Here is a 72,089-nt window from a genome sequence, read left to right as displayed (position 1 = left end):
CAAAATTGAACGGAAAGCATTAGGCGACGGGGAGGTTTGGACTGCTCGTAAAATGGGAATGTGGCAAAGATGTAAAGAGGGAGAGGAGATCTCATGAAACCGTTTGTGACTCAGATACTTTCATAATGTACAGATTTGTGGCGGAAAGCGCTTTAAATGAACAAATGTTTTTTGGAATCGTGCAATAGATGTAATCATATGAGGTCAGCAGTTGGGAATGCTATATTTAAGTGGACGAACGCATTTTGTGACTGAGGTTATTTTTATCTGTTTACAGAAACCCCCGAAGAAGGGCGTCAAGCCCGAAATGCATTGGGTATTTGTTCAATAAACGCTGCCTGGAATGAATTCATGCTTCAGTCCTGCTCATTCTTAAAGTCTGGATAGACATGGGTTGAACAGTAAAAACTCGGAAATAGCATATACACTTATGCGTGTGGACTCGAATTAAAACAGTAGAATAAGAATGATAAAATTGAAAATCATGGAGTAAAATGGATGATTTTTGGAAAAATCGGTGAATAATTATGCAATTGTGCACATTCAGCTGTGCGATTGTTTTTGGGGGCTAGATGTAGCTCCCACTACAGTGAAATTGTTAAATTTAGTGCCAGTAGGGCATTGGCACGCAATTCAATCAGCACGCAAGTTTCAGAAAAAAAGAAAAGAAATGAAGTTTGGATTAAGAAGGTGTGCATCCTGCTCCCCCACTTACAGTGCGGAGATCGGATAACTCCCATGGGAGGGATGGGGGTGCATTACAGTGTCAACAACATGGAAGCTATCCTTGATGTTATTACACAGATAATTACACACCTGATAGATTGAATTGCTTCAACATACATACATACTCTAATACAGGGGTCTCCAACCTTTTCTGTAGTGAGAGCTAATTCTGCTCCAGGAAAGTCCTGCCGAGCTACTAGCATATTTTATCACTGCAAAATGCTGATGATACGTATTAACATTACACTATGACCACCCTAAGAACGATTTATCAGTAGTAACCACCCAAACATTCCAGATGAAGTTATCAGCAGAATGCTAGGAAAACGTTTATCAATATTAAATGCTTGTAATCAAGTACAATTCAAATCATCACATGCTGTGTGCCACAAAGGGTACTACCACAGCAGTAAGTCTCCCCAACTCAAATTGAATTATCATTCAGCTAACAACTTTAAATGTGTTTTAGAATTGTAATATTTTGTCTTCTTTAGCATATTAGTTTTAAAAAAATACACATATTTTTTTTTTCACAACCGTCTTTATTTAAATGTTAGGCAGAGCATAGGTACAGTTCTCCACAAACAGGAGGATACCGTCCACAGTAAACATATAGCAGGATGCACAGATAGCTTAAAAGTGAAATTACCCCCTCCCCGTCCCACGTCCCATCCACCCCCAAGAACACACCCCAACTCCCATCCCCATCTACCCGCCCCTTATCCCACCCTAACCCCGTGCACGTGTTCACAGGTCACCAAATATACAGGTAAGGCAAAGTAGGTATCGGGTATCGGCCTAGGGCCCAAGGTCCCCTTCCAGAGGCGGTACATCCTGCGTATCAGCTGGGGGTTCCAGAGTCAGTCCCCTGTATTCCGCCCACCGCTTCCAGATCTTATAATGTTTCCGGGGGCATCCCCTGGCCTCAAACACCGGCAGTTCCAATCCCATAAGAAAGTCTAAGCCCGCCTTCCAGGCGGTAAGTGGGGGGGCACGGTCACTCTTCCAAGCTCTCACCAGATCTCGCTTTGCCACCACCAAACCCAGGAACAGTAGATGGCGTTTATAAATGTTACCACCAACATTCTCCAGGACATGAAGGAGGGCCAGCCTGGGTGTACGGGGGAGATCCCACCCCAGTACTTCCGACAGACAATTCCACACCCCACTCCAAAATCGGGTCAGACCCACACAAGACCACACTGTGTGCAACAGCGTTCCCCGTTCAGTAACACAGCGCAAGCATTCCGGAGCGGCAATGAGGCCTGCCCTCCACAGTCTCTCCCTGGTATAGTATGCTCTATGTAGGTATTTAAACTGTATGAATCTGAGTCGCACCGCAATAGCAGCCCCGCGGGGGGATTCAAGGGCCTCCCTCCAGTCATCCTCATCCAACGGGCCAATATCAATCTCCCAGGAGGCCTTCAGTGACAGGAGAGAAGAAGAGCAGTGAATGACCAGTGTCTGGTAAATTTTAGAAACTTTCTTATCTCCCAGGTCCCCCATGAAGATCTTGGCCTCCACAGGGCTGAATTCGGGAAGCTGGTCCAGCCCCACCAGACTCGGCGCGAGTGCATGGCGGAATTGGAGATATTTGAAAAATTGGGTCTTGGGCATGTCGAATTCAGAGCTGAGATCCTGAAAGGATTTAAGGGTAGTCCCTGTGAGGACATGGCCAAGGGAGGAAATCCCTATGGCGTCCCAGCCACCAAACCCCGATAAGGAGGCCAGCGCCGGAAGCCGACCGTTATTCCACAGCGGAGTTTCGGCTGTCAGTCTGCCCCACCAACCCATACGGCGCAGCACCTGCCTCCAGATCACAAAGACCACCTGAGTGACCCGCGGCATCCTCCTCCGCCGCCCGGCCGAGTACAATAACGTGTGTAGAGTGGCACCGCCCATCAAAAAGTGTTCCAGTGCATAAGCCGGGTCGCTGTGGTCGCCATACCACCACTCATTCAAAACCAGCAGGTGAGCGGCCTGGTAGTAGGACAGGAGGTCAGGGGAAGCCAGGCCCCCACAGTATGTGGACAGAAAGCAGGTTCGCAGTGTCACTCTATAGGCACCCCCGGCCCACAGAAACCGGCCAAGCGTCGAGTTCACGCGACGGAACCACTGCGGGTCAATCCTATACGGGTGGTTCTGTAATTGATAAAGGAGCCGTGGCAGGGCGACCATCTTGAAGATGGCTGATCTGCCATATATATTAAGGGGCATGCGAGACCAGGTTTTGACGTCCGACTGGACTTTATCCCACACCGGCTGTATGTTACGCTCCCATGCGACCGTGGCAGACACCGGCAGGAAGACACCCAGGTACTTTAGACCACCGACCGCCACCTGTAGAGCCGAAGCCCTGGGGCACGTCTCTGGTTCGTCGCCCAGAAAAAAAAAATACACATATTTTGCTATCAAAACCACTTTCCACTTTGAGCACTTAAACTCAATTTTCCAAAAGAAAAACCTTTTCAGAAAAAGCATAATTTTTTCTTTGAAAATCAAATCAGTTTTAATTGTTAGAAAATACACAGTCCCTAAACATCAGCTTTTCATTTTCATTGAGTACTGCCATGTAAAAATGCCTCTGATGGACAAATTCTGCTTCAAATACCCAGGAATTGAAATCATAGGCCATGCTTGCTCACCACAAGACTATTAATGCATCTGTTATGCCAATAATGCCCACCATTAAACCGGGGCTACCACTGTGCCACAGCAGGATGCCCAGCGATACAAAAGGGGATGATGGACGGAGCGTTTGAACAAATCAAACACTCACCCCCAGTCAACTGATCTGGGTTTAATCCATCACCATTCTTTAGTTCACTCAGCCACCCCAGTTCAGACATGGCTATATGCAAATCAGTCTGACCCTGTGCCTTATGGGAACAGTCCAGCCCGAACTGCCAAGCCATGTCTTCCCTGGACCGGAAACAAGTATCCTGAGACCGGTTTCGGATTCATAATCCTCATCAGCCAGGCTATCTTGAATCCAGTGGCCAAGTGAACAAGGGACTCACATCTGAGTATACCCTGCCACACTTAGGGCGAACAAAGCGATACAAAAGGGGATGATGGACGGAGCGTTTGAACAAATCAAACACTCACCCCCAGTCAACTGATCTGGGTTTAATCCATCACCATTCTTTAGTTCACTCATCCACCCCAGTTCAGACATGGCTATATGCAAATCAGTCTGACCCTGTGCCTTATGGGAACAGTCCAGCCCGAACTGCCAAGCCATGTCTTCCCTGGACCGGAAACAAGCATCCTGGGACCGGTTTCGGATTCATAATCCTCATCAGCCAGGCTATCTTGAATCCAGTGGCCAAGTTAACAAGGGACTTACGTCTGAGTATACCCTGCCACACTTAGGGCGAACAAAGCGATACAAAAGGGGACAGCAGGATGCCCAACATATATCAGTTATGGACATTATTATGGGAGAAGCCGTTGCCACTGTGTCAGGAATGGCTAAAAGCAAGCCAGTCATTCTCTTAATATGTCAGTGATGGCAGCAAGTACTTAATTACTAGACTTGTATGCCCAAAATAGTCAAGGATGAAAATATTATGGCAATGGCACAATTATGAATGAAGGTGGTCAGCACTCCTTATTCTCCATTTATATTCCTTTGCTTTTTATTCCAAATTTAAACCAGTTGCGTGCTACCCGGATTGTGTAAGCCCAATACACCTTTTATGAACCTCAACATTGGGGAGTGCGCAAATACACCCTCCACTCCAAGGTGCACAGCGTTGTGCGGATTTCAAATCCATCTTAATTTTAAACCGTTTCATCTTTGTTTGTAAGTTTCTTCAATCTTTGTCAAGTCATTTGTCTTTGTTCTTCCTTATGCACAATTATGCCATGAACGGGCACAATTGCGTCAGAGATAATACTTTTATGATGGGGACCAACATACATATTGCAGCCCGTGACACTAGGAGTAGCTTTAAGGAACCATCACTGTATATTAGGAAAGGACACAATGTCACACACCCCCACAAAAATGAATGTGATGCTTCTAATTTTCTCTGCCCTGGATGTATACTCTCTTCCCTCAGCTCTTTGGTTGATCATGCCCCCAACTAACACATTTTCACTCTAGTTCTTGCAGTCACACACTTTGGTGGGTCAGCCCTGGTTACTGCGGCTACTATTCTTTGATGTCACACACGGTGCGACTGATAGAGAAGGGCATATAACATGGCCAATCTCCTTCTTAGGTAGATTTAAAGTGGATAAAGATGGTTCATGTGGCAGACCCATAGGCCAACTCCGTAGCCTCCACATGCCTACAACACTCTCTGCATACTTCGCAAGATCTTTAAATGGATCCCCCGAATCCAGGAACACCCTCACGCATGCACTCATCACCAGAAGGCTGGACTACCAGAATGCCCTCCATGCTGGAATCAACAAATTGCTGCTCCACAAACTCCAGACCGTCCAGAACACCGCAGCCAGACTCGTCCTCAGCATCCCACGACAAGACCACATCACCCAGCACCTACGAGACCTCCACTGGCTCCCCTTCGAAAAAAGAGTGACCTTCAAGCTGCTCACACACACCTACAAAGCCCTCCACAACACTGGACCCCAATACCTCAACAAAAGAATCTCCTTCTACGCCTCCAAGAGAAACATCCGCTCTGGTGACTAGGCCTTGGTCGGAATCACCCCATCCACAGAGCCAGAACAGGAGGCAGATCCTTCTCCTACATCACGGCCAAGACATAGAAAAAACTCCCCATCAACATCAGATTAAGCCCCACACTGAAAGCATTCAGGAAGAGCCTCAAGACCTAGCTTTTGAATGACGGCAGCTGCCCATTTTAAAAAGGGGCCCTAAATGAAATTATTAACACCACAAAAATTGGAGTGCATCCCTTCGCACAGGCTGTTCTGCTAAGAAGCATGCCAGCAGGAAAGTGGAAACCCAGGAGGGGTATTAGGAAAATGGTTTAATTGCTGTAACTTGTGTCTCAACAAATATATCGGTGGGGATGAAAAGAAGCTCAATTGAGGACTCACTAGTACTAATATCTGTGGCTCGCATCGGCAATGGGAAAGATTTCTAATGTTATTGTTGGCAGGAAGCAAGTATCTGGATGATACTTGATGGCTTTCACAAGATGCCAATTCCCTCACCCAAGAACTTTGAGAATATTTCCACAAGAGCACACCTACAACAATCACCCCCGAAATGTTTATGCCCTCGCGACCAGTACTACCGCTTAAACTATGCTCAATCAGGCTCTACAACCTCGGTCATCATGCCGTGTGCCTGTTCGGCAACAGATAAATGTTTACTCTTTGATGTTATGTCACTCTCAGAGATATTGTCTTAGTCATAAAAGAAATAGAAGCTTTACGGGGGGGAGGGGGGGACATGGACCCAATCACCCAAATCAAGCTTAAAAGGGAAGATTCTCTTGTCGCGGAATTGACCTACAAGCAATGGTCTATGGCATTGGAGCAGGAAAAGTGTTTTGCGTAATGCTCGTTTAAAATTCACTCAGTTCAATTATGTACATCAAACTTACCTCACACCACTTCGCCTCCTCAAAATGTTCCCTGCTGTGTCCCTGCATGCCCAAGATGTGGCCACCTGGATGCCATGTTAATACAAAAGGTTAGGGAGTGGCCCCAGCTGCTCAGTGTGGGAACTCTGGTACCAGAACAGGTGTCATCCATGGTTGATTCAAACAAAAAGATTCTATCAATGTGTGATGGTGACTAATTTTTTATTAACAGTCCCAGCCAGAGAAGTGAATAAAATATATTTTTCTATTAGCCAGGGAATTTTTAATTTTTATCTTGCACTCGCATATTTAGGTCCCTACACTTCACTCATATCACCTACACTGCACTAACACATAGCCTTCTGTCACAAAATCAGTGCTCCCGCGTAGTCCGTAGGATGTAGCACGCCCCGCCCCGTAGAGGGACGGGAAGACCCCAATGATGAAGCATGACACTAAGGGATTCTTAGTGTGTGAGGGGTATTTTAAAAGCACATAGTGCCCTCGTCTTGCCAATCCAAGAGAGCCTAGTACCACACCTCTATATATATAAAAAATAAAAAAATTAGTCACCATCACACATTGATAGAATCTTTTTGTTTGAATAGATCAGTTAGGAGGGTGATTCTATCATTACCTCTACGCTTCCTCTATTGTTTTGGAGTCATCCATGGTTGACCTGGCTTTGATCCTCTTTAAATGTCTTCTTGCCATGAACTGGAAGGTCCCTCACCCTCTCACGATCTGGTTACAGGTGACACATAAGTAGGCTCTGGATGAAGCTGATGTCAAGACACATGAGCGTAAGGTGAGAAGAGGGGGTAGAGTAGCCACGATGTGGGACACCTACGTTCTAAAGTTGTTTGATGACTTGAAACCACCGTCCCACCTGGGCGTGTAGCCCCAACTTGGAGAGCCAGATAACTGACTACGTTGATATATTAGGTGACCTATTCGTTCCCATGCACATGTTTTGCACAATAGAGAGTCAATTGCTCCCATGGGCAGAAATATATGAGGGATCCTTTGCACCCCTTGCTCCCCCCCCCAGAAGGCATATGTTACATCCCACCTCTTATGTTATGAACTGCGTATATCATTCACACACCCCTGGTCTCAGTCAGCTGCACTGAGCAGCGCCAGCCATTTTTAGAAGTTATTGATTTTCCTTCCTTTTCTTTTTTCTTTAATGTTTATTGGTGTATTGAACACTTGGCTATTTCTATATAATATAAAATGTATGGGCTCCTATAATGATCTTACTCCCTGTTCTTAGATAACCCTCTATGACCTTCAACACATGGTGCAATTTGCTAACACAAACTATTACATGCCAATTTATCAAGATGTGTTTGTTGTATCACTGTATGAATATGCACATAACTGAATCCTGCAACAAATTTAAAGCCTTTTTGATTGAAAATACCAATAGAGTTAAAATAAATAAATGAAATAGAAATTCATTGAGGCTTATAGTGATTATCCAGAAACTACTGTCCTCCTTCACAAATTAACCCACATCATGGGACCTGGCTAATGCTAAAGTTATCAACCTGGGTCTCCCTGCACTCTAACAATGATCAACCTTTTAAGTAACTACTTAGCCAGTGGGGAAATCCCCCACCTTCTTTATCAAACACGCAATCATTATAACCATCCTGGAGCGTAGGGCTTGACTGGCTTGAAAATGGCCGCCTGAACAGTGGCATGCAGAAATCAAACAATCCTTTTGACATGGCAGCTTTGGCATAACAGCAGCGACAAGTTGAAGAAGTGCTGACCACAGGGGGAGAAAAAAGATCACCGAAGACGCTCAGAACATTCAGAAATACCGAAAAGAGAGAAGTGCTGCTTTGCATTTGAAAGGGATGGGGGTTACAGTACACAGCACAATAGCAGACCCTGGGGCAGATATTTAGTAGCTAAGTGCTGCATAGCGGCAATGATATTTATATTAGTAGGCATCTATGGCCAAATTTTGACAATCTGCAATTTTATTATGACCTACAACAACTGGCGACTCCCTTCAAGATACAAAATAAATTGTGTACCACTTCCCAATAGGGCTAGAATTAGTGATACTAAACAGCAGACCCAGTAACTTTGCCTTGAAATTCACATCCGACTCACTATTAGACACTGTTTTTTTGGTGCAGAACTGGCAATGGCCGTAGCAGAGTACTTCGAAAACAATATGGGATCGGTCGAACGATTCAAGGTGGTCTGGGAGGCCTTAAAGGTCTGCATCCGTGGAGTATCCATATTCAAGCATGCAAGGATATTATGGTCAATAAGAGGTAGGCTGAGACAACTAGAAGGAGAAAAAAGCTGAGACGTTAAAAAAAAGCCATATAACCAATCAACACAAAGTCATATTGATTGAAATAAAGACAAAGATGGATGAATTCCAAATATGCAACAGTAAGGATATAAGGGGGATACCTTGGGACAACACTTGCAACCCCACCATGTCATAAACATGCCGAAGTTGCAATTATTATTACCCACTCAGAGACTGACGATATATTGCACACCAGAACAAATCGCAGACAGATTCAGACGCTATTACCTAGAACTATACACCACACGTATTACACATAATCCACAAGAAATTAAGGACTAACCAGGAAATCTAAAAATGGCATGGTTAGAAAACACAGAGAGATTCATGGCACCCCTAGCGGAAATCATAAATGTAGTTAAAGGAATGTTAAGCAGTAAGGTGCCGGGCTCTGATATACTAACCGTAGCTTTCTACAAAAAAAGCTTCTCACAGAATTAATTCCACATTAAAATACACTCTTTAAACACACGGCATACAAAAACCACCGTTCATCTACCCTTCGAGAAGAGCTAATAGTCACAATATTCAAGCCAGGCAAACTAGCACATAAGAGTCCATCATACACTGCCATTCTTTATGCAAAAATATTTACAAAAAACATTGGACTATAGTTGGGTGGGTTTTGTCTCAGACAAGTCCACGGTATTTCATTTTAGTACTCTGTTTGGTGCTATTTCCTGTACAGGCCCAGAAGTGCAAGTGGAAACAGTAATCTTAGATGCTGAGAAAGTGTCTGACTCAGTAGAACTGGAGTTTATGTAGCCCGTACCAGCCAAGATCGGCACTGGAGGAATATTTCTACAGTTGGTAAAGCTAATATATATAGATCCCAAGGCGCACATATGAAAAAATGGCGTAACCATGGAATCTATAGAGATAAGCAGGGGTACTCAGCAGGGATGTCCAATTTCTCTATTACTGTACAAACTGGTTGCATGCAGCACCACTGGACATGCGTATTAAGCCAGTATCCTGCACAGAGAGGTCTGCGATTCCTGAATTATAATGTAATACTCTTCACAAATGCAGACTACACAGTACTGTAGATAAGAGACCCCAGGACCAACTCAGGGCCTATTCTTCGGCAGATACTTTGACCCACATATCATTTGGGAAAAATCAGTTATATTCCCACTGATGAAGAGCACAGAGAGATGTGAGGAAGAGTTTCTGCTGCTGTGGACAGAGGATCCTGTGAGATACTTGGGAATAAGGGTGCATACAATCCCAATGTAGTCATGCTAAACAACTATGAAGTAGCAATAGACAGTATTATGGAAATCATAGATAAACAGATTAGACTCCCTCTATCCATGGCAGGCTGAAATAATGAAAATGGTGGTATTCCCTAGGTTCCAGTTTTTATTCTTAAAGGTTTCAGTTTTTATTCTTAAACATATCAAACGTATGCTTCTCAGAATATTCTATCACACATTGCAAAAATTAATAGTAAAACTGGCATGGGCGGGAAAGAGATGGAGCACTTTCACACTTACTTATATGAGAAAAGGGGAATGAAGAACCCAGATGTGGAGATATATTACAGAATACCTCAAGGTCACTGAGTACTACTGGTTGCACTACCTGATGTCTCTACCATAACTATGGCTGGAGGAAGATACAATGGAACCGTGCAAGCTTGAACCTGCACTGTTTAATGCCCCAACAAGACATTGCATTACCACTGACCTGGTGAAGACCACAGTGCATGCATGGATTGGACTACTTAAATATCAACAAGGTAAATTATTATTTATATCCACAATGCCGGTATTTAGGCACATTTGGCCTCTGGTCAGTCAGGAGAAGGGAGTTGCAAAGCAATTACGGAAATTACTAACCCTGAACTACGCTCTGATTGCGGAGTTTCCCGCACTCCGCGTTAAGCAGAGGTTGCGGAGCTCCGAAAAACTCCGCTCCACGGAGGTTTTTTCCTCGCTCATGATCGTCAACGTCAAGTTGGCAACCGCAAACGAGGAAAATCAACCTCCTGGCGAGCTTTTTCTTCATTCGCGATCGTCAACATTAAGTTGGCGAGCGTGGAAAATAAACATCCCAACGAGATATCTCAACGCGGGGTGGTCAGGTTTCTCATTGCGAGTGTTCATGTATGCTCGCGGTGAGAAACTGCTCGTTTGCGTTCAGAAAGCTGCGCCCGAGTAAAAATCTACTCAAGTGGCAGAAAAGGGAAAGAAGGGAACACTTGCGCTGTGCAAGGTGCCGTTCGTGATGATTGCACAGTGCGGACAAGCATTCACACGGTGCAATCACCGCAAACCGCATTTTTCTATGGACCTCGCCGCTTGCGGAGCTGCTTGTAAAGCGCAGCTGACACCCTACCGGTAACCAGGCGCTGTGATAGAATGTAGACTGAGCGTAAAAAACTGTCGCTCCTGTCAGGTGGAATTAGCAGGAAACCGGGGAGCATGCCCGGGGAAAAAGCCAGGTTTTTATCCTTTTTCTAAACGGCAGAAAGTTATCTATATGTCTGATTTCAGATGGAAGTTTATTCCAAAGGCAGGGAGCTACCGTGCAGAAGGCCCGGCCTCCGGTGGTCGCCCTAGTGCTATTTTCGCAGCCATGGTCTGTATTCTCTGCAATCTATCAATCAGATATTATGGGGACTCTAAGAGCAGTGCTTTGCAGTAGTCCAGTCTGCTGTGGGTAGTACTCTGGACTATCAACGTTCTGGTCTCCAGGGAGAACATCTGGACATTTTTCCGGAATGCTCTAATCAGACTTAAGCAACTTCCAACTGTCTTGTTGACCTGTTTCTCTAGTGTCAGTTTGTTATCAAACATGACTCCCAGGTTGCGTACCGCATTACTGGGAGCCAGAGAAATACTGGAGGAGGTTGACCAGAAGTTCGAAGGAAGTGGAGAAGGAATTCTCCCTACTGCACAATGTAGAATCTCTGTCTTCTCAGAGTTAAATTGAAGAGAGTTCTCCCTGAGCCAGGTTGCTATATCCTGCAGACACGCATGAAAGTCTGCTAGGGGCACTGAATGCTCACCCTCTAAAGACAGGATAAGCTGGGTGTCATCTGCATAGTTTACTGAAATTAACATTATAAGATCTGATGATGGCAGGTAGAGGGCTCATGTAAATATTAAATAGGATAGGATAGGGCTTATTGCCGATCCCTGTGGGACCCATGTAATATGTTAAAGAACCTGGACCGAAACGGGGGGAGGGCTACTGCCTGTTGTCTGTTTGATAGGTAGGAGTGAAACCACTTAAGGGCGGTGCCCCCCACTCCCACCTCTTCAAGCCTGGACAGGAGAATCCCATGGTTTACCGTATCGAATGCGGCAGACAGGTCGAGAAGAACTAATAGGGCTGACTGTCCCATCTGCTCGCATCCGTAGATCGTCCGTGACGGTCACCAGGGCAGTCTCCGTCCCATGACCTGGGCGGAAACCAAATTGTACAGTGTCCAGAATATTGTTTCTTTCTGAGAACTGGGATAGCACTCTACTGACCACATGTTCCACAATTTTCACTGGATATGGTAGGAGGGAAAATAGGTCTATAGTTCTTTAGCCAGGCTGGGTGTCGCTTTTTTCAGCAAGGGTGTCACCGACGCCTGTTTCCAGCAGGCCGGCACGGAGCCATTCATCAGAGATTGGTTACAGATTTGCCATAGTGCCGGGAAAAAGTTCAGGAGCCAGCCCCTTCCATATTTGTGTGGCAATGGATCCAGAGGCGATCCTGAGGATACTCCCATGGCCATTTTTTCAAAGTCATCTGCGGAGAGTATATCAAAATGATCTAGGGGGGGGTATAATTTCTCCCCCTCCACTCGACTAGCAGAGAGTGGCTCCTTGGGCATGTTGCCCAGGTGTAACCCATTGTGCCTTCAGGATGGAGTTTGCAAGGTACTCTTTTAGCTACCTGAATTTCTTTCCTATATTCCATTATGGCTATCCTCCAGGAGGTTTTGTCCCCCTACGTGTAGGCTCTACGCCATTTCCTTTCTGCTTGCTTGCAGCCAAGTTTCAGAGTTCTAAGTTTCTCATTAAACCACGGGGCTGATGGTCTGCCAAGTTTCTTATGGTTTTTAACCGGGGCAATTTGGTCCAGCCTGGTGGTTATATTATTGCAATAAATTGCGTAATTCTCCTCCACTGTCTTATTAGTGTCACAGTTCTCAGTGGGCACAAATATTGGGAGGGCCGGTGCCTTCTTCAGAAGGCCCTTCCAGTCCCTACTTTGGAAGTTCCGGTCATTCTTAGGAATTTAGTGATTCAGCCCAAGATTGTATAACTGGAAAATGATCAAATGTTGGTCTGACCAGCACACCGGTAGGACCTCAATTGGTCCCATTATGTGTTCATTAGAGAACACTAGATCCAGTATATGTCTCCTCCCCTCTGTGTGGACTCCATGACCCACTGTTGAAGATTAAGGGTTTCACAGGATTGGATAATGTTGTGGTATCCTGAATCTAATATTCCGTTCGGCCACAAGTTGAAATCCCCTACGAGTAATCTGGAGTGGGACAATGCCAGGTTAATCAGGGCTTCAATAAATCCTTGTTGAAATAGAGGGCCAGGGGGTCTATAGCTATCTAAGCCAGTCAGTAATTGTCCCTTAGGGTCTTTTATTGAGAAGCCCAGAAGTTCTATACCCTCTGGCTCATCAATGTTAAAAGGGGTAAAATCTCAGATATCTCTGAAAACAATCCCCACCCCGCCTCCTCTACCACCCAGGCGAGGTTTATGGAAGGCTTTATATCCAGAAGGGTAGGCCAGACCCAGCTCCAAATCTGAGCCAGGATGTGTTCATGTTTCAGTCATAAACAACACATCTAATCCATGCATTTCCACCAACAGTTGAGTCTCCAGATAGTGCTTTGGCAGAGACCTGACAATAAGCATCCCACACCTTAGGCTATCTCTTTTTACAAAATCAGACTCCACTCCTGCAGTCTTCTCCAGTCTAACCCTACCTCTCCTACCCCCCGCTACCCAAAGTTCGAGCAACTGTTCGCTCGAGTAGCAGTACCTTATGCCATTGGTTCCAGTTTTCCTGGTACGGGCAGCATGGCTGGCGCTGAGCGCAGCTTCATGTTTTTATGAGTGTAGGGCCTGAAAAGACTAGACCGGTGACCTCAACGTGGGCGGGACCGCTCTAACAGGTGGGCAACGCGAGGTCAGGAAGAATCCGGTAGGCACTAAAATTAATTTGCAACCTGCGAGCAGTTCGAGCCGATGTAAATTTTTAAAACAAAATACAGTACAATTTTCCTAACATATGAGAGTAAAGTGCAAGTATTCAATATTCAATTTCATAAAAACGAGAGTAAAGTGCAAAGTATGGCAGCAGCAGAAAGGCTCTCGCGCTCACTAAAACGCAACTCCGCCCAGGGTTAGAAATTACACATCAACAAAATGGGAGACCTATTCAGCGATGGCTAACGGCAGACACTGGATCAGTAACAAGAGCAGGGACAGGCTTTCACTGCACTAGAAATATTTCTGTATTATAGGATATGTCACTCTCTAAGGGAGAAATTAGTTGATGAACTGAAGAAACCAAATACACTTAAGCCTATTAACGGAAATATTGCACAACGAGAATCCCAGCCATATTATCACACAACTATACATAGTAACTAGAAATGCTGAACAAGTACAAAACCTGAAAAATAGGCACAGCTGTCAAAGTAATAAGCAGAAAACAATAACAGACGAACAATGGACATACTGTTGCTTAGTGATAAAAAACATATCATTGATTAGCCGCAACAAGCGAATACACTCAGTACATACAAAAATATTACTATACCCCTACCAGACTCCATAGCTATAGGTGGAGCTATTGCTATAGATGCACTGCAGAAGTGGCATTTTCCTCCATGTTACCAGGCCTTACCAGGAACAAGCCCATACTGAGTTGATTTATTTAATGACCTTAGTAAAATAACAGAAACACAGATCACACCATACCCTATGCTGGCTATGTTATGAAAGAGCCTAAACTGGCGAGAAGGCTCACTGCTATGGCAGTGCGCTGGTAAAACAGCGCATAGCAATGAGATGGTGCCATAGAGATTCAATATACTGCAATGACACGTCAGACACTTATAGCATGTTGATGCCAGTCAGGAACAGATTCTGCAGTATAAGGGATACATACCAAACTTATTTAGGCAAGACAATGAGCGAGACAATGGATGGAATGGAAAAGGTCAATACTACTAAGAACCGCAAAATGTTGAAAAGATCTTGTTTTTCAAAGTTTTTCTTATGAATTCTTCATCTCTTGTAGGCTACTGTAAAGTAATGTAAACAGTAGGCAATTGGAAGAGCTTTCCTCTTGCAAAACATATTGAATACGTACTGTTATAACTGTAACTTACTGCAATGTGGAAAATCCAAAAATTATATGAAAAAGAAAAGACACCATTTCAAAATAAACCAATTGCAGATCCCAATATCCTGGCAAATAATAAACCACTCTCAGACCTCCTCAGTGCTGCCCTGGTAACTGAATCCGCCGTCTCTCACAAACTTTCCTCAGAATTGGATATCAATGACCACATCAGTGGCTTTCAGTCTGGATTAAGGCAACAAAGGAGCACAAAAAAAACCCTAATAAACCAGGGCCATCCCAGTGCCCAGGTACTACTTGATTTCTCTGCCGTATTCAACACCATTGACCATCAAATGCTCATTCAAAGACTGCCCTCCTCATGGGCATTAAAGGCACTCTTCTGGCATTGCTCACACCGTTCCTAAACAACTATACCCATCAAGTCAAAGTGGGCCCTCTCCTGTTAAAAACAACCACCATCCGTTGTAATGTTTCCCTAAGCTCCGCCTGGTCTCTCACCCTTTCTAATGTGTACATGGTGTCCTGGACAACCATCTTGCTCTCATATAAGATCAGGAACCAAACGTATGCAGATGATGCCAAGTTCCACCTAAAAATGTAAGATTAGCCTATCTAAGCTTTCCCTCTTTCTTCCACACATCCATAGCTGCATTTAGCACAACTGACTGTGCTTTAATGGTGAAAAAATTGCCATTTTGGTCTTTGGTCACATAAGCCCATTTTCTTTCTCCCCTTCAATGCCAAAAGGTCTGACAAACAACCAGGGTTGTATATCTGCATTTTCTAACAAACCCCAATTGAACTGGATTCTAACACTATTAAACTTCTCAGAAAAATCGCCTTTATCCTTGCTTGCCTCCCAAACACATCCCTAGCCATGAAGCAACAAATACAAAACTATGCATACCATGGTACTGGGAATAAAATGCAATTATCACATTATCCCTGCACTCACATCCCTCCATGGGCTCAGTGTGAAAGAAAGAACATCCTTTAGAACTTTCTGCACTACGTGACCGAATTCCGAAACACATCACCTACCTATATGTTCCATATCAACAAACTAAAAGCCTCAGGTCAGCTAAAAAAGGACTATTGTCACCTCATTGATTCAGATACAAAAGATTCTGTGGTCTTCTTTACTAGAGCTCCTCCCTATGGAATTATTTGCCATCTGCTACATCAAATTCAGAAAATCTTTGAAGACGCACCTTTTCACTGTGGCACTCTGATAATCCCATTGTCCTAGGAGTAGCACTTTATAAAAGGGAGAGGGACTTTTGCGTACATATTTCAATGTTAACCCTCTAGTTGGACGATTATGCAACATTTTACTAATTCTATACATACTGCTGCTCTCATACCTGAATGCTCAGAGGCACGACGGAAAGTTAAGAGCACAGTAAACCGTAAAATAAAATAAAAAATCTAACAGGAATGTATAGTAGTCTTCTGGCAAATGAGTTAAGGAAGAGTACATAGATGAAAAATATCATTTGACATTTTCACACAATAACGGAAGGTGGCCTTAAACAATCCATTTTTAAAAACAAATTAATCCACAATGTTTCTGAAAGCAAGCACTGGACAGCAGGAAAAGATGAAGAGTAACCGGACCAGAATGGGGATGGACTTCAAAAGAGAAGATGGGAAACCTCAGAATATTTGAAAAAGTAAATATTTTATTTATTTGTCACCATCCACATAATGAGGAGTTTATTCTAATTACCTGCTACTGTTTTCTTACAGACAAAAAGATGATTACTGAATTAGTTTCTTATGGCGACAGCAGAAATTAGGTAGTTTTCAGAAATGAATACACAGTGCCTAATTTTCCAGTGTTTTAATAGATAACGAAAGCATAAAAACATCAATAACAAAATGGTTACTTGGCCTAACAAGGTGTGTGCATTCATGGTATTACCATTCTCAGTCTTTAAGAGATGGTGTAAATAGGAACCCACCAATGGTGTCTTAATGAGGAAAAGGCATTGACACACAACACTGTTAACAACAACACTTCACATGTTTTAGAAAGAAAATGCATTTGTAAGAATATCACCTCTCAGCTCTGCAATATTCACAAATATTTGAAATTAATACAGATGATCAGGCATTGGCATTATCAAAAGTAATTCAGTCCCAATATGGTTTTTCAACATGGAATTGCAGGATTATAAGTGGAGAATCCCAAAATACTGGATATCAGTCATTATTACTGGCAAACTTGCAAAAAAGTTCAGAAGCAGTGAGCCCAACCAATACATCCCTCCGGTCATTTTTACACTTACGTATATACTGGACTGGTTTGAAATCTGTGGAATACTGGTGTTCGCAGGTTGTATAAATGGGTTGGACCCCGGCTTTGGGGCAGGGGCACATGGTACTTCACTTGGAATAGTACTCTATAGGAATATCATTAGCAGAAGTGATTAAAAAGAAAACTGTCTGAAATCTATGACTTCCTCGGCTGAAATCAGTTACCTAATGAATTGCTAAAGCACCAAAATAGCCAACTGGACTATAACACTGGGATTACAGTATCCACTGGAAGAAATGTAAGCCTCAATTTGTGGAAACCCAATATCCTGAATATCTCCATATTCATATGGCCCTATGTATTAAAAAAATATATGGCATGGCCTCACACGCCACCATCTTGCTTCATTATTGGCCTGCCACACTTGCAAGATAACAATCTAGTGGTGAGTAGACCCCATGAAATCGCCACTACCCAACCCAACGTAAGTACTCCCTGCCAGCACAGGGGGGCCCACTCACTTCTATATTTTGCTCTGGTGAGTGTGGCAGGCCAATGATTAAGCATGACATCCCGGGTGGTGTGTGAGGCCTTGCCTTATAATTACTTTAGATATTCTGACTGGAGAGCTATTCAGGTCATTGGGTTTCCACAAATTGAGGTTTACCTTTCCTCCAGTGGACACTGGAATCCCAATACATAGTCCAGTTGACTGTTTTGCTGCTTTAGAGATTAGTTTGGGAGGACACAGAGAAGGACCGCCCTTATTACCTCTTGTTTCCTCAGTCAAAATAATTGGAATCCTATGTGATAGGGATGTAGTGAATTGCAACAATATGAAACGACATGTTTCACCACCTGCTCCAAACTTTTAATGTACTGTTGGTAAAAGAAACGTAATAATACTGCAAAAAACACATTACAAGAATGCAAAAACACACTGGCCCTTTCTAATGTACAGTCTTTCCTAATTTTTACAAATTCCCTAGCGTAAACATGGTCAGACAGTGACGTTATATTATACACTAAGAGGACCAGCTATCTAAAACGAATTTGGCAACCAAGTAAGAACTCTTGTGCAAATAAATTAAACCAAACACTATTCCTTCATAGGTATGAAAAATACCCAACTCATCAACAAAAATAAATTAGCATGTTAGGAAATATTTTGACAAAATAAACTCAATTGCCTTACACCTGTCTGTTAAACAGATGGAATGGGTATCTGCTTTGCAGAAGTGCTGTCATATTCTTGCATCAAGTCATTTGTGGTGTTATAGTGCATGGCGATGTAGGATTTGGCAAATCCAAACGTGGAAGTTACTGGCTGCAAGCTATTGGGAGTGCTAACTTCTTCAGACGGACTGCTGTTATAGATACTGTAGTAAGGTTCTATACGAGTATTGATGGGAGTTGAACTGCTCTGCCCGTAATGTTGGTGCCCAGCAGAAACCTTTGGACTCAGTATGCTTTCTTTAGAATGGCTTGGGCCGCATGCCTGGTCCACAAACTTTTTCTGAGGTTTTGGGGAAAGCATGTAGGCAGAGTTAGTTTCGTGGTGCGATGATTTATTTCGATTCACCTCCAGGCTTCCCTTGCCCATGGCTCGGAGCCTTGTCTTCTGCTTACAGCAAAGGAAGCCCAGAGCCACATATTGGATGCACCAAAGAACCCTCCTCCTGAGGCCAGCACTGTTGCGCGAGTAGATGAATGGGTTTAATCCAGATTTGAAAAATATGAGTGTAAATCCACATAACTCAAACTGGTACAGAATGAAGCTGCTGCTATTGGTAAGGACATCCTGGATGAGAGAAATGCCCAGCGGGAGACAGCACACCAAAACTGAAAGAACAATCACAACACAGGTCACAACAGCTTTGGAATCCTTTGCTGTCGACAGATTGACAGCCGATACCAGCTGCAGCTTGTTGGCTGGTAATGGCAGCTGGCTTAGTTTTTTCGTATAGGCATGGGTCTGGATATGCTGCAGCTTGTTGTAGTTTTGGTTCCTGTACAAGGCAGGGACAGTGCACTGTACCCCATCAACGACTGGGCCGATGAAAGGTTGCGGTCGGTTGGTGTCCACTGTTATGATGGGGCATTTTCTCACTTGGGTGTTTTTCCTCAATGCTTGGGCTATCATTACGTAGGAGATGGATACAACAGCAACACAAAAGGTGAAGTCAATTACATACAAGTAAAGAATAATTTTCCCTTCTCCCCTATTCAGGCTGTACATCGGCAGGCATATCTTGGATTTTCGGGTCCGTAGAGTAGCCAAGGTGGCCAAAGTAAAACTTGTAGTCCACAAAAGAACAGTGAGCAGCAGGGTACAAGGGAAGGAAGCAGTCCTGTTGGGCTGCTGACCAAGAACCATCCGCAGTCTGTGGAGTGCAATGACAGCCACGGTTTTGAGGGACATAATTATAAATCCAGAGCTTGTTAAGTGAAAAGTGAAACAGAAAGCTTCTGGAACGTTTGCAGTAGTGTCAAAGAACAAGACAAAGGCAAACATGGGCGCAGTCACACAGCAAATGAAAAGGTCACAAAAGGAAAGGTTAAGGATCATGAAATCAAAGTTGGTTCTGAATTTCCTGAAGGCAGGATCGAAGAAGGACAAGAAGACGATTAAGTTCCCATAAGATCCCAAACAGAATATGATAACCAGCAAAAAGGTGCAAGTAACTAGGGTTGCAGTGTGGATAATCTCCTGGAATTCCCTGAAGGTTCCATTGCCATTCTGCAGTGTAGATGAGCTGTTGAGATAATCATGATAGCTCTGGTCTGCCGAGTTGGTCATTGATTCTGTAAGGTTCATCTTAATGCTCGTTGCCCCAAGAGGACCTTATGGCTCATATAACTTTGAATGGCCGACATTGACACTGGTTTTGTCTGTCACGCTGGTACCACCGCTGACGAAATCCTTTGTCAAAATAAAAGCAGAAGAGAAGAGAAAACCATCAATGTTTGTGAAATTAGTACAATGAATAAAATTGAATAACTGCACATGGTGAATAAAATCGTGGAACAACTGAGAACAGAGACTGCTTCTTGGAGTTACTCTCTGCCAAGAACTCTTTCACAAAATGAGGCCAAACCGTACTTTTGAAACAGACACATTTTGTTCTTAATACACGACTGAAATATCAAGGTTTGTAGAAGAAGTACTGAAGGGGATATTAGGAAATATTAGAGAAGTGCTTACATTGCAGGTAAAATGTAGTTCGATATATAGTCCACCAAAATAAAATGCCCTCTGTGAATCACGTGCTAGGACATTTAACATCGGTGTTATCTTATAACTCATACTATTATCCATATACAACGATGAGCAACTCGAATGTACTAATGTGGCTAACAACCTCAGGGCAGTGCTCAATTATGCCGATAGCCTGATATGGTGCGCTAGTGTCACTACATAAATATGCCAGCTGTACCACACAGTTCTACCACTCCCAATTGGGCAGCTGTGTTGCTAAACTATACAGTTCATCTATATAAATGAAAGTAGCAAGTGGTGCATTTTAAAGAAATCTGCCAAGTAAATGTAGACAAATCTTTTTTTCACAACATATTTTATTGGTATTCGTAGCCACATTGGACACACAGGGCCCGTTATACATGAATATTTAGGTAGAATACACAAACATGGCTTAGTTTCTGTAGCAGTTGCATCAGTAACTAAACAGTATTAAACCTTAATATTAACGCATCCCATAATGCCTTCGTATCTACTTGCAAGTTCCCAGTGACATCTGATTATCATCTTGTATACACAATATAATTAATGGTGGATAGTTATAGCTCTGTTACCGCTGTAATCTGCCCAGCGCTACCATAGCTTTGCGCGTTTTTGTGGACACCCTCAGGCAATGAATACTGGGCGTTCCAGATCCATACAGAAATCTAGTCCTTACTTCCATCAAAGGAGAGGTAGGTGCTTTCCAAAGTCAGGGTATGTCTCTCTTAGCTATGGTGAGGCCTAGAAACAGAAAGTGGCGTTTATATTTATTGCCCCCGATTTCATAGGCTACATGAGTAGGGCTAATTTGGGGGATATGGGAAGCTCCCAACTCAGAACCTCGGATAGACATGCAAGTAACCTCTGCCAAAACCTGGCTAAAACATCACATGAGCAAACTGTATGTAGGAACATATCGTCCGCAGCATTGCAGCGCAGTCAGGTAGGGGAGGGCACCAGGCCGGACAGCTGTAATTCATATTGTGTGAAGTATGCCCTATGTAAGTAATTAAATTGGCTAAGTCGTAGGCGGGATGAGATGGCTGCGCTGCGCGGGGACTCTAGTGCCTCATTCCAGTCACTGTCTTCAAGTGGCCCAATTTCCATGTGCCGTGTCTCCCGGAGGTCTGTCAATGAGTTGTGGCCGTTTGTAATGAGGGTTTGATAAATTCTGGTAATTTTGTTGGTCTCCCAGCTCGACCCATGAGTAGCTTGCCTTCCAAGGGATTAAGTTCGGGGAGCATCGGCAGATCTTTGAGATATGAGGCCAAGGCATGTCTGAACTGCAAGTACTTGTAAAATTACGTATATGGCATATGAAATTCGGTTTGCAGTTCTTGAAAGGATTTAAGTGTCATCCCGCATATGACTGTCCCTAAAGTGGATATACCTGTGCCTTCCCAGTTCCGAAGTCCCTTTAAAGAGCCCGGATCCCAGACTCTCTGTATTGGTATGTATGAACAGGGATGTGTCCCATTAGTAGGCGTTCGGCTGCATACGCTGGATCTCCTCTATTGCTGTACCAACATTCATTTAGTATGTGCAGGTGCGCTGCCGCATGTACGACTGTAGGTCTGCTGCCACAATGCCGCCACATGTAGATTGTTAACATGTGTGTAGCGCCACTCAGCTAGTGCCTTCACCCCATAAGAAATGACACAATATACCATTAATTTGTCAAAGCCATGTGGCAGAGATCGGGTATGGATGATTTTGCAGCTGGTATAGTAGACGGGGCAAAGGCCCCATCTTAAAGATGGCAGATCGGCCGAAGGGGTTAAGGGGTACATGGGACTAGGATTTCATTTCTGCCTGCACTTGTTCTGTCAGTAGAGCCAAATTGTGCTGCCATGCCATGGGCAGTGAGGCTGCCAGAAAGATACCTATATTTCGCATGCCATCTGTGGCTATTGCAAGTCCCTTCACCCAAGCACCCACTACCTGCGCAACCGAAAGCGGCCAGAGGACTGACTTGGTTGTGTTCATAAAAAGCCCAGAAGTCTCTCCAAACACCTCCATTATACAGAGGAGCTGGGGGCCGGATCTGTGGGGATCGGTTATGAAGAATAAAACATTGTATGCGCATAATGCAATGTGGTCTGATACCTCTAGTGACCACTCTAACTCTCATAGCTGCGCGTCTATCCTCATCCATGCTGCAAGCGGCTCCACTGCCAATGCAACAAGATATGGCAATAGCGGGCAGCCCTGGCGGGTGCCTCTATAGATAGGGAATCATGAAGAGACTGAGCCCGCTACTCGCACCGCAGCTGTAAGAGCGGTATATAGCAGGGTTATATAGGTTAGGAACCGCGGCCCAAAATGTAGGCATTTCAGGAGTATGAAAAGATACGACCAACTGACGGAGTCGAAGGCTTTATCTATATCTGCCAAGAGTAAAGCAGCTGGGACTCCCAAGCGATCCACGGCAGCTATGGCAATGTGGGCACGTCTTATGTTGTGGTGTGTAGCGCGTCGAATCATAAAGCTAGCTTGGTCTGCATGGACCAGGTCCGTTATGCAGGGCATGAGCCTATCGGCTAGCATTTTGGCAAGCAACTAGCCTCTAGGTTGAGGAGAGAGATCGGGCGATACGAGGAGTGGCACTCCGGGGGGGGGGGGGGACCCGGCTCCAGGAACACCATAACCTCGGCATTCCTCCAGTCAAGTGGGAGTCTACCCTCCTGCACTGCGACCTGCAGCATCGCCAACTAGGGGGCACCCAATTGTGACGTATATTTTAATGAATTCACAAGGGAATCCATTGGAGCAGGGGACTTACCCAGTCGCAGCTCGGCTGAGGCCGCGGTGAGTTCTTCGATCATCAGTGGAGCGTCGAGTTGTGCCCCGCAAGTGTCTGTGAGGGCTCTCGGGGGGAGGTCATCAATACATTTTTTAATAGTAGCTGCTGGCAGGGAATCTCGTTCTTGGTAAATCTGATGGTAATAGTCAGGGAAGCTGCCTGCAATCAATGATGGATCTGTCAGGACAGCCCCGTCTGAGCTCCTTACGCATTGTATATGTGCTGGCAATGTGACTTGTTGACATAACCTGTGCAGTAGTTTGCTGGACATGTAACCCTATTTGTAAATGTGGCTTCTAGATGCTAACCATATTGTCTTTGCTTTTTCCATGAACTCTCCCCAGCATATTTGTTGTTATGTTAATTATTCTTTTTCCATGAACTCTCCCCAGCATATTTGTTGTTATGTTAATTATGTCTTTTATAGCGCACGGCTACTCAGAAGAGTGTCCCGGCGCTTTATTGACATCCTGAGAAAGACAAACACAACACATAGATAAGACAAGAGCGGAGTCAACTAGAACAAGCATTTGCAATGCAATAGGTCTCGCATTATTTAACTTTGAGCTATTATTATTGTAAATGGCAATGTTTTTTGCTTTATGCTATAGTTTTCTTATGTACATAAAAAGCTACATATAAAGTATTTGTTGTTAAAATTATTTATGCAGTATTTAAAGGCAAGCATTACCGCCTTCGGGTAAAGTCCGTGCTATATAAAAATGCATAAATACATGAATAAAGAAATACCGCCTTCGGGTAAAGTCCGCGCTATATAAAAATGCATAAATACATAAAAAAATAAATACCGCCTTCGGGTAAAGTCTGCGCTATTGTCAGGGGGTCCCGTGCTCAGCCCCGACAGGGCTAACTGAATGTCCGTCTCCTCAACAGGCGGATTACTACGGGCCCTTTAAGGATGGCCTTTGTGTACGTGACGGAGGCTTCGCATCGGAACCACCTGACTTTTCGGACCTATCAGGAGTGGCGTCTCACCATATGAGGAGAGACCCGGAAGACGCTGTGTGTCCGTCGTGGGAGGAAGAAGTGAGACGCCAGGAGAACCACGCGAGCGGGAGGACGAAAAGCACCGTGGGGACGGATTCCTTGGAAGTGGACGACACCAGGAGCAGAGAAGGTGCCGGACCGATAACGGAAGAGGAGCGGACGGAGGCAGCTGTAAAGCCTGGTGGCCAACGACCCTGCGTTTCGCCCAGCCACGCAAAGGAGGACGCGTGGCTCTTCCAGGTGCGTGCTCGTTTGGGTTCTTTGTTAAACTTCAAGAAGGGAGGGACCGGTTAAGGGACCGTGGAAACACCGGGGCACCTCGTTTAGCAAAGCCGTGTATAGCTCACTGACTGTGGTGGTGGTTTTTGCTTTATCCCTCACACCCTCCCTCTTTCCATGAGTTAATAGTAAACGAAACAACCCACTAAAAGCCACATTCGTTTCTTTTCTTCCATGTGCTGGAGTGTCCCGGACCCCGACCCAGGAAGTGCCCAGAGGATTACAAAACTACCTTCGACCCCGTGTCTGACAGAAAGACTTTGTTTTGTTGTACTACAGTCTGTAAACCAAAATAAACTAGATAAGCAGTCGCCCTCTAGTCTTGGCTCCTTCCCTTCTTGTGACCGAAAGGTGACAGCTATATAAAAATGCATAATTAAATAAATAAATACATACCGCAAAACATCCTCGTTACTCTGCCGGCCTGCGACCAGGAAGTCAGGCAGGCCGGCGCGACACCCGGAAACAGGAAGTAGGAGGGCGGGAGCCTACCCCGCCTCCCACGGAAGAGCCGCGATTGGAGCCGTGTTGGGAGCAGGGAGCACCGGAGCAGGCAGGAGCCTACCCTGCGCCCCGGTGCCGAAGGAGGGAAGAAGAGTCCTGCTGCCGGGCCTTGCAGCTGAGGAGAGGAAGCCGGTGAGTGCGTTGCTGAGCGGCGGGCGGGCGGAGGGAGAGGAGCATGTAGGCGCGGGGGGGAGGCGGGCTGTGTATGTGTGTGTATGTGTGTGCGTGCGTGTGTGTATGTGTCTTGGAGTGCGTGTGTGTGACTGTGAGGGAGGGGGTGTGTGTGTGAGCGAGTGTCTGTCTGCGACGTGTGTGTGTGTGTGTGTGTGTTATGCGCGGTAGGCTGGGAGGGCGGCGCATGCGCAGTAGGATGGGAGGGCGGCGCAGGACGGAACGTGCGCGTTCACGCAGCCAAATCCGACTGCTAAAAATAGTGCCAGTTTTGTGTCCCTCATTCCCCGGCATCCGACGGCTATAGAGTCTCTGTCCCTGTTCCAGGGCGAGACCTAAAAAGGGGGGAAACTACAGGGCAAACAACCAAGTTTTAAGGCCCTTCCTGAAGGCCAGCAGGTTCGAGGTACTACGCAGTGCCAAAGGCAAGGTGTTCCACAGCTGTGGGGCCCACAGCCTAAAGGAACGACCTCCAATGCGGGCCTTCTTCACGCGAGGGACCGTGGCAAGGAACATTGATTCTGATCTTAGCGCTCGTGCCGGTTGGTAAAAGGCAAGCCTCCTTTGCAGATATTTAGCCCCTGAGGCGTGGAGAGCCTTATAAGCCAGAGCCAAGGCCTTAAACACTATCCGCTTCCAGATAGGGAGCCAATGGAGAGTCTGTAAAAGACCGGAGGCTCTGGCTCGCCTATGAAGGCCGAATATGGCTCGCGCGGCCGTATTCTGGACAACCTGCAGCCGTTGCAGGAGATACTCCGGCAGGCCAAGGTACAGGACGTTGGAGTAATCCAATCGTGAACCAATTAAGGCCTGTACCGTGGTCCTCCTATGATCCTCGGAGAGCAAAGGAAGAAACTTCCGAAGCATCCTCAGGAGGGCGAAACAGGTGCCAGTAAGCGCAAGAATCTGAGGTCTGAAAGTCAGGCCGCTGTCTACCCTAATCCCCAGATTCCTAGCTGACTGAGACGATCGAGCTGGAGGCGACATATCGGCAGGCCACCATCCCTGCCAGTCTGGATCGGATTTGTTGCATTTAGACTATTTACCAACACGCGAGTGCCCCCTTCTCAACTCACCCCTGCCTCTCCAGAGTCAACAGCTGGGCTTGGATTTGTATGAGTTTTTCTCACTGTTATGTGCATTTGTGTGCACAAATAGAGAAGTCGACTGCGGGGAGGGTCGGTTTCATGACCTCTCACTGGGTCCTAGCTGAAGCCACCGTCCCTGTATTCGAGTCAATGTAGCCGTCTATGGCACAATATCTAAAAAAAACACAAATTCTCCAGTTATAGTCCTCTCTAGTAACTAGAACTCCTGCTCTAAAGGAACAATAACTCACACCCCCGCCATGCACTGTCTACTGACAATTATGTAATTTCAGTTGTTGCAGTCCTGTTATCAGTGATGTCGTAGATCATGTTATGAGTGATGTAATATGTGGGGTAATTAGAGGTGCATGGTAGAAACCTTTTTTGCCACGATCCTGTGGGATTGCTGCAAAGGAAAACAAATGTATTTTCCCCCAACAAAGGCTAGGGTATCACTACCCTCCCCCTTATATCTTGTTTTTTAAATATTTTCAAAGACAGGAGGCTCAGCCCCAAAGTTCTGTAATGGCTGCTGCAACACGTTTGTTCAAGTTGCAGCCTCTCAGTCACAGCACTCACTTCTGCAGGAGAGAGACGTCCCAAAGGAAAAAAGCCCCCTCTGGCAAACAGAACTCTGTACTTTTCTTTTTTTAAGTTGTGCTCGTGAAACTCTCGCAAGAGTCCATCAAACCAAACCATCCAGATACACAAATATATTTGCAGTGCAATTTCTTAAAAACTATATAACAGATTTACACCAAATCACAAACATTCACTCTTTTCTGACCAAGATCTAGCTTTCTGCCAAATTTGGTGTAATTCCGTTCAGCAGTTTTTGCAGTATCATGTTCCAAAAAAGTCTATGGAAAATGCATGGAGATTTGCTTTTTTGTGGCCCCCTGTTTTTCTGGGCCCCTATTTGATGGAGCATCGTGAAACTTTCCAGGAAGACGTTAATTAACAAAGAGCACTTTTTTGGAAAGATTTGGTAGGATTCTTCATATAGCGCCAAAGTTATTAGTAAACCAAAAAAGGAATTTCCGATGGAAACACAAAACAACTATAACTACCCAGTGGAAATCGACACACACATACACCCACAGGTTTTTACTCATAATAATTATACTTCTGCAGCATTGGATGCTACATAGATCCACATGCTTGAATCATCCCAGTCTTCGAGCTGGGAGCCCCATGGTATACATAGTGAGCAATACAATGTTAAACATACAAATAATAGCTTTAACATACTCAGTACAGTTGCCAATCCACCACTTCATAAAACACCCAAACTCAGCCAATCAGAGTAAACACAGCATTCACCTCTCCTCACCAAAGGCTAGCAAGGTTGGATTTCTACAGCACGTCATGTGTGAAGGGAATCCCTGTGAGTTCTGCTTACTCATTCAGATAAGTGGCCATTTCTAGACATTATACCGACAGCATGAAGTGGTAGCACACTCATTTGCAATCAGTAGAATTTCCATTGAAATGGCCACAAAATTTCCAGCTGACATCTTACCTACTGATACAACTATATAGTGTACAAACTATGTTTAGAAATCGAGTTTCTGCAAATATTTGTAATTTGCTCATCACCAAGTAAAGTGTTCCGATTTGTTTTGCTCCTATTTAAATCTTTGTTTTTCATCACACTTCTGAATTACAAAAAATATTTGCTTTTCCGGATTTATTTTTAAATATTTGTACTATTCATTTAAAAGCTGTTTAAATGTTCTGTGTTAGAAAAAAATTGACATCTTACAGCCTTTAGTTTCATGGTTGTGAAGATGGATCACTTGACAAAAACCTCTAACTGTAATAAGAGAAAGAAAAGTAAACACATTTTCAAGTATGAGATAAGCAGAAATTAGTAAAAAGACCAACTGACATTGGACCCCTGTCCTTGAACAGACAGCAAATGTGTTCAAATAAAAACAACATAACACCTGTTCCTTTCCAGTTTAAGTTCAATCACCAGAGCAGACAAGCAGGTCCTATAAATAGCTCAAACTGACCTGATAAAATTTTACTTGCCATGGTGAGTGGGCGGGTAGATTTTTCGAGGCCTGGTATTGCTATATTTGCAAAAATCCGAATCTGAGGAATGTCATTCTGGAAATAAAACAACTTCTTCGGAATTTAAGAGAGCTCTTTCCCACTTTGGGCATTCTGCAAGAGAAAGATCTGAGGGAGAATCTCACAGGAAGGAAGACACTGGAAGATGTTTAAAAATTGTTAACATGAGACAACCAAATGAATCAGGAAATCTGATTACTCATAGCATATGATCACCCTCATAAAGGTTACCCACTATCAAAATTAAGGTATAGATCGCTGGGTATCTTCAGAAATAGTTTCCTGGAATAAAGAAGCATGTCACCCATTATAAAGAAGCGTTAAAACTCACTGAAAAAGAATTACATCTACAGCACTCTTAGCCGGTGTACCCATTCCTGGATACACTGGCAGACAGGGACATGGAAAAATGGGCATACATTTATGCAACACTGCTGCCTAGACTCCGCATTAAAGAAAGATGTGGCAGTAGGCCAAGCAGTCCTGTGTCAATTATTTCAATTACTATTTAGCCTTCATCTCCCTCTCACTGCTTGTAATAATTATAATCTGCTAACAGCTTGCTATTCTGATTCAAGCATGTGCATCTATAAAAAAGATCCAATACTGCAGAAGATTAAAGTTGATTACCTGTAACTTAAGTTCTCCAGTATTGGTATCTTTAATAGAAACACATGCAACCCACCCTCCTCCCAAACTCAGATTTTTTTTTTAAACATATAGCTAAAATACAACTTCTTTACTCCTGTGCTTAGAAATCTGACCTTGCTGGGGGTATGGCCAAGATGGCACCCGCAACGGACCTGATTCTCCTACAGTACACTGCCCATGCTGCCACACAGTGCCGGGATCTAACCCACCCGATGCTCCGCAGTTCTCGGCGGAAGGGAAGCGGCCTGGCTGTAACGGGACGGCACTGTCAGTGGGACCGGCTGACCTGAACTAACCCCCTGATGCACCAAATGGGACGCGCCCATTCTTACCTGCAAGGCACTCATGCTGCGGATCCTGTCGGTTGCTGGGGTCCTGTGGTTGCCCCTCTACTAGGTCCATGTGAAGAGGTCATGGGAAGAAGAGTGCTGGTGACTATACGGGTATTAGAGAGGTTTCTTTCAGACCAATCTCCTGTGTTGCTGGAATAGGGGACGAGGGGAGGCCGACCGAAAGTCCCTCTTTGGTGCCTGCAGCATGGGGCCATGAAAGAGAACATCTTTCGAGAGAAACTCACAGGGGTGACCTGCTGCTATTTTCGCACCAACTGACTGTCCACTGCAACCAGGGGGACAGAGTGGAATGCAATTGAAGGTGGTGGTGATGCGTGGAGAATGCCTGTCTAAGATGGGTGGCATGCGGAAACAGAAGCGAAGAGCACATTGGCAACACTACAAAATAAAAGTCCTATCATGAAGCCACTCATTCAGGCTTTGCCGCATGCCCAGAGTAGGAGACATATGGGACAGATTAGATTGCCTGGTCCGCTGGCAATACCGCCAGCTCCTGCAGCGAGAAGGTGATAAATCGGGAAAACTATTAGCATGGCTCCTCAAGAAAGACCCCCCCCTCGATTATATTGACATTAAAGCGGGCTGAAGGTGCCCTCGTCACCACGCAGAAGCCCATAAACTCCTTACTGTGCACTCGGTGTATAGAGAGGACAAGGTGGTTGACAGATCTGAAATAGGACGCTTCCTAGACGATATTAATGTATCCATAGGATAACATAACTTTTCATAGAATAGAAAAAAGTAAATAATAGGCAAAAACACGGGAAAGAAAAAAGCACACGATAAAGTAGTTTTGTCTGAGAAAGGTATTGTATTGAATGAATCAACATTGGGGACCGATGTTACTAGCTGGAACACGGAGCACGCGGTTTTCAAGAAGCGCCTTTGCAAAACAGATTGCGCCTTGTCTGACCTGTCACCCGTGACGGTCTCAAGTTTTAAATACTGGATCTGTGCCATCAAATACAACAGATAAAAACGCTGTAGCTATCTATCTGCAGTGATTCATCCATTTGAACATCTTTCGCCTTAGTGCATAGGGGCACTCATTGCAAAAACATTACAGTCCTGATGATGGTCTTATAGACATCTGCAACCAAGACCGAAACATCGACCCTTTCATCATCTCCTAATGCAATCCATCTGCGTCAAGAGCTAACCATCGTACATTGTTTGACTTGGTTACTTTTCATGAATTCAAGGAGCTGATGAGTTGTTATGAACTGACCATTTGACTTTTGCATATGTATGTATTGGTGCTCTTATATAGCGCAATGACTGTCACCCATCGGGTATCCTGGCGGGTATATCTGTCCATAACATTTTTTGCTGATATTGATTTGTTCTTCATATCCCCCTATATTCATTTGTTGATTCATTCAATACAATACCTTTCTCAGACACAACTACTTTATCGTGTGCTTTTTCTTTCCCGTGTTTTTGCTTATTAGTTACTTTTTTCTATTCAATGAAAAGTTTTGTTATCCTATGGATACATTGGGGTTAGATCTTTGCTAACTAACTCATAATTTGATCAAAAAACAATATACACAGCCTCCAAGATGGCCGCCTGGTAGGAGCCCTACACCGGAGCTCTAACTTACCTAAGCTGTTGGCAAGCGCCGCCGACTGGACACCTATAATCTGTATCGGAGCTGTGGCGGAGCCCTGGACAGTGGGACACCAACAATCTTCAACCGGAGCTGTGGCGGAGCCCTGGACAGTGGGTGAGAGCCTGCCGAGGATGAGGGCGTAACTGCACGACGTGACCGCCTTGAATTCTCGACTGCCGGCTGGGACTGCAGCTGTCATCGTGCAGCCCAGGGTGCAGGGAGAAACGCTGACTTCCTCTGCCCGAGCACACCGCGGGGCGGACGCCTCGAGACCACCATCTGAAGGGTCTGGGTCGTACAGCAATGAAGTCTTGATGAGGCGCTGCCTGCTGGCTGCTGGTTTGACGACGCCGGTCGGCTCCGTGAGACGAGGCTGAGCGGAGCGGCTGGGAGCAGCTGACCCAGCCCCTGAGATACAGAGCTGGGTCGAGACGGCTTGAGTCGGAGCCGCAGCTGGCTTCCCCCTCTCACAGAGAGCCAGCTGGCTAGGTGACAGCGGAGCTACCGGGAGCCTTGGGGCTTGAGGGTGTAGAAGGGCGGAGGGTCGGCTGGTGGCCCCTGATCGTTCGCGCTGTGACGGCGCCAGGATGAAAGGAGTTTACTAGCCCCGCCCCCCCCACACGCTCGAAATATAAAAAAAAAGACAAACAACTACCCATTATTGGAGTTTACATCGCTTTAATAAACTTGAGGGTGAAGAAGGGCGGAGGGTCGGCTGGTGGCCCCTGAACGATCGCGCTGTGACGGCGCCAGGAGGAAAGGAATTTACTAGCCCCGTCCCCCCCCCCATACGCTCGAAATGAAAAAGACAAACAACCACCCTTCATTGGAGTTTTCATCGCTTTAATTAAACAACCAACTGGAATAAGGGATTTGCCTTAATACAATTTGATTATAGTGAGTCTGATTTGGACAGCCTCATTGCAGACCGACTATCCTGAAGGAATTTACTTGCACATTATTTAACTTATTTCTTGAGCATGCCGGCGCTACACTCTCTGCCCTAAAAGATACAAAACTGGGGTCTGCTTACAAACTATTCACGCGGCATGGCAATCCTCTTACTTATCTCACTCTCCTTTACCTAAAATGGCGGGGGCCATATACTGGAGCCATAAATCGCCTCCACTGCCCACCGAATGACCGTGAAGCTGCATACCAACGTGGTCACAGGTCACCATAACAGAGATAAGGCTCCCTCCTTCGCCTCCTGAACAGCTTGAAATCTAATCTCTCCCCTCCCCTCCTAACAACACAGAGAATGGACTAACTCGACCTGCCCCGGAACGGGAAACTATCTCTCTAAGGCACATCAACAATAGAAAAAGGACTACTTCTGGCTCCCTTTACGCTTCCTTGGTGGCCATCTTTGAATAGTTCACCACTGGAGGGGCCATCTTAGACTAGTCTCCCATACCTACTGCCCACACTATACCACTTAGACTTAATGCCCCGCAACCACACAAGCTCCCCCACCTCTTCTACCCACGTCTCTTCAGCCATGGAACGCTTGGGCGAGCACACCTACAAAATCATATACCCACCTGAGCTCACCAAAAAAAACGCCTAACGCTACAAACATAATTTTCTAAAGGCACACCCCGAATTACCGTGTGTGGTCACCTACTTCTCGTCGACCAACGGAGACACAAACAACGATATCATCTTTTACACTACACGGAGAGCACAATGGAGGAAAGCGTTCCTCTCCACTCTCACTATTCACACCACCAATAAAACCGCTCATGGCCTAACTCTTTCTATCATACCATCCCTAGTCTTCCCAGGCAGAGCCACAATCACCATCTACAACAATGGGACCATTCTACTCCAAGCCAATGATAGGAACCTTGACCGACTAGACAACCTATTCCCTACCTTCTTAGAACACATCGCCAGACGGCGGACCTCCATTCCGCACACATCAAGCTACACAACTCCCCCCAACACCAATATTCAAAATAACCCACCTTGCCCACTGCAACTTCGGAATGACACACACCCCTCCCATCCCCCCGGTGCTATAGTTAGGATCACACCTGATGTTACCCCCCCGCTCCCCTCACCCACAGACGTAGTTCATTCCCCCCTGCACATCCAACTTACCCCCACCCACCCTTCCCCCCATCCCACACCTCACACGAATCTCGCTGAATCCAACATCACCCGGACTATAACTCCCCCCCCCCCGTGGCAGATCCTCTTCCCTCTCAACCCCCCCCCCCATTCTCACCCCTCACTCCCCCACACGCCCAACTAGCACCCCAGAACGTGCTTCCTCCCCTACAATAACACCCCCCCACCTCTCCCCACCATTACTCAGCCCCCGCTTCCTCCTTACCACCCCTATTATCTTCGACCTTCACTCATCCCTCAACTCACCGGCACCACCCCCCACCGACGCCACCACCACTACTTCGCACCCTCCCCCTACTTCACCCACACCCCTCACCTACAATTCATCGCACCCACCGAATACCACCCCACCCTCTTTAACAGCAGAGCCCTCCACTAATGCTAGCATACCCCACCTCCCCGCCCCAAATTCGCCCACTAACTCCCCTCTCAACGCCTCGCCCATGGCCCACATCACGAACATTAACACCAAGAAACCTCTCGACCTGATTCTATCCACCCTCCTACAACTCAAAGACGAGCTCCGCACCATCAAAGAGTTTCTTCACACACCTTCCAGACAACATAGACCCACAACGACCACCACCGTATCCAACAAACGATGCACTCTCCCCACAGTCCCTCGTACTCAACACTCTCTACACTGGCCCTCTATCCCCGTCCGCAACAACACCCACCGTCCCCGGCGTGCCCTTAACTCCCTGTCGGACCACGACTTACGCACCCTCCTCCGCTCTTTTGGCCCAGGACCGGTAAAACACATAACCCCCACTCACCTCCCCATACCTACTATTCTCTCAAATCCCCTTAGGCACCCAACACTAAACATCAGAAGCTCTGTCCCAAACAACCTCAGAAGAGTCCCCCTATCGCTAGAACACACGACCTCCCCTCTCACCCCCAGACTCAAATGCATCCTTCTCAACTGCAGATCGGCCCAGAGACACTCCTCCGACATTGCAGATCTCGTCACATCAATGGATCTTGACCTAGCCATACTGACGGAAACCTGGCTAACTGAAGCCTCCACGCCCATCATGGATATACTAGTTCCCCCCAATTACCACATCATCAGACTCGACAGGACCGTCAAGACGGGCGGGGGAATAGCATGCATTTTCAGGAGCAATCTATCCGTCACCAAAGTCACCTCCCCCTCCCTCACCTCCTGTGAACTCTTCTGCCTCGACATCTCCAGTGAGGGCAAACCAGTATGTGCTCTACACCTCATCTATCACCCGCCGGGGGATAACCTCATCTTCTCTCAACAACTCATGGACACGATTACTTCCAACGCCGGTCGGCAGATCACTCAAATCTACCTGGGTGACTTTAATCTCCACTGGAACGATCAGAAAGACACAGTGGTGAATAGTCTTAAATCTTTCCTTAATGCGCTTGACCTCACCCAAATATGCAACAGCCCAACACATGATAAAGGTTCGATACTCGATCTTATCATCGCCAAAGAGGACTCTACCCAACTGGGGTCAATCCAACCCTGTGATTGGTCAGATCACCACATCATCACCTTCTTTATCAATGAAAAAATCAAACCCTCCCCGGCTCAACCCACCAAATGCAAGATCTGGAAAAGGGACATGAAGAATCTCAACCCTAACTCCCTACCGCCCCACACTTACAGGCTCCTCCTTCCCCCTGCTGGCGTCTCTGATGTTCAAACTTTGACAGACCTCTACCTCGACTCCATGACCTCTATAATCAACGAAGCCGCCCCACTGCAACTAAAGAAAGTCTCCACCAAGAGTTCGAACCCCTGGTATGACGGCAGACTCAACGAAGACAGGCGAGCTATGCGATCGGCAGAGCGCACTTGGAGATCTGATCCCTCATCACTACATCGCAAAAAGCTTAAGAACAAGAGAAATGCCTATTTTAGGAAAATTAAGCGTGCGAAATCTGACTTCTTTCGCCTCCAGCTTGACCAAGCGAAAAACCGACCAAGAAAATTGTTCGAACTAGTCAAAAGTCAAACAAAGCCGCAACCCTTACAACCAAACAACCCAACAAGCGATATCCCACACAGTGAAGACTTTTCCACCTTCTTCAAGCTAAAGACCGACAACATAAGAAATGATCTCCTCAATGATGTAAGCCAACACCCTGTGCACATCAGAATGTCTAACGCTCAGCCAAAAAACAGCGCATCGTGGGCTTCCTTTGACATCTACTCAGAAGATGCAATACTCAAACTGCTCGGTACCCTGAAGCCCTCTAATCACCTCACAGACCCCCTGCCTGCTAACGCGGTAAAAGACTTCACCACCATGCTCCTCCCACTCTGGACTAAAATCATTAACAGCTCCCTTCACAAGGTCTCATCCCTGACTCACTCAAGGTGGGGCAAGTCACGCCCATACTCAAGAAACCCACAGCTGACCCGTCTGACCTAAACAATTACCGTCCCATCACAAACATCCCCACCTTGGCCAAACTGCTGGAAAAATGTGTACAGCTTCAACTAACAAAACACATTGACAAGTTTGATCTCCTCAACCCCCATCAATCAGGCTTCCGAGCGAAACACAGCACGGAAACGGCCATGACTCACATAATTGATGACGCCCACCAAATCCTTGATCGCAATGATTCATGCCTCCTCATCCTCCTCGACCTTTCCTCAGCTTTTGACACGGTCAAACATGAGAACCTCCTTGAGCTGCTAAACACTAGAATGGGTTTATCCGGGACTGTTCTCAAATTGTTCACTTCCTTCCTACATAACCGGTCTCAGAAGTTCAAGATCAACAATGTGTTGTCCTCGCCTGTGCCAGTCGACTTAGGCGTTCCACAAGGATCCTCCCTTTCACCCACACTATTCAACCTCATCATGGAACCACTTGCCTCCTTGCTCCAAGCATCCAATGTACACTTCCATATGTATGCCGATGACACTCAACTCTCCCTAAAGGTACAATCCCCGGATGATATCAAACTCCTGAACTACACTCTCACAAAGACCCAATCGTGGTTGGCCGACAACCACCTCAAACTAAATGCTCTGAAAACTGAGTTCCTTTTGATAGCACCCCCTGCGAAATCTACCACCATCCAACTTTGGCTCAACCACTTAACAGCACTCAATGTCCGGCCCACCATCGTGGACTCCGCGAAATCCTTAGGTATCACACTGGACGCAAAGCTCAACATGCAACAGCACATTAGCAGAGCAACGAAAGGAGCTAATTTCCAAATCAACACATTGAGAAAGTTGAAACCCTTCCTCCCAGCCAAAGACTTCCAAAATGCAGTTCAAGCCCTAGTCATCCCCCGCATTGACTATGGAATTGTGACCCTCAGTGGTCTCCCTTTAGCAACAACTGCACCCCTAAGAGCCTCCTTGAACGCTGCCGCGAGACTCATTACGGGCTCAAGAAAACACTCTCATATAACCCCTGACTTGAAATCTCTGAAATGGCTGCCCTTTGAAGCCAGAATACAACTGAAAATTGCTTTGATGACACACGCGGCTGTACACCACAATGCACCTAACTACCTCACTCAAAAGCTAACTATATCAGGAGGGTCGAGATCCAATAGAAGTTCAAAAAACTTACTCTTGAAACCTCGCAGATTCCGGAAGGAAAAAACATACAAACGCTCCTTCTCAGGAATGGCGCCGAGGATCTGGAACGCACTCCCTCCCGAAACCAGGCTTATCTCCTCCACGGCCTTCTTTAAGAAAGAGGTGAAAGCCATCCTCATGGCTAAGTTCACCTGAACTTTAATGTCTGTTCCTCATCGACTTTCGTGCCGCTTGGGTATTACTGGTTTCATGATTGTCTAATGTCAAATAATGTCATATTTTGCATGATCTAGATTTGTTTATTCCTCTTGTTTGCCACAATTACATGATGGTCAGTCGATCCTTTTATGCTACTCACTAAATATCTATTATTAGACTATTCATGTTAGCCTACTGTATATCGAGGCCCCTTCCCCTTGCTCCCTGTAACTTTTAGATACTTATAGTATAAGTTCTCCTGATTTTTATCATAGTTGTATGTAAGACTCAGTATCGTCTTTTATTTTCGCTTATCTGATTGTTTACTGACATTCTATTAGAACATGACTGCTATCCGATCATGCTACTGAAGTTTATATTGCACCCAATATTATGTCGCGTCACCCTCATGCTATCGTCACCCCCTGTTTCTGTGAAGCGCTCTGATATCTGTAAAGATCTTGTTCGCGCTATATAAAACTCTGAATAAATAAATAAATAAATAAATCCCTTGTAGTCACTCTTTACTTCAATTGCTTATTGCCCAAACCTACAAGGGTCGATTGGGTTACCCATTTCTCTTTTACGTCCTAGACGATATAGCACTTCCACGCCTCCCAGGTGGTCAACATGATGAGCTTGGGTGGTGGGGGGGGGGGGGGGGGGGGGGGAGTCGACTTGTAGACTTCTGCGGGCAGTGCAGAGTATGGCGCGCAGAAAGGCCCAAGGTCCAAATGGCCTCCCGGTGTACTTTCAGACGTTTGCAGACCTATTACTCCCTAGGTTGTTAGAGACCCTACATGAGGCCAAGCGAGTAGGGATTCTCCCTTCTTCCGTGAGGGACGCATAGATAGTCATGCTCCCCAAGCCAAGCAAGGATCCAAATCTGCCCGGCTCATACCAACCCCTGTCCATGTTAGAGGTTGATACCAAAATATTGGCTTAAGTACTAACAATGCACTTAGGTAGGGTGGTAACACAACTGGGTTACGAAGATCAATGTGGGTTTATGCCAGGCCAGGGAACTCACATTAACTTGAGCACTCTCTCGTATATTGCACTTCACAGCAGACATGGATGTGCAGGCGGCTGCAGTCACCTTCGATATCGAGAAAGCCTTTGATACCCTGCGGTGGGACTATGTATGGGAGGTTTTTGGCTAGAGTTGTTCTAGGTCTGGATGTTATCACCTGGGTTCGTCTACTGCCGTGGTACTCATAGTACGGCAGGCCTTCATTGACGGCTCACGGACCTTGCCTTACAGTTTCCAAGGCCGGCAGTAAACACAGAAGATGACTGCAGGAACATACATAGTGAATACGTATTAACTAGATATTCACTAGTATGCTCCTGCAGTCATCTTCTGTGTTTACTGTCGGCCTCTGAGACGTCAGGGCACCTTCGGAAAGCTTCCCAAAAGGCCCTTTTACAGCTGACTTTCAAAAGGGCCTTTTGGAAAGCTTCCTGTTTGGACAGAGACAGACAGAGCAGAAACAGACAGAGGCAGAGCGACATAGAGACAGGGACAGATGGAGACAGACAGAGGCGGAGCCAGAGACAGACAGAGACGGAGACAGAGGTAGAGGGGGGAGATGGAGGGAGACAGGGGAGATGGAGGGAGAGAGGGAGACAGGGGGAGGTGGAGGGAGATAGGGGGAGATGGAGGGAGAGAGAGGGAGCGGGACAGAAGGCGAGAGAGGGAGACAGAGGGAGGAGGGAGACAGAGAGATGGGAGGGAGACAGAGTGAGACGCAGACAGAGAGTGAGACGGAGACAGAGAGTGAGACGGAGAGAGAGAGACAGAGAGAGAGAGTGAGAGAGAGAGAGGAGGGGAGAGAGAGAGGGAGAGAGAGAGAGAGGGAGACAGAGAGAGGGAGACAGGGAGGGAGAGAGAGATAGAGAGAGAGGGAGACAGGGAGGGAGAGAGAGATAGAGAGTGGGAGAGAGAGAGGTGTGTATGCCGGATCTGGTGGCTCAGTGGACGAATGCGTCCACTGCAGGGGCCTGTGTTCAATCTCATGGTCACAGTTTTTTTTGCTCTAGCCCCGCCTCTCTCCCACACTGACCGCGCCCCCACCGGTGCGGCCCTCGGCCACAAACCACACTGTAAATTTGGCCACGAGAGAAAGTTTGTGAGTACCCATAGTCTACTGTATTGTCACCCAATGGCTAGAGAGTGCAGTGGTGGAGTGGTCTCTGCACTCATCTCTATAGATCGGGGCACGAGACAGGGATGCCCATTGTCCCCGCTCTTTTTTCGCACTGGCGATCCGGCTGGGGTGGGACATGGCCTGTTGGGGCATAATTGTAGATGGTTGTACCCATGTCATATCATTGTATGCGGGTGACGCACTACTTTATATTGGTCACCCAACAGTGGCCGTGCCTGCCGTCCGGAATGAGCTGTCCTAGTTTGGGACAGTGTCGGGTGGTTATTAATAGCAAGAAATTGGTTATGTTCCCCCTGGTGGCACTAGTTGAGAAACCGCAGATCTCCCTGCCTTGGCATTAACATGGGAGCGCGATCATTTTCATTATTTAGGTATCCCGGTTGCCCATACAGCCAAAGTGCAGGATGCCTTGAATGCGGGAGCAGTCCTCACAGGCCTGGAGGCATGATACGTTTATGGAATTGCCTTCCACTATCTGTTATGGGATGCGCAGCCCTGGCGAAAATGGTCCTACTGCTGCGCTACTTCTATGTGCTGCAAGACTCCTTCTACTGAATCCCCAATGCCACCTTTACCACCCTAAACAGCCTTCTCGTCTCCCTAGTGTGGGCTGGGAAACGCAGTAGGGTGAAGCTAGAAATATTAAAGTTGGATATGGATCAGAAGGGGTTCAGGCTTTCCAGACCTTTGTCTTTATTACCTTGCCGGACTACTCTGATATGCGGCACAGGGGTGTGCTGAGGCACCAAATACAGAGAAGAAACTAATGGTAGGCTGGAGCACAGAGGCAGACCTTTCAAGGAAAATTATGATTGGATTGTGTACCCCCCAGGATTGTCCAGTTGGGTCCCCCTGGTTGCCTGGGGATGGGAACGCGCGGTCACCCTTGTAATGCGAAGGGCCCCATATGCCCGGTCTCTTCCCCTAAAATGGCTTCACAGTTTCAGTCACATACAGATGGTGATGGACATTACCAGCTGGTTTGATGGTGGCTGTGTAATGGCAGGCGACCTATACTTTAATGGAACTTTTCTCTTCTTTGCAGACGCGAGAGAATGTTATGTCTCGGAGGGCCATTTTCTACAGTACGCGAGAGAATGTTATGTCTCGGAGGGCCATTTTCTACAGTACGCAAAACTATCACGCACTGGGGGTGAAATATGGACTGCATTCCCTGAGGAACCCGCGGAATCCCACACTCTGATGACGATCATGGACCCTGGTTTCTTCATGGGATTTATCTCTCGGCTGTATAAAGTCCTGAAGGTAGACTACAGGGTAGATGTATTGAGGGTCAAGAGTAGATGGTTGGAGGACCTGCCGATACTTCCAACGGAGAGAGTGGAAAAGGGCATTCGTGCAGATACAGGAAGTGGGCAGCAACACTCATTTTAAATGTACCCAATTTCATCACCCGCACCGTACCTACCAGACCCCCTCTGATTATTGCGATTTGACCCAGCGTGCGCATCGACTTGCTCCCAATGCAGAGCAGAGCTGGTCTATTTCACGCACATGACCGGGGACTGTCCTCACCTTCAACCCTACTGGACAGATATCCCGGAATTGTTGTGAGACGAGCAAGAATCCCAGATCCCAGTCAGGATGTCGTTTAAGAGTTTTACCGCCCCACACATCAAAGACCTGTAGGCAGTGTAAATTTGTTTCACATGGGTAGGTGTTGGCGAGGTGACGTATCGATATAACCTGGACACCGTCTGGGGCCTCTGGTTTTGTTAAATGAAAATTGGACATATGTGAATGGCCGAGAGGGGGGGGAGGGATGTAGCAGAGGAACGGTGTCTTTGCTCTGTTCGCACAGACTAACATGCTGAGCAAGACTTGGAGACGTGGGGTAATATGCTAGAGAGGCTGCAGGCAACCGACCAGTCAAGTGGAGCCACAGTAGACCTGCCCCGGATTGGGACTCCTTCCCAGTGGGCACAGCCGCTGGAGAATCCCCCATTGTCTGAGTAATGACCGTTGATAACAGATGACCTAATCGAATATCAAAGTAGGGAGCGGGACCCCAGGAGCAGAGCCCCTTTCTCCAACTACATTCCCTTCTTGTGAGTTCTCGGTGACTAATCATATGTGACTTATCAGATCTATGTAACTGGGCAATGGATATTCACTAGAGGCCCCTACGACATTGCCCCCTCCCCCCCCCCACTCAGGAACTAGTGGGGCCGTACCTCTCTGGAAAGGGATGGGGGACAGATCCTACCATATGTACGATTCTCTCTAAATGCTGAAGAGATATTGTATTGTAGCTCCAATGACTGCCAGAGTTTCTTCATTATTTTGTTTATGTTAATATAATTTGTTGAGCCATAAGACAATGCAGTACGTCTGAGCTACAGTAATGTCTACTTTGATAGTAACTAAGGGCATGTTCTCGGTTGTTTATGGGTAAGACTTTTCATTTTAATATGGGATTTGTAATATGTATTATAACGGATATATCAACCTAACGCATTGTAATTGCAATACTTATGTAATTGCTCAGGAAGTGATGACGTACCACAAATGTACTATCTATGCCTGTGGAAGGCCAGGGGGGACCTACCGTACAGGTATGTGCGAAACTGTCCTGAAGATCAAATGCTAATAAAAAATAGTCAAAAAGAAAAAAGAAGTCTGACCTCGCTAGCCTGGGTGAGGAGAGGTGAATGCTGTGCTCTGCTATGATTGGCGGAGTTTAGATATTTTATAAAGAGGTTGACAGGCTATTGCTGTGACTATGTTAAAACTATTACATGTATATTTAACATTTTACTGCTAACTATGTATACAGTGGGCCTCCCAGCTCGACAAAGGTGATGATTCAAGCATGTGAATCCATGTAAGAGACCAGTACTTGAGAACTTCGCTTACAGGTAAGTAACTTTTTTCTTACGCTACGTGGTAATGTCATACAACTGGACCAAGAACACAGATCCATTGCAAAGAGATCTCAGCACGGCACACAAAAGACAACACCAGCCAGCGCATGATGATCATCCTGCCTTGCCTGAACTGAAAAGGATCATCAGTTGAGCCTTCAATTCTTCCTCACCCGCCCCACCTCATGGACCTTGCTAAAGGTCTCCCAGACTAAATAATAACTGCACAACCATCAGACCTGACCATGCGTCACTGCAGACAACTTCAACTCATCACTGAAGCAGGGTGAAACATCAGGAGCTTCAGGCCCTGCTCTACAAGCCTTTAAGGAGACAAGTCCAGAGGGACACGCCAGTTTAAGAAAGGCTTAGCTAGATATAAAAACACATGGTGAGAGCCACACATTTAAGACCTGAAGTTGCTGTGTCAATACACACAGTGCCCCCAGCCTCTGGATCCGCTGGCATACAGTGCCTGTATAGGTATTTTCTGTGCTTGAGGGCCCCAGCAATGAACTGGGAAAAATGTAAAACATTTACAGAGTTATCCACACAAAGTGCCTGTTTTCAGTGCCTCCAGTAAGGTGTTCACTGGCACGCAGAGAATCTTAATGACAAATGAGTCATTGAAGGTGAAGTACTGGAGAAGAGGTCTAACACACCACACCTCATAATCAAGCCCCTAGAAGCAGTTCCTCACTGCTGCAGAGACTTGCCTGCCTCTCCAAGCACTGCTCGCTGCTGCTTAGCTCCAACTCAATGTCTCCCTGATGAAGGAAAGCACATGGCATGAGATCACATAAGACAGTTGTTGTCATCCATATAGGGGGGCGAAGAGGGGCACTAGCTCACAGTGTGCTCCATCCACTACAGCGAAGACATTCAACCATCTTAAGGCCGAATTGGCCTATTTAAGTATCCCACTCAAGTACCAGGAAGAAAGGGGAGTGATCCCCTAGTCCACACTGGCGAACATGAAGACCACTCCAACGAAGAAAAAAGAGAAGACTCTTGTCATATCTTCTAATCAGGTTTAATGAAACCTAAAGACCACTATTTTAAGAGACATGTACCACTAAACGTGTGTGCATCGATTAACTCACATCAGGCAGGCCACCAAGTAGCAATGACAACTTGGTGAAGGCCTAGTAAGAAAACCAAGAATAAGCTGCATGCATAAGGAACAGAATCTTCACACAGCAACCGTACAGACACCACCACTAGCTGCCTTGCAAACCATCCCATCCACACCAATCATAGCTAACACCTTGCACAGGCGTATTCTAGCAGATGAGGGAGATGCCGATGCTACGAACCATCTGGTTATCAAACAAACCCTCAATGCACCTTGGAAAACCCACAGCAGATCCGTGGGTAAGCCTTCAACAACCAAGTAGAAGTTACAACCATTACTAAAGTGCTATAGGAGTTATATTCTTTCTACAAATCACCATCCTAGGTGTTGCCCAGCTAATTGGCCCTTCTATCTTCTAGTAAGTATAATAGAGACATCCATGTTGTTTAAGGGAAACAAAACCGGTAACATCAACCTGTCAGTTCCGGTAGCAGTGCATCACCTCTACCATCCGCATAACAATTTACAATCTAACTGGAATCCCACCATTACTGAGGTAATTAAATAAGGTGGTGCAGAAATGCTAATAAAAGCTCAATATTGTGCTGCAAATTTCCAGATATTGTGCTGCAAAATTTCCTGGTCTATGTTGCAATATCCTGGCGGGTCTAATACGTTAAAAGGGCATGGTCAGGAGAAACACAAAGTTAGGACAAAAAAATGCAACGCAATGTTTGGGGTGGTCTGTACTAACAGGACTTTATTACTAAACAAAGCAACCCTTCTTTGCAATCTTCAAAGAACAACAGCTTGAGACAAAAACAATAAGGACCCAAACCGATTATTTGAAGTTTGCATGCAGCTCCTTGATGCCAGTTGATTGCACACTGTGCTACATTATAAGGACTGCAACTCATAAACTGGAAATGACAAAAAGATATGTGTCAAAAGCGGTAACCCACTTACCTATCTAGATAAAATACAAATTTGTAATCTGCATGTTACACAATGTGCTTTGCAGCAGGCATTAATCCTTTATGCAACCTCGGGAGTCAAATAAGCGACTGGAAAAAACACGAAAATCTTCCGGAGCTGCATTAACCAACAGATTTATCTTACCGTTATTAAAATCCCAAAAAATTGCTGGGCACACAAAGATCTTTGCAGCAGGCGTCTTGACCCTATGAGGTGTATTAGAATGCCAACTGTTTGTGACCAACTAAGTAAGCTAGAACAAACTTGCTATCACATTTTGTCCTTGTTGCCAATGTCATCACGGAAGAAATTTTTTTTTTCTAAGTGTAAGTTAACTGTCAGACACCGATTTTCATGACCACGCACTTTGTGAAACCACCCCCATTTATTTGCACATCTTGGCCTCCAATTATAGGTTCTCGAAGTCCAATTCCAGAACTGTTGTACATCATCTTTTTTCAAGTCCTCGAGCCACCGTGGACTTCATTGCAAAGGGTGTTAAATATGGACTGTAGTGCATAATGTAGTAAATACTGTAAAGATTCTGCAGCGTGTGCTATGGAAACTATTGACTGCACTGCATATTGTACCACATGGTGTAAATATAATCTAGTGTATACTTAATTAAACACTGGCTGCAGGGGATATTGGAGTAAATATACTCCAGTGCATGCTGCAAAAAATATTACCCGCCAGGCATTCTACAGTAAATATCGCCAACGTATATTGTACTGCGTATTATACTAAATAATGACTGAATGTATACAGCACCAAACAGTATATATGCACTCCCGTGCATACTGTAAATATTAAATGCAGTACATGCTTTACAGAATACTAAAGACAATGACTCACTGCATAAATTGCTCACTGCATACCGTAGTAAAGAGTCCAGGAAAAAGCCAGCTGTAATCCTAATAAACAAGAAATAACCCGCAGTATTCATTTACCGTAAGCCTATCTGCCTCAAGGCGCGTCATCTTATAAACACGACCCAAAACAAGGGCGGATTCGGCAGACTGAAGACAATGAAAGCCATCATAATAATAATAATAAAAATGACCGAGCGGACTAGTTTTAGGTCAAATACAACGTCATTGTGCTTATCTCCGAATGCATGCTCAGAGTCAGGCCACAATTAAACGATAAAGGAGACTGCTGCAGATTGAAATAACAGTTTATACGCGATGTAATGCCAGAATGAAAAATACCCAATACCCCCTCAATTAGTTACCGGGTGCCCGCCATTTCTGAAAACAATCCGATTTCGCTGACCACGATTTTACCTCAAAGCAATTCGGAAACAGGATCTGAATGCGAGATCTTTAAGTTGTTAATTGCTGAATAACGCATTTGAAACGGGCAATGAAGAGCATCCATTCTCCTATTTCGTGTACCTTTTCGATCCTTGGGTGTTCCTAAAAATGTCGGCACAGGCAGGTGACGTTACTTCCTGGGTGACGTCCCTTCCGGCGCTATCGGATGTCCGCCCCGAAGTGCTTCAGAAACGGGATTGAAACGCAAGAGTGTTTGTTGAATTGGGGGCTTTAGCTGTGTTTGTTTTTTGCAGATTTATATAGCGAAATCAATCCGAAGGTATTGGAGCGCTTCACATGAGCAGCAGTTACGTTACAAATTCGTTATTTACTATTAAGGATGCTGAGTCGATACCGGGGTTCGAATCCGGTTCCCCAGCTCCAAAGTCGGTAGCTCTAACCCCAAGGCTACATCTTCCCACAGGTGGCGATAAAAGTGCGTGGACACACTGCAGCTGCATAAAATCTAGAGTTTCATAAAACTCTTTTTAGTAATGTTTAAAACCAGCGCTCCGATTTAGTTTTAGAATTCCAATTTTTTCAGCAAAAGTAACTTTTTTTCCGTACACTTAAAAATGCACGCAATGGAAGTTAATTGGAGAATGCATTTATCTCGATGTTTTAAACACCTGCAAGAGTTTACTAGTGATGACAGGTTTAGATTGGGATGTGCAAGAACGAGGGTATGTGTGAAAAACAAGAAATGTAACATTTTTTAAGAGCAATGCAGAATTGTACATTATACATGCGCGCCAAGAGGTGAGTTATGCATAACATTTTTTTTTAAAAGAAAGAGATTTTGGAGAAAATAGGGGGAATGTATTTTCCGCCCCATTGACTTCTATTTTAATAATAAGATTTTTATTGCTTGATTAATAAAAATCATTGCAATTAAAATATCATTCACAGTCACACAGTAATTGACTTCTATTGATTGCCAATGCAAATTTAAAATCGGGTGTTAACATTTTTTGACCCAATATGAAGTCAGGGTTTTATGAAAATTGTGTTTTCAACCAGTGTTTTTTCTCATGCTCAATTTGAACTTGTGCTGGCAAAAACAGTGAAAGACGGAATGCCTTTTAGTAAAACATGTGGCAAAGACAATTTCCACAGGGCATTTTTTCAAATTTTCAGTGGAGCATTTTAGAATCACACACAAATACACACAGTACAAAAACAGTATTTCACCAATCATATTTTATAAGCAAATCTTCATTATTTTTTATTGAAAAGGTAAAATACAGAAAACTACACTGCCCCAAGCGGTTTTTATAACCAGTTGTAATGAAATTGCTCATTTTTGGGCACAGGAGAGGGCACCGGTTCCAATTTGGTATAGGGCTTTTAGACACAACTTATTAGGGCTCGGGCCTAGCGTACACTGCGCAGCAGTGTCGCGCTGCCCAGAGTCCTTTTCCCGGCGGTTTTGAAAATGGACCTGGAAATTCCACGCAGCTCGTGCGTGTTATTTCCACGGTCCATTTTCATTGGCCTTTGCGTGCGTGCTATTTTTTAACAGAACACGCAATAGCCGCGATAATTCAAAACATGTTCGCAGTGGGGCGCGCGCACGCACCACTCGCAGGCTTTTTTTTTTGTTGTTCCGGAAAAACACAGCACACTATGCAATCCGTTTAGAGTTGCTGTAATCCACACTAGTGTTAGCTATTTTTACTATAAATGGGAAACACATACACAGGTTCTAAGTGGGCGAATGATTGACGTTACCACAGGAAGACCGAGTCCACCAGGGATTAATGTAGCACAATTTAATCACTACTTACTCCGGCTGACAGTCAATTCAATTCAACATCCTTCGCCTGTCACCAATCAAGAGTGAGAGTGACAGCATGAGTGAGAGTGACAGCAGAGTGAGTGGCAGCATGAGTGACAGCAGAGTGAGAGTGGCAGCATGAGTGACAGCAGAGTGAGTGACAGCATGAGTGACAGCAGAGTGAGAGTGACAGCAGAGTGAGAGTGACAGCATGAGTGACAGCAGAGTGAGAGTGACAGCAGAGTGAGAGTGACTGCATGAGTGAGAGTAACTGCATGAGTGAGAGTGACAGAGTAAGAGTGACAGCAGAGTGAGAGTGACAGCATGAGTGAGAGTGACTGCAGAGTGAGAGTGACTGCATGAGTGAGAGTGACTGCATGAGTGACAGTGACAGCAGAGTGAGAGTGACAGCATGAGTGACAGCAGAGTGAGTGACAGCATGAGTGACAGCAGAGTGTGAGTGACAGCATGAGTGAGAGTAACTGCATGAGTGAGAGTGACAGCAGAGTAAGAGTGACAGCAGAGTGAGAGTGACATCATGAGTGAGTGACTGCATGAGTGAGAGTGACTGCATGAGTGACAGCAGAGTGAGAGTGACAGCATGAGTGACAGCAGAGTGAGTGACAGCAGAGTGTGAGTGACAGCAGAGTGAGAGTGACTGCAGAGTGAGACTGACTGCAGAGTGAGAGTGACTGCATGAGTGACAGCAGAGTGAGAGTGACTGCAGAGTGAGTGATTGCAGAGTGAGAGTGACTGCAGAGTGAGTGACTGCAGAGTGAGAGTGACAGCAGAGTGAGAGTGACATCATGAGTGACTGCAGAGTGAGAGTGACAGCATGAGTGACAGCAGAGTGAGAGTGACAGCAGAGTGAGCGTGACAGCATGAGTGAGAGTGACATCATGAGTGACAGCAGAGTGAGTGGCATCCTGAGTGACAGCAGAGTGAGAGTGACAGCAGAGTGAGAGTGACTGCAGAGTGAGAATGACTGCGTGAGTGACAGAGTGAGAGTGACTGCAGAGTGAGAGTGACTGCAGAGTGAGTGACTGCAGAGTGAGAGTGACTGCAGAGTGCGTGACTGCAGAGTGAGAGTGACAGCATGAGTGACAGCCGAGTGTGAGTGACAGCAGAGTGAGAGTGACTGCAGAGTGAGTGACAGCATGAGTGACAGCAGAGTGTGAGTGACAGCAGAGTGAGAGTGACTGCAGAGTGAGAGTGACTGCATGAGTGAGAGTGACTGCATGAGTGAGTGACTGCAGAGTGAGAGTGACTGCAGAGTCAGCGACTGCAGAGTGAGAGTGACAGCATGAGTGACAGCAGAGTGAGAGTGACAGCATGAGTGACTGCAGAGTGAGAGTGACAGCAGAGTGAGAGTGACAACATGAGTGACAGCAGAGTGAGAGTGACAGCATGAGTGACAGCAGAGTGAGAGTGACAGCAGAGAGAGTGACAGCATGAGTGAGAGTGACTGCATGAGTGACAGTGACAGCAGAGTGAGAGTGACAGCATGAGTGACAGCAGAGTGAGTGACAGCATGAGTGACAGCAGAGTGTGAGTGACAGCATAGTGAGAGTGACTGCAGAGTGAGAGTGACTGCATGAGTGACAGCAGAGTGAGAGTGACTGCAGAGTGAGTGATTGCAGAGTGAGAGTGACTGCAGAGTGAGTGACTGCAGAGTGAGAGTGACAGCATGAGTGACAGCAGAGTGAGAGTGACATCATGAGTGACTGCAGAGTGAGAGTGACAGCATGAGTGACAGCAGAGTGTGAGTGGCAGCAGAGTGAGAGTGACTGCAGAGTGAGAGTAACTGCAGAGTGAGAGTAACTGCAGAGTGAGAGTGACTGCAGAGTGAGAGTAACTGCAGAGTGAGAGTAACTGCGGAGTGAGAGTGACTGCAGAGTGAGTGACTGCAGAGTGAGAGTGACTGCAGAGTGAGAGTGACTGCATGAGTGACAGCAGAGTGAGAGTGACTGCAGAGTGAGAGTGACTGCAGAGTGAGTGACTGCAGAGTGAGAGTGACTGCAAAGTGAGAGTGACTGCATGAGTGAAAACAGAGTGAGAGTGACTGCAGAGTGAGAGTAACTGCAGAGTGAGAGTAACTGCAGAGTGAGAGTGACTGCAGAGTGAGAGTAACTGCAGAGTGAGAGTGACTGCAGAGTGAGTGACTGCAGAGTGAGAGTGACTGCAGAGTGAGAGTGACTGCATGAGTGACAGCAGAGTGAGAGTGACTGCAGAGTGAGAGTGACTGCAGAGTGAGTGACTGCAGAGTAAGTGACTGCAGAGTGAGAGTGACTGCATAGTGAGAGTGACTGCAGAGTGAGAGTGACTGCATGAGTGAAAACAGAGTGAGAGTGACTGCAGAGTGAGGGTGACTGCAGAGTGAGAGTGACGGCAGAGTGAGAGTGTCAGCAGAGATAGAGAGAGACAGCAGAGTGAGAGAGGCAGCAGAGTGAGAGTGACAGCAGAGTGAGAGACTCAGCAGTGTGAGCGTTCCAGAGAGCAGGGTATGCTTGTGCGCTTACATGGTGCACTGACACACAGGAGCTTAAACAAAGAACAGCTGAACACGTGTCTTGGGAGCTTCATGGAGGCAGCCAGCCCTCTGTGAGGGGAGCAGCAAGGAGGGGACGCCCCAACCAATCAAGCGCAACTACTCACAACCTACTGTACGATTACAACACAGGGCAAAGGGCAGAGCTAGGTCTTTTCGCATTACGTAGGATGAGCAGTGTGTGAGTGTGTAGGGTGAGCAGTGTGTGAGCGTACAGGGTGAGCAGTGTGTGAGCATGCAGGGTGAGCAGTGTGTGAGCATGCAGGGTTAACAGTGTGTGAGCGTGCAGGGTTAACAATGTGTGAGCGTGCAGGGTGAACATTGTGTGAGTGTGCAGGGTGAACAGTGTGAGTGCAGGGTAAGCAGTGTGTGAGCGTGCAGGGTGAGCAGTGTGTGAGTGTGTAGAGTGAGAGTGACTGCAGAGTGAGAGTGACTGCATGAGTGACAGTAGAGTGAGAGTGACTGCAGAGTGAGTGACTGCAGAGTGAGTGACTGCAGAGTGAGAGTGACTGCAGAGTGAGAGTGACAGCAGAGTGAGAGTGACAGCATAAGTGACAGCAGAGTGAGAGTGACTGCAGAGTGAGAGTGACTGCAGAGTGAGAGTGACTGCATGAGTGACAGCAGAGTGAGAGTGACTGCAGAGTGAGAGTGACAGCATGAGTGAGAGTGACTGCAGAGTGGGAGTGACTGCATGAGTGAGAGTGACAGCAGAGTGAGAGTGACAGCAGAGTGAGAGTTACAGCAGAGTGAGAGTGACAGCATGAGTGAGAGTGACAGCATGAGTGACAGCAGAGTGAGTGGCAGCATAAGTGACAGCAGAGTGAGAGTGACAGCAGAGTGAGAGTGACTGCAGAGTGAGAGTGACAGCAGAGTGAGAGTGACAGCATGAGTGAGAGTGACAGCATGAGTGACAACAGAGTGAGTGGCAGCATAAGTGACAGTAGAGTGAGAGTGACATCATGAGTGACAGCAGAGTGAGAGTGACTGCATGAGTGACAGCAGAGTGAGAGTGACTGCAGAGTGAGAGTGACTGCAGAGTGAGTGACCGCAGAGTGAGTGACTGTAGTGTGAGTAACTGCAGAGTGAGAGTGACAGCAGAGTGAGAGTGACAGCAGAGTGAGAGTGACAGCATGAGTGACAGCGGAGTGAGTGGCAGCAGAGTGAGAGTGACAGCATGAGTGACAGCAGAGTGAGAGTGACTGCATGAGTGACAGCAGAGTGAGAGTGACTGTAGAGTGAGAGTGACTACAGAGTGAGTGACAGCAGAGTGTGAGTGATAGCAGAGTGAGAGTGATTGCGGAGCGAGAGTGATTGCGGAGCGAGAGTGACTGCAGAGTGAGACTGACTTCATGAGTGACAGCAGCGTGAGAGAGACTGCAGAGTGAGAGTGACTGCAGAGTGAGTGACTGCAGAGTGAGTGACTGCAGAGTGAGAGTGACTGCAGAGTGAGAGTCACAGCATGAGTGACTGCAGAGCGAGAGTGACAGCATGAGTGACAGCAGAGTGAGAGTGACATCACGAGTGACAGCATGAGTGACATCAGAGTGTGAGTGGCAGCAGAGGGAGAGTGACTGCAGAGTGAGAGTGACTGCAGAGTGAGAGTGACTGCAGAGTGAGTGACTACAGAGTGAGAGTGACTACAGAGAGAGAGTGACTGCAGAGTGAGAGTGACTGCAGAGTGAGAGTGACTGCATGAGTGACAGCAGAGTGAGAGTGACTGCAGAGTGAGAGTGACTGCAGAGTGAGTGACTGCAGAGTGAGAGTGACTGCAGAGTGAGAGTGACTGCATGAGTGAAAACAGTGAGAGTGACTGCAGAGTGAGAGTGACTGCAGAGTGAGGGTGACTGCAGAGTGAGAGACACAGCAGAGTGAGAGTGACAGCAGAGTGAGAGAGACAGCAGAGTGAGAGACTCAGCAGTGTGAGTGTTCCAGAGAGGGCAGGGTATGCTTGTGCGCTTACATGGTGCACTGACACACAGGAGCTAAATCAAAGAACAGCTGAACACGTGTCTTGGGAGCTTCATGAGGGCAGCCGGCCCTCTGTGAGGGGAGCAGCAAGGAGGGGACGCCCCAACCAATCAAGCGCAACTACTCACAACCTACTGTACGATTACAACACAGGCCAAAGGGCAGAGCTAGGTCTTTTCGCATTACGTAGGGTGAGCAGTGTGTGAGTGTGTAGGGTGAGCAGTGTGTGAGCTTACAGGGTGAGCAGTGTGTGAGCATGTAGGGTGAGCAGTGTGTGAGCATGGAGGGTGCGCAGTGTGTGAGTATGCAGGGTTAACAGTGTGTGAGCGTGCAGGGTGAACATTGTGTGAGCGTGCAGGGTGAACATTGTGTGAGTGTGTAGGGTGAGCAGTGTGTGAGTGTGCAGGTGGAACATTGTGTGAGTGTGTAGGGTGAGCAGTGTGTGAGTGCAGGGTGAGCAGTGTGAGAATGTGTAGGGTGAGCAGTGTGTGTGTGTGTAGGGCGAGCAGTGTGTGAGTGTGCAGGGTGAACATTGTGTAAGTGTACAGGGTGAACAGTGTGTAAGTGCAGGGTGAGCAGCGTGTGTTTGCAGGGTGAGCAGTGTGTAGGGTGAGCAGTGTGTGAGTGTGTAGGGGCAGTGTGTGAGTGTGCAGGGTATGAAAACCCGAACTAAGTCCACCACACACATAAGACCACACACATAAGACCACACTCTCACCACCACACACTCACCACACTCACCACCACACACTCACCACCACACACACCACACACCACCAGCCGTCAGTGCACACTTTTACCGGGCACAAACACCACCAGCGGTCAGTGCACGCTTTCACAGGGCACAAACACCACCAGCCATCAGTGCACGCTTTCACCAGGCACACACCACCAGCCGACAGTGCACGCTTTCACCAGGCACACACACCACCAGCTGTCTGTGCACGCTTTTACCAGGTACACACACCACCAGCCGTCACTGCACGCTTCCACGAGGCACACACACTTCCAGCCGGCAGTGCACACTTCCACCAGGCACACACACCACCAGCCATCAGTGCACAATTTCTACAGGCACACACACCCCCAGCCATCAGTGCACACATCAATTGTTAACGTATCCACAATTAACTATTGTAGCAATCGCAGTATGGTGCACTTTACTTTTAAACATATTCATCTAAAGCGCAGCATGGCAGCATTGCTACAATTCCAATCCAACCCACATAATTCCACTACACACTACACATAATTCCACTACACACCACATGCATACACTCCATAACACATGGCTAAAAGACATTGCCATTTACAATGCCATTAGCTCTAACTCAAATAAATCCGAGACCTATTGCATTTCCAATGCTTGTTTTTTTCTGCATTGGCCGTATTCGGAGCCGGTTTAGGACACGGATAGGCATCCCTTCAAGCTGTTCATCGGGCAGTACTTTATACCCTATTACGGTATCAACCTGACGACACTACGCAGATCAGCGTGCATGTCAGATTTGAAAAAGGTCTTGGATAATGTTTCCTGTTTTACATTGGTAATTAACCACAGATAAGGAGTAGTTCTGTACTACCTACTGGCCGGGGCAGAAATATAACTGGTGCCGAGGTTTATTGTGACTTTTTGAATCCAGTGAGCCCTGAGGAAGTCATGGATTAACTCCCCAGACGACAAAACACGTGTTGGCTGGATCATCAAAGAAGACCATAAAAGTCCAAGAATATGGATAGTGTCATGAGCACTTATGTTGTATATTAGCATATTATAACTCTACTGTGTGTGCTTGGGCTTTGAGTTGACATTAAAAAATATGTTGCCCTCGTACTATATAAAACTACACACAAAAATTGCAACTACTTCACTAAAAATATAGATATTTTCGTTTATTGGTATTTTTGTTGGCTTAACCCCTTCTCTGCGGGGGTAATTCCCCCGCTGTGCTGGGGGGGGGGGGCGCACAGCGCCCGGTGCTGATGACGAGCTGAGCTCGTCATCAGCCACAGTGCTCGTGTGCTGATGACGAGCTGAGCTCGTCATGGCCACGCCCGTTCCTTAGAACGCTCAGCACACCAGGGGAATTATCCCAGCGTGTGAGCATTCTAATGGCTATGACGAGCTGAGCTCGTCATCAGCACACGAGCACCGTGGCTGATGACGAGCTGAGCTCGTCATCAGCATGGGAGGGGTTAAAAACAAAGCAAGTCAAAGGATAGCACACAAGCATGTGCAAGAGGAGCTATGTGGGAAAAATCAGAGGGACTTCATTAACCCAAAGTGAAAAAAGTTTAAGCAAGAGAAAGGGAAAATACCAACATTTTTCTATAAAATTCAGAAGCATCATACCTAACACTGGAATGCTGACAAATATGAGTACAATTCTGCCTCTTTCTCACAAAGTCTCCTTTTATGTATGGGCCACTGGTATTATGCAGGAGGGTTGGATCAAATTATGCGGACAGCTTTACCAAATTATGCAGCAAGAGAAGGCAAACTATGCAGCGTAAAGCAGCACATTTTGATTTAGTATTACCTCATTACTTTGTCAGTTTTACACATGTTAATACTGTCCGGGGAAAGCCTTTGACTCTGCTGCTAGTCTGACACCCGAAATACAGCAACATGCAACAGAAAGATGACCAGTCAACCTTTGAGAAGAGCCTTGCACTGTGCAGCGACATGTGTTGTCACATTTTTAGTAACGTTTGATCTGTTTAACAGAAACAACTTTTCTTGTTAAAATCTGCAGATTATGCACTAGATGATGGATTATGTGGGAACTGCAGCAAATCCATAATAATGTGGAAAATACTGCTGCACAAAATCGTATAATTCCAGTCACCCTGAGTATAGCATATACTGTTGTCACTGCAGGTACTGAGGACTGCACAGTCAAAATGGATTTGCTGTTATGCTTCTTTATTGGTATCTCTGAGCGAAAACAAAGGCCATCCTATTTTAACATAGATATATCCCAACGGTTATATTCTCGGCATATAACGTTGAATATTTTTTACAAGTCAAAAATTCTTCTCTTTTTTCTTTTTCTTTCAGGATCTCCCCCAGGTGTCTTGGAGTCTCATTTCAGGGGATCCGGACACTCGCAAGGAAAAAAGAAATAATGTTAGGGTAAGGCACTTTACTTAATCCTTTTCAAGATATAGCGGATAGACTACCACCAAGGAAAAGGTATAGCCACTGTGCTTATTAAAAACTTAAAGGAACGTGGGCTTCTCAGTCGGTGGCCTTAAAACCAGATGAATAGTAAGCAGAGAGATATGTGATCCTTAATCCAAGGAGGTTAACCAAAGAGGCAGGAAACAGAGAGAGGAAAGAAGGAAGGTTTAAGTTAGACAGTGCTTCCCTTCCTCCCGTTTTCCCCAGACTCGGCCCCATACCTGACTCAGCCACGTTTCTCCTGAAACGTGGTGGGGCCACTTGTCTGGCGGTATGCAGGCTCCCCGGGTTCCAATCTGACCTGCAGAGACACCAGGATCTTCCTGTAGTTGGGGGCTAGAAATCTTCCATGCTCTGCCAGCAACGGTGTCTGAACTTTCAAAGCCTCGGAATCCTCCTCGCTGCCAAGTCCGCGAGAAAAACTACGTCGGTTTCAGTTCCCGTCTCCGTTAGAAGAACACTTGAACGTTTTTCCGGGCTTCTTCTGAATGGCTCTCCTTTCTCCCCAGTTCAGCAGCAGCCTGGGTTTCCAGCGGACTGATCTTGAGGAAGGCCGATCGGCTTCGTGATTGATTCTCTGGTTGGCACGTGACCGTCTTCATCCGGTTTACGGACTGTTGTTTCTTCCGGGCGGGTGGAAGAACCTAACGAGCATTGCTGCAGAGGGAAAGAAGATGGCATGGGTTAGTCTGTATTCCATAGAACAGACCATGGTATTTTATCTTCCTCTTCATGTTCATGTTCTAACACTGGTCTATATATCCCTTCCCTCAAATTTTCCCGTTTGGGAAAAAGGGGCATTTTGGACAGAAAATATGCATTGGCGTGGTCCTTACCACTCCAATGACGGACTTCTATTTGAAAAGATTGAAGGGAAAGGAACCACCGGAGGACCCTGGGGTTGTTACGTATTCTCCTACTCATCCATGTAAGGGGAGCATGGTCAGTATAGAGGACAAAGGGACGGTCCTCAAGATAATATCTGAGTTTTTCGACAGCCCATTTATAGCAAGACATTCTTTTTCTATAATGGCATACTTTTGTTCTCAAGGGAATAATTTACGGCTAAAGAACAGGATTGGTACATGTAGTTCTTCAGCAGTGTTTTGAGATAGGACAGCCCTAATGCCTGAATCAGAGGCATCTGTCTGGAGTATAAAGGGTTTAGAAAAGTCCGGGGAAGAGAGGATAGGACTGGAAGTAATGACTCTTTTCAGTTCACTAAAAGCACCTATAGCTATCGGAGAAGAGTTCCGTACACTACTTTGAGATGAGTTTTTCTTTAAAAGGTCAGTGAGGGGGGTTGCTATCTCTGAATATTGTGGAATGAATCTTCAATAGTAGCTTAACAGTCCTAGAAAGGCTTGTACTTCTTTTAAAGTTTGGGAAAAGGAGCATCTGCTATCGCTCAAACCTTCTCTTTCTGGGGTACAATCATTCAGTTCCCTAGTAAATAACCTAAGTATTTGACTTTGGGAAACTTATTTTAGATTTTCGGGCATTTCTGTGTAACTGGGCTCTCTGTAATTTGTGTAATATTGTTTCTAAATGGTGAAGGTGGGTATCCCAATCATGGCTAAAAATAACTATCATCAAAATAGGCCGATGAGAACTGTTGATGATTTCTTAGGACTTCATTCATCAGCCTCTGGAAAGTGGCAAGGCCCCAGTGAAGACCAAAGGGTAGAACGGTGAATTAAAAGAATCCGTTGGGTGTCGAAAAGGCCATTTTTTCTCGATCTTCCGGTTTTTTAGGAGAACCTGCCAATATCCTTTGGTTAAATCTATAGTGATAATATATTTTGCTGCCCCTAACTTTTCGATGAGTTCATCACCTTGGGGCAGGAGATAAGCATCATATTTTGATACTCTGTTGACTGCCCTAAAATCTATGCAAAATCTGATCGATCCATCTGGCTTTGGGACAAATACTATGGGGGAAGACCAGTTACTCTTAGAGGGTTGAATAACTCCCATGTTCATTATTTTATTGACCTCTTCCGTAACTGCTTTTCGCCTTGCTACAGGTAACCTAAATCTCTTTTGGCGTACCAAAACTCTCTTTTCTGTGACTATAGCATGTTCAGCCAGGTTAGTACAGCCAGGAGGTCTGAGAAAAGGGGAGAGTAAGGACATAACAGGCTCTGTAAAGACCTCTTTTGAACCTCATCCAGTTGGTTGTTAATAACCAACTCCTTCAGGTTATTGTCCTCTTTTCCATTTAATCCAAGAAATACTGTTTTTGAGGGTGGACCAAACCATTTTTTTAATATGTTAATATGGTATACTGATTCTTTCCTATATCCCATCTTTATTCTGTAGGAGGTATCTCCTACCCTTTTAATAATTTGATAAGGACCCTTCCACTTTGCTGTCATTTTTCTCCTGGACATAAGGAGGATTCAAATCCAATCATTTACCTGACACACCCTCCATTTTTTCCCTTTATCGTAATATTTTTTTTATTTTTTCTGACTTCTCTCTAGCTGCGTGTAGGCTAACTTGGTATTTTACCAAGGTGTGATTTAAGATACTGCACATAGTCTATTAGTTCTTGGGCGTCTAATCCTTTTTTCTTTTCCCATGCTTCTCTGGTTATCTCTAACAAAGTTCTGGGCTGTCTGTCATACAGAAGTTCAAATGAGGAGTATCCTAGGCTACTTTGCAATTGGCCACAAATGACAAAGAGAGCCATGGGAAGGAGTAAATCCTTCTCCTTTCCTTCCCCCATGAGCATTTTCTTTAGAGTAAGCTTAAGAGTTCCATTATATCTTTCCTCCAACCCATCTGTCTGGGGATGGTAGACTGAGGTTCTGAGATGTTTAACACTCAGGATACTGCATAGCTCCTGCATTAATTTAGAAACGAAGGGGATACCCTGATTAGTGAGGACCTCCTTAGGAAAGCCTACTCGAGAAAAAATTTCAATGAGAACTCGAGCAATATTTCTGGTAGCAGCTGATTCAGGGGGTATCGCTTCAGGGTATCGTGTAGCATAATCGACAATGACTAGACGGTAAGTATGACCCTGTTTACTTTTCTGAAGGGGTCCAATCAGGTCCATTCCTATACGTTCGAAGGGTTGCCCTATGATGGTTCCCGTCTCTCGGGTTGGAAGAACACTCAAATGTTCTTCCAGGCTTCTTCTGAATGGCTCTTCTTTCTCCTCTGGTTCAGCAGCTGCCTGGGTTTCCTGTGGACCGGCATTAAGAAGGCTGGTCGGCTTTGTGATTGGTTCTCCGGTTGGCACATGACCGTCTTCATCCAGTTCACAGACTGTTGTTTCTTCTGGGCGGGTGGAAGAATGTAACAAGCGTGGCTGCAGATGGAAAGAAGATGGCATGGGTGAGTCTGTATTCCATAGAACAGACAATGGTATTGTATCTTCCTCTTCATGTTCTTGTTCTAACTACGGTCTAAAAATAGCAATATAATAACTTTAAAATACATTTAAGAACAGGGTAGTTATATCTCTGTATGTCAGGAATATATTATACATCCAGTTCCCAAAGAAAATATACAGCCTCAGACACTGCCTTCATCTCATCCAGATCTGAATGTCCAACTTATACCTGAAACTCAACCCCACCAAGACTCATTCCACACTATTTGTCAAAAACAATAAACAACAAGTAAAAAGTAGTGCATACTTGGCACAGTGACATAAACAGGGTTATATTGAACCCCACCATTCACCCAAGTCATTCGGATCAGGTCTAGATGCTGACCTCACCCTGAAGGAACGTGTCCTTAAAAAAAACCAAGACAGTTGAGTACCATATTTCTGTACTGAATAAAGTGAAACTATTCTTGCGAGAAAATGTCTTCAGAACTGCTGTCCCAGTCCTTGTACTCTCACATGCAGATGGTTGTAAAGCCCTACTCAATGGCCTTTCAGATTCCACACTGCCCCAACAATGCCCCTCCCCCGCAAGGCATCCTATATGCTTCTGCATTCCTCATCTTGGATTAAAAAAATATGATCACATCACCTCCTTCCCTGACAGAACTCCATTGGTTCCCCTTGACAGCATGTACCATACCATTTTCAAAGTCAACTGATTAATCTCCAAAGCAATCGGCCCCTATCTGGTCGACATGATCACCGCCTCTAATTATTCTCTGCACATCTGCAGTCAAGACATCATGAGACTAGACATGAAGTAGTGTTAAAAAAAAGAAAGCCACAGGCTTGCTACATTTATCCATCCAGTATCTAGAATGACATCCCTGGTGCCACCAAAGCCACTCCAACCAAGCTTATATTTAGGAGAGAACTGAAGACGCACCTCTTTAAAGAACACTACATCATGATGAAAACAGTCCACCTTTACTGCCAGAAGCCAGCCTTTCCTCCAATACAATCTTTTGACTGTCTATGTGCCTTTCATCCTCTTGCTCAGGTTTGCAAATACAAATACCATGTGTGTGTGTGTGTGTGTGTGTGGGTGTGTGCGTGTGTGTGTGTGTGTGTATATATATATATATATATATATATATATATATACACTTACATACATACACACTAGGCATGGGCAAAGTTAAAATTATGTTGCCATAATTCACCCAAATTTGGGAATTTTACAACTGCTACACGTAATTATGCACCTTGCACCTTTGAACGTGCAATTTGTGGTAAAAAGTTCAAGCAAATGCACGTGAACAACAAAACGTGAGCAGCAGTTGTTCACAGGGATCACTGAAACAATATCGACGTCAAGAATATCGAGTTACAAAAATATCGAGGTAAAAATATAGAATACCAAAATATCGGCCTCCTATCTCCAAACAGGTAAGTACAAAAATATCGAATCAAAAATATCGATATAAAAAATATAGTTAATCAAAATATCGAATTTTTTAAAATGCTTTAAATTAATTAAAAATTAATGAAATAATAAATATAATTAACTTAAACTTCCTTAAAATACTTAAATAACCTTAAAAGTAATAAATAATTAATGTAAGTAAAAAAAATATACAAATTGATTTATTAATACATATATATATATATATATATATATATATATATATATATATATATATATATATATATATATATATATATATATATATATATATATATATAAATGTAATATTAATACAAAAATTACAATATTTTTACAGTAGGATAGCAGAAAGGGTAACATTTACTATTACCACTCAAGTGAGTGCAGCAGTAGGGAAAGCATTGGATAGCGTAGGGGTAAAAATTACTATTCCAACTCCAGGGAGTGCAACAGTAGGGAAAGCATTGGATAGCGTAGGGGTAAAAATTACTATTCCCACTCCAGAGAGTGCAACAGTAGAGAAAGCTTTGGATAGCGTAGGGGTAAAAATTACTATTCCCACTCCAGAGAATGCAACAGTAGGGAAAACGTTGGATAGCGGCAGGGTAAAATGTACTATTCCCACTCCACAGAGTGCAACAGTAGGGAAAGCATTGGATAGCGTAGGGGTAAAAATTACTATTCCCACTCCAGAGAATGCAACAGTAGGGAAAGCGTTGGCTAGCGTAGGGGTAAAAATTAGTATTCCAACTCCAGGGAGTGCAACAGTAGGGAAAGCGTTGGATAGCGTAGGGGTAAAAATTACTATTCCAACTCCAGGGAGTGCAACAGTAGGGAAAGCGTTGGATAGCGTAGGGGTAAAAATTACTATTCCCACTCCAGAGAGTGCAACAGTACAGAAAGAGTTGGATAGCGTAGGGGTAAAAATTACTATTCCAACTCCAGAGAGTGCAACAGTAGGGAAAACGTTGGATAGCGGCAGGGTAAAATTTACTATTCCCACTCTAAAGAGTGCAACAGTAGTGAAAGCATTGGATAGCGTAGGGGTAAAAATTACTATTCCCACTCCAGAGAATGCAACAGTAGGGAAAGTGTTGGATAGCGTAGGGGTAAAAATTACTATTCCCACTCCAGTGAGTGCAACAGTAGGGAAAGCGGTAGGGTTAAAATTACTATTCCCACTCCAGAGAATGCAACAGTAGGGAAAACATTGGATAGCGGCAGGGTAAAATTTACTATTCCCACTCCAAAGAGTGGAACAGTAGGGAAAGCATTGGATAGCGTAGGGGTAAACATTACTATTCCCACTCCAGAGAATGCAACAGTAGGGAAAGCGTTGGATAGCGTAGGGGTAAAAATTACTATTCCCACTCCAGTGAGTGCAACAGTAGGGAAAGCGTTGGATAGCATAGGGGTAAAAATTACTATTCCCACTCCAGAGAGTGCAACAGTAGGGAAAGCGTTGGATAGCAGGAGAGTTAAAATTACTATTCCCACTCCAAAGAGTGCAACAATAGGGAAAGCATTGGATAGCGTAGGGGTAAAAATTACTATTCCCACTCCAGAAAGTGCAACAGTAGGGAAAGCGTTGGATAGCGGGAGGGTTAAAATTACTATTCCCACTCCAGAGAGTGCAACAGTAGGGAAAGTGTTGGATAGCGTAGGGGTAAAAATTACTATTCCCACTCCAGTGAGGGCAACAGTAGGGAAAGCGTTGGATAGCGTAGGAGTAAAAATTACTATTCCCACTCCAGTGAGTGCAAAAGTAAAGAAAGCGTTGGATAGCGAGAGGGTAAAATTACTATTCCCACTCCAGCGAGTGCAACAGTAGGGAAAGTGTTGGATAGCGTAGGAGTAAAAATTACTATTCCCACTCCAGTGAGTGCAACAGTAGGGAAAGCGTTGGATAGCGTACGGGTAAAAATTACTATTCCCACTCCAAAGAGTGCAACAGTAGGGAAAGTGTTGGATAGCGTAGGAGTAAAAATTACTATTCCCACTCCAGTGAGTGCAACAGTAGAGAAAGTGTTGGATAGCGGGAGGGTAAAAATTACTATTCCCACTCCAGAGAGTGCAACAGTAGGGAAAGCGTTGGATAGCAGGAGAATTAAAATTACTATTCCCACTCCAGAGAGTGCAACAGTAGGGAAAGTGTTGGATAGCGTAGGAGTAAAAATTACTATTCCCACTCCAGTGAGTGCAGCAGTAGAGAAAGCGTTGGATAGCGTGGGGGTAAAAATTACCATTCCCATTCCAGAGAGTGCAACAGTAGGAAAAGCGTTGGATAGTGGGAGACTTAAAATTACTATACCCACTCCAAATAGTGCAACAGTAGGGAAATCGTTGGATAGCATAGGGGTAAAAATTACTATTCCCACTCCTGTGAGTGCAACAGTAGGGAAAGCATTGGATAGCGTAGGGGTAAACATTACTATTCCCACTCCAGAGAATGCAACAGTAGGGAAAGCGTTGGATAGCGTAGGGGTGAAAATTACTATTCCCACTCCAGTGAGTGCAACAGTAGGGAAAGCGTTGGATAGCGTAGGGGTAAAAATTACTATTCCCACTCCAGAGAGTGCAACAGTAGGGAAAGCGTTGGATAGTGGGAGAGTTAAAATTACTATTCCCACTCCAAAGAGTGCAGAATAGGGAAAGCATCGGATAGCGTAGGGGTAAAAATTACTATTCCCACTCCAGAAAGTGCAACAGTAGGAAAAGCGTTGGATAGCGGGAGGGTTAAAATTACTATTCCCACTCCAGAGAGTGCAACAGTAGGAAAAGCGTTGGATAGCGGGAGGGTTAAAATTACTATTCCCACTCCAGAGAGTGCAACAGTAGGGAAAGTGTTGGATAGCGTAGGAGTAAAAATTACTATTCCCACTCCAGTGAGTGCAACAGTAGGGAAAGCGTTGGATAGCGTAGTGGTAAAAATTACTATTCCCACTCCAAAGAGTGCAACAGTAGGGAAAGTGTTGGATAGCGTAGGAGTAAACATTACTATTCCCACTCCAGTGAGTGCAACAGTAGAGAAAGCGTTGGATAGCGAGAGGGTAAAAATTACTATTCCCACTCCAGAGAGTGCAACAGTAGGGAAAGTGTTAGATAGCGTAGGGGTAAAAATTACTATTCCCACTCCAGTGAGTGCAACAGTAGGGAAAGCGTTGGATAGCGTAGGGGTAAAAATTAGTATTCCCACTCCAAAGAGTGCAACAGTAGGGAAAGTGTTGGATAGCGTAGGAGTAAAAATTACTATTCCCACTCCAGTGAGTGCAACAGTAGAGAAAGTGTTGGATAGGGGGGGGTAAAAATTACTATTCCCACTCCAGAGAGTGCAACAGTAGGGAAAGCGTTGGATAGCGGGAGAATTAAAATCACTATTCCCACTCCAGAGAGTGCAACAGTAGGGAAAGTGTTGGATAGCGTAGGAGTAAAAATTACTATTCCCACTCCAGTGAGTGCAACAGTAGAGAAAGCGTTGGATAGCGTGGGGGTAAACATTACCATTCCCACTCCAGAGAGTGCAACAGTAGGGAAAGCGTTGGATAGCGGGAGACTTAAAATTACTATTCCCACTCCAAATAGTGCAACAGTAGGGAAATCGTTGGATAGCATAGGGGTAAAAATTACTATTCCCACTCCTGTGAGTGCAACAGTAGGGAAAGCGTTGGATAGCGTAAGGGTAAAAATTACTATTCCCACTCCAAAGAGTGCAACAGTAGGGAAAGTAAATACTTCATATATGAATAAAAATGTATTAAATATTAATCCCAAATACAAATTAATTAAAAGTAATTAACAATTTTATATAATATAATAATTAATCAATTAAAAATACAAAAAAGAATTATTACAAATAATTACCAATTAATACAAATTATTAACCAATTAACAATTAATTAATTAACAATTAAATTTTATTTTAATTACAACAAAAGAAAACCAATAAATAAATAACAATATTTTATTATTTACAATTAAAATTACTTCCCACCCTATTCCCCTATAAACCCACAACCCCTTACAGAAAATAAATTAATACAATTAACATAATTATCAATTAAACTATTAACTAAAATTAATTACCAATTATATTTTAATTAATTACCAATTAAAAATCAATTAATTCTAAATAAATACCAAGAAATAAATTTTAAAATGTAATTAATTATAATTAAATTACTTCCCACCCTATTCCCCTATAAACTCACAACCCACTACAGAAAATACATTAATACAATTTACATAATTATCAATTAATCAATCAATTAAAATGAATTACCAATTATATTTTAATTATTTACCAATTAAAAATTTAAATATCTATTAATTCAAAATAAATACCAATAAATACATTTAAAAATTTAAATAATTATATTTAAATGACTTCCCACCCTATTCCCCTATAAACCCACAACCCGCTACAGAAAATACATTAATAAAATTAACATGATTATCAATTAATCAGTTAATTAAAATTACCAATTTTATTTTAATTAATTACCAATTAATTATTAATTAACAAGTAATTCAAAATAAATACCAATAAATAAATTAACATATTTAATTAATTATAATTAAATTACTTCCCACCCTATTCCCCTATAAACCCCCAACCCGCTACAGAATTATATTACGCAAAAATTAAATACCATAAAATTAATTAATTAAAATAAATTATAAAATAAATATACACTTTTCACACATGTACTAACATAAAAAATACTTAAAAAAATTAATATTAACTTACCTCAAATTCGATATTTTTGTTGTCTATATTCTGCCCATTCTATATTTTTGTTGTCTATATTTTGTCATTCTATATTTTTGTTGTCTATATTCTGTCCATTCGATATTTTGTCCATTCTATATTTTTGATTTGATATTAATGCTATTCTATTCGATATTTTTGTAGTCTATATTCTGTCCATTCGATATTGTGTCCATTCTATATTTGTAACTCGATATTAATATAACTCGATATTAAAAACTCAATATTTTGAGTGTATACCGTTCACAGTGCATTTGTGTGAATGAGTCCTTTCTCTAACAATTGACACATTTCACATTACAACATTTACAAAATGATGGATTTGCATTTCACGCAATTAACACCATTTGTGCAAGTTTGTATATTTATTTGTAACAAGAAATTCCACAGATTTTGCACTCCCCTATGTATACATGGGCATATACATGATTTAGACTAACTATTTCCCTGTGAAAGAAAGAAAATGAAGTATTAATTGCAAGCAGTGGTAAAGTCAATCAGTCTGACATTTGATTAGTAAAGTGCTTGGCAATTGGTGGGTGAGTAGGTGTATAGAGATTTAAAGCACTATGGTGAATTTTGTATCCAGACCTCCATATGGTGAAAATAGAGTCAGGTGAAGAATCACCCTTCACCCACAAAGTCGGGAAACGCCCCCCTTCATGGGTTGACGAGGCAAAGTTTTAGCCACTTGACCTGAAATTTGTACTTTAAACTTTTTTTCCAGCTTAGTGTGTTCCAGCCTTTGGTTTTCCAAGATGGAAGACTAGACAGTGAAAAGGTGGGGACTATGGTGATGCTCTAGCTGTGGAAGCAATGTCTATGGTGGTGTAAGACCAAGTGACATAGCTCGATAGCAGAATATGGTGCATAATGTTTGAAAGCAGAATATGGTGCATAATGTTCAACTCAGAATCTGATTAGGAAACATGTTTAGGTAGGGTCTCCGATGGAGACTACAGCCAAGTGGCCACAGCCCACCCACTGAAAGTTGCCATAGTAGGAATGGTTTCTCACTGCCGAAGAATTCCGCTGAAGCTGCTATTTTTTTTAATTACTTTGCAGTATCGCACTTTGCACAGTTAAAAAAAGTATGTAAAGTTTCAAGTTGCTCGGCCTTCTTAAAATGCCAAGTAGCTAAATTTCACAAAACATGCTGTATAATTTGCATATTTTGAATTCATAATTTGTTTTACCAAGCTGCATGGTTTAGAGTATACTGCCCAATAATTTTATACTCCATTGCTACCTAATTCCATTGGCCCTACATACAATTGATTAAGTGGAATTAATATTAGCATGTTTTGATCATTTTATCACAATATACCTGTTAATACTAATTATTCTAAATAAAATTGCTGTAAAAAAATCCCAAAATATTTACCTGTGACATATTTGTACATAATCTTATGAAGCACACTGCTTGCTAATTTGCATTTAAAGAAGACTCATTTAATACCTAAATAGTGTTCACTGAGTAGTAATCAGCAAATAATTCTGAAATCGCACAGCAGGTTGGACCTTTATGCCAAAACATCAACTGAAAATAGTGGGTATATTCTTTATGTAATCAGCAAATAATTTTCAAAGCATCAGGAGCAATTTCATCATGTTAAAAAGAAATGATGCTGGTGCAGTTTGGATGTTTATTTTCTAATTATCCTCATAACATTAAATACAACTGGACCTTATGAAGTAATCATATACTCATTCTTAAATCCTCCTGAAGTCATCGTGAATAGTGACACCTTTTGAAGTCATCAGATACTCACACCTTGTGAAGTCATCAGATACTCATTTTAAACCCTCCTGAAGTCATCAGGATTAGTCACACCTTGTGAAGTCATCAGATACTCATTTTCAAGTCATCATCGAATCATCAGGCTCAGGTTTCTAATCTTTACTGATGACTTCAAGAGCTTGATGATGTCTGATGACGTGAGAATGACTTCTACAGTCATCCAATGACTCTGGGATGACTTCTAAAGTAATCCTGTTTGACCTGGGTAATAAACAGTAATTTTTTATAACAGCGTAACGAATAAAGTAGATCTGTGCCCGTGCATAGTGTAACAAACAGTAACTGCACAGTATAATGCACCAAATACAACACAGTATACAGTGCAGCAAATAATTGCCCTGCATACTGTAGATATCTCCCTTTGTAAACCGTAACTGTACTGCAAACTGTGCACATACATTTTGGTGACTACTATAATACTCACTGTATATCAGCGACCGGGGGATTAAATAACTGCATAGGTGCATGCAGTAGCAAATAGCCTATCTCCCTCCACCTGTGCATGCTGTAAAAAATAATGCATTTTTGGCCCACAGCAAACATAATGGGTACAGGTACAGGTATCGTCTGCGAATGTACCCTAAGCTCCATGGCCTGTTGTTGATCTTTAAATGGGTAACGTTTGTCTGTAATTTGGGCACTGCTGGGTTACATAACAACCAATCCTACCGCTTGAACGTATTCTGAGAGTCGTCTGGGAGTGGGAGGTATTGCTATTTGTAAACTGACCTACGATTGCATTATTCCTCTCAACTTTCACCAATCCTAGTGCACGACATAAAGTTCCGAAGTTCTAATTGGTTGTGGAGTCATCACGTGTATTTGCTTAGCCCTTCCAGACCTGGGCTGTCAGTTAGAGTGGACCTGTTTGGAGCGGACTATAGCTTGATTGGCGGTTAGTCTGCCCGAGATATAATAGTCACGGTTACGGACAGCACTGCGACAGTATGTCCCAGGCCGGGCCGGTAGGTTAGTTTTCGCTGCTGTCACGTTGCTTTCTGGAGCTGAAGTGGTGGCAGTGCGGAGTACGAAACCGGCTGGTGTGAGTGAGCGACCTGTCATGGTCTCCTCTCGCTAGCCGGATAGACCCCTCTTTACTTCCTGCTCTTGGGGCTCAGGTCGGGCGTGATAGCCATATCAGCGCGGTTGGGCCCGCCCAGATATGGATTGGCAGTTCTAAAGCACTTGGTTATTTATTTTTATTTATGGCATTTTCTATAATGCAGACATTTCTCAAAGATGCGCGAGGGCTTTTGTAGAGTTCTCACTGTTTTTAGAACGTTAGATTCATGTAAGTGTTTAGAGTTCTTTCATTCACACGTGCTTCATGTTCTTTTATTCACACGTGCTTCATGTTCTTACCTGTACACGCGCATCCCTTGAAGAATGTTTATCTTCAAGAGATGCGTTTCTCGTGGGATCCCTCACCAGTAGTTTCCAACTGTGGGTCAAGGGACTTCTACGGTTGGAGGTTGCTGTGTGCGGACGTGCTCTGTTGATTTGGAAATAAACCTGCTTTTCCAACCACTACGCCTCCTGACTGTTCCTGCTGTACGCGAACCACCATTACTTCACATTTGGCGACGAGGGACTCTATTTTGAACAAAAACAGCGTATCACCATCTTGCACGATCTGAATTAAGCTCACCATTTACTTCAAGGCTACTCTGAGTATTCATCCTCTCGAAAATCCGCTTCAAATCGACTTCTTCTTCAAGAAATCGGATATTTTAATCCTTTTCCCGATTTTCTCGGACTCATCTGCGTTTCCTTTATGACGTGAGCGAGATCGTAATCTCGTCTCGAGCATACGTCATCACGCGCATGCGTACAGGAACGTAGCTACGCTTGGAGGCCATCTTGAATTTACAACTCAGAGTTACCATGGTTACCATTTACCGATCGGAAGGATCGGAAAGAAAATGACCGATTGAATAGTTGCAGAGTATTAACGGTGAGTGGTTTTAAAAGGATTTAAGCAAACTTATAGCGGTTTACTCAAGCTTTATTCCTTTTTGAGGAACTTTTAAAATTCAAGTACTTTCAAGTGAAGTTCATTTTTTCAAAAATTAAAATGACAGATTCTTGCTGTCTTTAGTTAAGGTCTTCGTTAAACTTATTTTAAAATAAGCGGAATGGCCACAAATCAGCAAATTGTTACTTTAAATTATTTTTTACCAGTCCCTGGTAAACCAAAAGAACCATGGAAACATTGGTTTCAAAACTTTGAAAGCTACTTGGTTGCCATAGGAGCGGATGAGTACTCCCCAAAGAGAAAAATGGCAATTCTCTACAGTAATTTAGGCAAAGAAGGAAGACAAATTTTTAACAATTTACCTAATCCTCTTCCAGCTTCTGATAGTGGGGATCGAATTAATGAATATTCTGCTGCAATTTTAAAGTTGAATAGAAAGTTTCTTGACCAACCCAGCGTCATTCTTGAACGATTTAATTTTATGAAAAGACGTCAGGAACAAGATGAAACTATTGAAGAGTTCATTTCTGCTTTAAGGAATCTTGCTGCAGAGTGCAGTTTTGGGGCATACTTGGACACGGCTCTAAGAGACCAATTTGTGTACAATTGCTGCCACAAAAAGATTCAAGAGAGAATATTAAGTTGCAGAGACCCTTCTCTATCTGAGGTTTTCGAAATGGCTAAAGGAATTGAAAGATCAATAGTATCCTCTAAGTGCATTACTGAAAACATTTCATCCTTTCATCAAACTGACTTGAATGTAAATGCAGTTTATTCAAGAAATAGGCCTTTCCAGAGACCATTTCAGAGGAGAACGAATACATTTTGTTTTCGGTGTGGATCTAAAACACACTTGAGTAACAGTCCTGTGTGTCCAGCTCAAGGGAAAAAGTGCACATTTTGTCAAAAGAATGGGCATTTTCAATCTGTTTGTCGTAACAGAAAAGGTTCTCAAATTAATAATATTTCTTCCTTTACAGGTGAAGACTCTGATGTTCAATTTATTGACTCTGAAATGAAAAATGCCACCATTAATTCTGTTGACATTAATACTTCTCAAAGTAATTTAGTTAAAAAGGAAATTCTTTCTATTCATTTAGTTTCCATTTTAATGGTTGATTCCATTGGTTCAGAACGAGTGAAGGATCCTACTTGTCAGGTAATTGTTGATCACATAGCAATTGATATGATGGCAGATTCTGGTGCCCCCATGACTATTATATCTGATCTCTTGTTCAATACTCACTGGTCTTCCAGAATTACACTTGAACCTTTGGACATCATACCAAAAGGATATGGGGGAAAACACATTGAAATGTGGGGTTTCTTCATTACCAGTATAACTTGTTTGGGCAGGGGTATTTACACAAAAGTTTATGTTGCCTCTGATGGGAAATGCATTGTAGGGTGGCAAGACCTTGCCAAAATGGGTCTCAAACTTGTTCCTGGTTCTGAATTTCCTGTTCAGATAAATGAACAAAGTAATTTCTCCTCTATTAATTCTATTGATGTAGGGATTGTTAACAAAATTGTTTCTGAATTTCCAGAAGTTTTTAATGATTCCGTTGGCATGATCAAAAACTATGAACATCGTATTCGCCTTAAACCTAATGCTGTCCCTGTGATACACAAGTTGATGAACGTTCCTCTTAGTGTGAGAGATGAATTGAAGAAAGTGCTGTTGAAGATGGTAGATGAAAGAATTATTGAAGCTGTGGATTCTTCTCTGTGGGTCAGTCCGATTGTGGTCGTGAAGAAAAAAGACTCTAGCATTCGTTTGTGTGCTGACCTTAGATCATTAAACCAAAATATTTTAATCGACTGTTATCCCTTGCCAAGGATACAAGAGCTCCTCACTGGGATTGCAGAGTCCAAATTGTTTACTCTTTTAGATTTGAGGAGTGCATATCACCAAATTCCCCATACCAAATGTTCAGCAGAACTCACCACATTCATTACACCTTTTGGGGCTTTTAAATACCTGAGGCTTCCTTTCGGATTGGCGAGTGCCGCAAGTGTTTTTCAAAAATTTATGGACAGTGTTTTATGTGGTGTTAAGGGTGTCCAGGCCTATCAAGACGACGTCTTGATTCATTCAAAGAGTGTTGATGAACATATTAAGGATTTACGAATTGTTCTGACTCGCTTCAGAGATGTTGGAATCACCCTTAGTGAAAAGAAATGTAAGTTTTTTGTAGAGGAATTGGACTACTTGGGTCATTCGATTTCTACCATAGGTATTAAACCCAAACTCTCACTCACTCAAGCTATATCTAATGTACCTGTACCAGGGAATAAGGATTCTTTGAGATCGTTTCTCGGTCTCACTGAGTATTATTCCAGATTTATCATGAACTATTCCCAATTGGTTCAACCCCTTAGGATGTTAATTAAAAAAGATGTTGCATTTTTATGGAATGATGAAGCAGATTTAGCCTTCAATAACATTAAGAAAGTTATTGTGAATTCGCCTGCTTTATCATCTTTTACGCCAGGTCTGAAGTGTGGTATTTACGTGGATGCAAGTCAGAAAGGCCTTGGCGCCATTCTTTGTCAGTGGAATGGTTCTGTGGAACATACCATTGGTTTTGCTTCTAAGTCACTCAACAGTGCTGATTGCAATTATAGCACCATTGAAAAAGAGGCTCTTGGTTGTGCGTGGGCAGTCGAAAAGTTTAAGGTCTACATTTGGGGTTCTCATTTTTTGCTCTATACTGATCATAAGCCTTTACTGCATCTTTTGAACGGAAATAGCACTGGAAAAGCCTCTTCGAGGTTGGTAAGAATTCTTTCCAAATTACATGATTTCAACTTTAGCATTCACCACATTGCTGGAGGTAAAAATATGAGAGCTGATGCCCTTTCGAGATTGCCGTTGGAAAATGATGATGATGTACTTGGGGATGATGTTGAGTGTGTTGTAGCCTCTTTAGAAGACTTGGTTTTTTCTCCACTTTCTATTTCTGAGGTAGATTGGTTTAAATGCTATTCTGATGATGAAATTCTTGTGGCTGTGAAGAATTTGATAGTTTCAGGCTGGCCCAGAATTCGTTCTCTTCCTGCCTCTTTGAAATCTTTTGCGCAGGTATCTGAGGACTTGACAATTATCAATGGAATTATTTTTAGGGGGATCGATGTATTCCTCCTTTAGCCTTGCGTAAGAAGCTATTTTTTGCAGCTCACCAGGGTCATTTAGGTGTAGGCGGGACCTCACGTAAGTTGAAGGAACACTTTTGGTGGCCTGCCATGGAGAGAAATGTAAATGAATGGATTGATACTTGTAGTACTTGTTTGGTGTCAGATAAACACTGGAAGTTACAGAATTTACCACTGCACAATGTTCCCATTCCTGAAGAGCCCTGGGTCAAGTTGGCCATTGATTTTTCCGGTCCTTTTGAGATCCTTCCACAATCTCAGCGATACATAGTTTCTATTGTGGATTATCATTCGAAGTGGTTTGATTTTGATTTTTGTACAAACCCAGATTCAGTGTCAGCAATGCGTTTCTTGAAACAAGTTTTTAGAATGGAAGGTACTCCAAAGGAAATTGTTAGTGACAATGGTTCACATTTTTGTTCTGGTATTATGGAAGAATTTTTGAAAAGGTTTGATGTCAAACATTTGAAAGTTGCTCTTTATTCTCCCGCGTCAAATGGTTAGATTGAACGTATGAACAGGTTTTTGAAAGAGGGCATCCAGACTGCTACTTCTTGTAACATGCATGTTGAGGATTTCCTAAGGGAAAAGGTTTGGGCATACTTAATTACCCCTCATTCCACTACGGGTATATCACCTTTCAGACTACTGAAAAAGAGGAACCCACATGGTATTGTCTGCCCCTCCTGGATTAAGGATTTGACTTCAGAAAAGACTAAATGTATAGCCTGTTCAGACAAATTAGTTGTTAAGAGTAATGTAGACAAACAACAAGCTGCGCAAAAGCGGAATTTTGATTCTAAAGTGATTTCAATTCCTGAAACGTTTACAG

The 72,089-nt window shown here is 44.4% G+C and overlaps 1 protein-coding gene across 3 annotated transcripts; it reads right to left on the bottom strand.

Moving 5' to 3' along the window:
- Positions 1 to 16,599: 16,599 nt before the first annotated feature.
- Positions 16,600 to 45,447, bottom strand: GPR75 (G protein-coupled receptor 75). Of its 3 annotated transcripts, none has more exons than XM_078649956.1 (2): positions 45,372 to 45,447; positions 16,600 to 20,120 (listed from the first exon to the last, which is right to left on the bottom strand). In XM_078649956.1, the coding sequence occupies exon 2, from the start codon at positions 20,013 to 20,015 to the stop codon at positions 18,402 to 18,404; it is 1,614 nt and encodes a 537-aa protein (XP_078506082.1). In that variant the 5' UTR covers positions 20,016 to 20,120; positions 45,372 to 45,447; the 3' UTR covers positions 16,600 to 18,401. The 3 variants fall into 3 exon arrangements, with proteins under 3 accessions (XP_078506082.1, XP_078506081.1, XP_078506083.1); XM_078649955.1 differs by having other exon boundaries at positions 45,261 to 45,416; XM_078649957.1 differs by having other exon boundaries at positions 45,209 to 45,405.
- Positions 45,448 to 72,089: the final 26,642 nt, after the last annotated feature.

This window comes from Lissotriton helveticus, chromosome 6 (assembly GCF_964261635.1).
Source record: "Lissotriton helveticus chromosome 6, aLisHel1.1, whole genome shotgun sequence".
Lineage (NCBI taxonomy): Eukaryota > Metazoa > Chordata > Amphibia > Caudata > Salamandridae > Lissotriton > Lissotriton helveticus.
The sequence above is the reverse complement of the archived record's forward strand: the minus strand, read 5'-3'. Positions and strand labels throughout refer to the sequence as shown.

Excerpts from the sequence above, each read along its gene's own strand:
- GPR75 (XM_078649956.1), bottom strand. The coding sequence starts at position 20,015 with ATGAACCTTACAGAATCAATGACCAACTCGGCAGACCAGAGCTATCAT.